We start from the raw sequence: 63,188 nt of genomic DNA, 5'->3' as shown, positions 1-63,188 counted from the left end.
TCAAGTACTGGCTGAAGTAGATAGTTTGCAGTATTTTTATCAAATTCCAAGTAATAGGCTACAATGAATGGTGAATAAATAAATGGTTACTACGAAGTTAGGCAAGGGTTAGCAGTGAGCAATATGAAGTTTATGTATACTGACTTGGCTACAAGATTTGAAGCAGTTATGACCAGTGTTGGGTAAGTTACTTTAAATTAGTAACTTAGTTACATTACTAGTTACTTCTCTAAAAAAGTAACTCAGTTACTTCAAGTTACTCGTTACTTTCAGAGTAACTAGTTACTAGGGAAAGTAACTTTGGTTTTACTCAGAATTCTCTTGTTAATGTGTTGCTTCCGTAACTGGATACCCAGCCAGATTGCCAGTCTTCTAGCTTGCTTACTTGCCACACGTGCACTGTGCCACCTACCAACAGAAAGGAAAAAATAATGTGCACATTTCCACGAGAGAAATCCCACGCCTGGACCGTCGTTGACCGCCGCCATGATTCTAGCCTGCTTTTTACATCCAACACAAAAACTGCAGTCGTGGTGCTTTTGATTGTACTCAGAACTCAGAAATTCTGCCTTCTGAATAGGAAGATGTAGGTAACACCAGACTGCAGATGAGCTGCATACAAAGCTGGACTGGGACAAAACAATCGTCCCGGCATTTTGACTAGAGACCGCCCACCATTATAGGAAAAATCATAAAGCCTTTGAATGAAAACAAACACTGTTGTGACAGTGATGTACACTGTTCTGATGGTATATATGTATCAATCTATCAATCGTTTGTTGTAAGACTCAGATAATTATTTTTTTAAAAGCGAGACATTTTAAATGAGAATAATAAAGAAAAGTATTTCCTTGTCCCCCTTTTCCTGTTAATGCCCTACCTGGCCCCTGGCAACACTTTGCTAGACCCGCCCCTGCACAGTTACCAGCTGTCAGCTACGTAGAAAAGGATCCTGGTGTTATTTGTCTCTCAGAAACAGCTCATAACTTCCCTTCAACTCATTCATGTCACCTAAAAGGTAAACCTGTTTCTCCATCACCTGTTCAGCTCTGATGATTCAGTAAGGACATCTCCTGGTTTCATCTTCATGTTTCCTCTCACCAGATAACCAAACCGATATCATGACCAGCAGCTTTACAGCTGTGGCTTCAGCAAACATCAGCTGATACTAGAAATTAATATTAAATAAATTCTAACAACAGCTGATCAAGCTTAAACGTACTGCTGTTGTTTAACGCGACATCCGCTGGTTTCCTCTTTCTGGCGCAAAGTGGGCGATAAATAAACAAGAGAGAAAAGCCGATCAGCTGATCATTGATCAGTTTCGTGATTGAAGTAGAAACAGGAGAGAATGAAAGAAGAAGAGGCAGCTGTGCAGCTTCAGCTTTGTGTCTTTTTCATTGTAGCTGAAGTCCGGGACAAACTGTGTTCCTTTTCACCTCAGTACGAAACGCGTAATATTTTCTCTGAATACCAGACGATTCTGTTTTTTACGGGACAGTTGGAAACTCTAATAATTAACCGTATGAACAAAATAAAGTTCAACATCAGTAACATAGCACCCACCCAGCTGTATAGAAACTCCGTCATGCTAGCTAGCACGCAGTACGAAAATGTCAGCATACCGAAAATAAACTCCACCTAAACTTGGTTTATATCTGACTGATAGACTGCAGGTCATAACTTCTTACCTGAAGTTCAGTTCACCTGACACGCGGACCGGCGGCCGCTTCGGGTCTCTCCTCTTGCCTCCCTTTTCCTTCATCCACCTGCTGGCCTCCACCACTTGCTAATGTTATTGAATCTGTGGAAGCTCCGCGATATCCACCACACGAAGTAACGAGTAACGAGCCTATCTAAATCCCAGTAACGAGTAACGCGTTCCTGGTTTTGGCATAATAACTAGTTACCGTGCTCGTTACCACAATAATAACGTAGTTACTGTAACGCGTTACTTAATAACGCGTTAGTCCCAACACTGGTTATGACAGCTCATGTATTCATACAGAGGTCACCACAGCGGGTAGCTATGTATGTTTGATTTGACAGCTTTTTTATACCAGTTGATGTTCCTGACACGATCTGGATCAGACCCCAATTTGGTTGATCCACAGTCAAATTCAGAAGGAGCAGGCTGATCACAGCCTGTCCAAAATTCTACAGCAGGTCACAATTCAAATTATTTTGTTATTTTATTTCTATATATGTCATATTCCCAACTGCTCCCAACTGACAAATCCCACTTTAAACTGAGTTAACTATTTACTAAACCCCATCTCATAGATGTCAAGGTAATTCAGTGTGGAGCAAAGTGACTGGCAAACGGTTTATGTACGGTAAGGCAAAGTAGGGGAAAGGTCTGCAGCAGAGGTTCTGTGCCACTGGGTATTGCCATGGATACTCTTCATGAAAGTACTTGAGCTAAAATAATATATTAACCAAATGTAAAATTTAGATCAGATGTTATTATTTGATCCCCACCTCATAAATAAAGGGATTTGGAACTGAAGAAGCACTATATAAGATTAGTAACTCCTAATAGATTGACTGAACTGTGAATAGAGTGAGAGAAGAGTCAAGAGTTTAATGACCAAAAAACTGAAAGGCTCTTCTGACTGTCCCCAGTTTAAGGTTACCATTGTGCATCTCTTATAGTTTAGCCTAGACCTTCTTTCAGTGTTTGTTTCAAGTCATCAGTGTAGATATGCCAGAAAGGGCCAGTGCTACTGGACGTCCATGAACTGAACTGATTGAAGACACTGCCGTCATTCCTTATCACTGTTATGTGAAATAACATTTTGTCTTTTGTTAAAGGGTCCAAGGGCTTAATTATAACACTACTGCACTAAGATACTGCCTTGGTCTTTTTTTTAGATAAAGTCAAAATATTTTAATCATATTATTTCATGTACTTCAGCACTGCTTTACTATTATGATTATATTCATTAAAGCTTTTAGTGCAGAGACATACGTAGTGATTTATTCAAAATTCTGTTTTATTCATGTTTTTCACTGCCCCTTAGCCTCATACCCCCTCCTCACCTCTGTCTCCCATGTCAGATGAGCATGACTGTGTTTCAATAATGACTTCCTATGTCAGAATTATCAGACTCCTGCACCAAACCTATCAAATAAACATTAAACCAGATTCTTATAGTTTTCAGTTTGTTTAAAGATTGTCTGGTAATTTTTAACATATAAGATCTGGTTTTCATATCCTAGACTTGTTTTCCTGATCCTATCCACACCAGCTCTGCAGATAGATATGGAGGATGGGGAAGTGGAATATGAAAGTTATGTTATAAACACTGTCAACTCAGAAACTCCTGATATGAGCCACATCAGTTAACTGTAACATACACCAATTAATAATTTGATCTTTTTTATCCAGACATCGCTTGTTCCAGCTCGATCTATGTCACGACTGTTTCAGGTCATCTAGTTTTCAAGGGCTGTGTCACTAATGAATGAATGAAGGGATCTATGTCTCTGCCTCTGCGTGTCTGTCCTTCACTCTCGAGAACTGTTTATCGAATCAAATTCAAATTTGAGGCCATATATTGCAAGTTATCTGAGTACAGTAAGTGTTGTGTCAAGGCTTAAGTTTTTGGGATAAGAAGGGTTTTGTTGCCCTAAGCTGATTGTGCTGCTTCATTGCCTTGTGTGTGATCTCGTTTTAAGGTAACTGCTATTTGCCTTTCAGGTTTAGTAGAATTTGAAATGTATCTTATTGCAAATATCATAAAAAGTCACCTTTTAAATCATCTTTACAAGGACATGTACATCTTTAAAGTAAACATTTTTTAAAGTGAAAAGGAGAAAAAAAGTGTTTTTTTGTCTGTTGTTTATCCTTTAAATTGTTAAATCATGAACACAGAGGATTATGAGGTACACTTGTTCAGCTGCACATTTAAATGTCTAATTAGCCAATTACATGGCAATAATTCATTGCATTTAGGAATTTAGACTGGTCAAGAAGACCAGTTGAAATTGGATGTAAGGATCAGAATGAAACAAAGGGCTAAACTCCTCTCAAACTGGTTTCCCAGTTTGCCCTTAAGCTCACAGAGTTACAGTTGTAGATCTCTTTTACTTACCGATTTTTCAGTTTTACTTACTGTTCATTGTTCCTCTCGAGTGAAGTGTAGCATAATACTTAGTAGCTACTCAGACGTAGATTTCTACTTTACCCTTATATTCTCATAGGGACAATGTTTTCCAGTTTTAACATTTGACTGCTTAAAAAAATCATTTTATGAATCATTTTACTTTAAAATGACTTAATTGTCATTCTTTTAGCCTGAAATTTGGTCAGTTTTCCTAAAAGGATCTGTAAAAAAAAAAAAACAACAAACAAACAATAAAACCATATTGAACACTGAGGCTGTCTGGGGTCAAATCTGACTCGTATCTACTGAAATTTATATTAGATACACCAAACTGTGATATCAGGGAATCTTGAAACTGTGCATATCATGTCTGTGTGTATTTTCTGTGGAACAGTGGTGACAGAGGTCAAAAGGGAAAAATAGCAAAAAATGACATGGGAGTCATAAGGTGCCTTGAGAAATGCTACCCTGACACAAAGAGGAGACATCTTTAATCGGGTGACACGGTGGTGGAGTGGTTCAAATCCTTGCAGGAGAATTTCTGTGTGGGCCATTCTCCATAGTCACAGTCCTTCAGGTTCCTCCTATAGTTTAGTCTTAGGAGTGCTGTATGAATGTATAGGTTATATGAATTGTAGTAAAAACACTTTTAGTCATCAGAGAAAAAAAATACTGGTGTAAGTACATTACATTTTCACCTACAAGTGTCCTCAGTGTGACAAAAATAGAATCTGTTAATTGTGGGCAAGCCAATGTTAAAGTAACTGAGATTAAAACAGAGATAAAAAGAGGGGATAGCAATACAGTAAAGCCACCACACTTGCCATTTCAGTGACTGTGGGAAGCAAATGTTGAAGTCTCACATGCTCAAGTGTTTTTTTTATTGCTGCTTCGAGTTCAGATCAGTGTGTTCCAAGTGTTCACTAAGGTTGAATTAATATTGAAAATTATAAATGCTAGTCATAAAGATGCTTTTTGATAGCAGTGAGGACAGCGTTTAATATAAATTATTATATATGGCTATAAAAAAATCCAAACAATTCCAGGATGTTCTGTCCATTTTCACTTTTAATAAAACATAATTAAACCATCATGACTGTTATTTTTCATATCTTTGGTAAGTAAAACAAGGGATATGCTTATCTTTTTTTTTTACTTACAAGATATTGCGTGATAACAGATAGAGGTGGGCAGATCCAAATACTGATAGCATCGATACCAAAACTGTTATTGGAATTGGAATAATACTAGTGTACTTTGTTTCTAGTGTAATAAGTAAGTAAGTAAGTAAGTGAAGTTTATCTATTAAGCGCTTTTCATAGACAGGCCGTCACAAAGCGCTGTACACAAAGATTAAAATAAACAGAAAGTTAAGTCACAGAAGAGACAATTTACACAATATAAAAAATTAAAAGTAAATAAAAATGTAAAATTTAAAACATGCTGATCAACAGAAGGCTTGTTTAAAAAGATACGTTTTTAACTACTTTTTAAAGGATTCCACAGAGTAAGCCAGATTTGTTTGTATCCCCTAACTCACTGTTGTCTTAGTGTTGTGGATCAGTGAATCAGTGTCTCGCTCACTCGTGGCATACAGCTTGATTTCATCCATGTAGCAGAGGTATAGAGGGTCATACATAGCACACTTGAGTGAAACTCCAATCTCTGTCAGTGTAAAGAAGTTTAATTACACATATAATCAATAAGATAGCTTCATAAGAGATCAAGAAGAGCAGTTTCAACCATATGTCTCAGTTTTTCTTTGTGATAAAGGAATGCTGTTGTAGTAGAGAGAAATCTTTCTGCTCTTTGGGTTTACATTGTAGGAAATGCATGTGTAAAATTACTGAATGCTAAAATGTGAATGGTCATGGGGGTAGGGGTATTTATTAGTAAGATATGCTCTAAAACTTGTATAAATAGAATTAAAAGTCCAAAATTTATGTTCTCCTAGACATTTTCCAAAGCCATCCTATGGGCCGGATTGGAGTCGGATTCTGGTCCCCTTATGTTTAACACCCCTGCTTTAAGTTCACTATGTAGCCCAAAATATCTGAACCTTTTTCTGTTGTCTTTCAGATCTATTCTATTTAATAGCCTAGAGCAGCGGTCCCCTACCTTTTTTGTGCCACGGACCAGTATTTCACACCCAAGCCTCAACTCTCGCAGCCTGGTACCAAACCACTCACGGACCGGTACCGCTCCGTGGCCCGGAGCTGCATGAGCTGCCTTTATACTTAACCTATAAAGTATTGCTACTGGTATCGGTAACACTGGCCCTGTATTTACTTAGTATCAGATTGATTACAAAAATTTCCAGTATCATACAGCCCCATTAACAGATGGTTTTCAAAAAAACACAAGTGCAAGTCCTAAAAAAGTACATTTTATATGTTCTCTGAAACATTAATTAAGGATTAATCATCCTGTATCGATGTATTGATGGCCATTTATGCATTCTATTGATCTGCAGTTGGAAAATTACTATAGACCTTTATCAGGAATGTCTATTCATTATAATTGTCTTTAATTTTTATCTCTTTCAAAACTTACCATACTCTAAAGCAGTTGTCCCCAACCCCCGGGCCACGGACTGGTACCAGTCTGTGAGTCGTTTGGTACCGGGCTGCGAGAGTTGAGGCTCGGGTGGAAATGTATGGTTTTCAGGGTTTTTATCGTTAACTCGGTTTCCCTGGGTCTTTTCCCGTGTTGTAGTTGTGTGTCTTATTTTAAAAACGCTGCTAATAAAGTTACACAATTACACTGTGAATTTGCGCCTATTATTATATTTACAAAATACCACAGTTTTTGTCTTGGTCGTATCATTTTATTTTGTTGTATTTATCTGCGACAACTTAAAGGCCGGTCCGTGAAAATATTCTCTGACATTAAACCGATCCTTGGCGCAAAAAAAGGTTGGGGACCACTGGTCTAAAGTCATAAAATATGAACAGTATCTAAGGGTTAAGGAGTAATTTAGCATGTCCTACATAATATGTGCTCCTTTAAGTAAAATAGAACAATCTCTAGTTTGTTACTAATTCCTATGCTTGGAAAACAAAAACCGCATTTGTAGACATTTAGAATTTAGTCTTGCCAATTTCCCGAAAATCTGAAATCATAAAAAATGCAGTCATTTAAAAAGCAGCGAGGAATGGCATAAAAAAATTTCTATACCTATGTGTACATCATAAGAGAAGTGAAGCTGGCATTTAAAAAAGTAATTCTAGAAGTTGCATCTAGTCATTTCTTTTTCTTTGCAATAATCACCTTTTTTTAACAAAATAACTAAGAACTGCACCTAATAACTGATTATTAATAACCCTAACCCAGAGTGAAACCAGGATCAAAGAAAGCGAGGCCCGGCTGAAATCCACCGTAAACAGACTGAAGGAGAGCGAACAGTTGCTGAACTACACTATAAAGAGGCTGAAAGACAACGAAGCCATGCTGAGTGACAATGTAGCCAAACTGGAAGAAAGTGAAATCAGACTGAAAGCCAGCGAAGACAAACTGAGTGACGTTGAACCCAAGCTGGAGGAAAATGAAACCTGGCTAAAGAACACTGAGGCACTGTTGGAGAAAACTGAGACCTTGTTGGAAAACAGCAAAACCAAGATGGAAGAGAATGAAGATTTTATGAAATACGCCGTGACCAAGGTGAAAGAGAGTGAAGCCTTCGTGGAACAAACCGTAACCAGGCTGAAACAGAGCGAAGTCTCGCTAACGTCACTTTAACCAGGCTGAAAAACAGTGAATCCAAGCTGAAGAGCAGAGAGGTCTGGCTGAGTAAGACTGAAAGTAAGCTGGTACAAAATGACAAGAAGCTGCAGAGCAGTGAAGACAAACTGACACGCACTGAAACCAGGTTGAAGACCAGTGAATCTAAGCTGGAAGAAAGCGAAACCAGGCTGAAGAAAACCGAATCCAGGCTCACTGACAGTGAAAAGAGGCTGAAGAAAACCGAAACCAGGCTGCAGGCAACTGAAACTGTGCTGAGTGACACTGAGACCAAGCTGAAAGAGAGTGAAACCAGACTGAAGGAGACTGAAGACAAGCTAACAGAAGCTGAATCCAGACTGACTGTAAGTGAAAGCAAGTTACAGAATACAGAAGAAAGACTGAAGGCCACGGAAACCATCCTCAGTAGCACTGAAAAGAGGCTACAAGAAAGTCAGACAAAGCTGAAGACAATTGAAACCTTCTTGAGCGAAACAGAAGTCAAGCATAAAAGCACTGAAACCAGGCTGAAGCAGACAGAAACTTTATTGAGTGCCAGTGAATCCAAGCTGACGAAGACTGAAGCCTGGCTGAAGACCAGTGAAACCAGGGTGCAAAAAGCTGAAATCAAGCTGAAGGACACCGAAGCAAGGCTGAAGTACACCGACAGCTGGCTGAATGCCAGTGAAACTCGGCTGAAACTGAGTGAATCCCAGCTGAAGAACTTTGAAGTAAGACTGAAGGAGAGTGAGAGTATGATGAAGAGCACGGACACCAGGCTGAGGGAGACCGAAAACAAGCTGGTAATGACTAAAACCAGGCTGATAACTGCTGAAACACATGCTGAAAGTCTGCTGAAGACCTTTGAAACAAACCTGAGGCAAAGTGAGACCAGGCTGCAAAGAAGTGAAACTGTGATAAGAGAAGTGGAAACCGGCGTGAAGGAGAGTGGAACTTGGTGAAATATCACCATCAACAGGAAAGGCGTTAAGACCCACAGCTCAGTGCAGTACGGAGGTGAGGATAAACTAAAGAGAGATTCAAATGGTGAATTTAACTAAGCGCTTTATTTGTTGTAATATTGAAGTCAGTTATTAGTTGAAAGAGGTCTTTAGCAAGTAAATTTTTTGATCTTATTTGTATGTGTACAGAAACACTATACAGAAACATCCAAAGACATGCAGCTTGTGGGGATAGGTTAATTGGATAATCCAAATTGCCACTAGGTGTGAATGTGTGAGTGAATGTGAGCGTGAATGGTTGTCTCTCCCTGTGTGTTAGCCCTGCGACAGACTGGCGACCTGTCCAGGGTGTACCCCGCCTCTCGCCCTATGACAGCGCCCCCCGCGACCCTGAAAAGGATAAGCGGAAGCGAATGGATGGATGGATGGACAAATTTGTAATGGCAGTGGATTGTTTTGTGCTTTTGTTGTTCCAGAAAGCTCCAAGGTAATATTCAGTGCAGCACTCGGAGCAGGAGGCCAAGCAGTTGGAGTCTACGACACTGACACAACCTTGATCTACAGAAAAGTGTTCACAGACATCGGTAAAGCCTACAATCCGTCCACAGGTAAGATTCACAATCTCCTCTGTATAAAGTCTCCATGTTACTCATGTAAAGGTAAACAAACTGTGAGCAGGTAACCTTTGACCTCAAAGTTCCCCAAAAATGTACTTTTAAAAGACTTGTTAGTCTTTTTTCACTTTTGTTACTTATAAGCTTGGTGATGAAGGTGTGCTATGCTGTACTAGGCTGCATTAGATTAAAATTGTTTCTTTTGGTTTTCATCTATTTATGTGTTAAAGGGTTTGGACAAAATATCATTAAAATGTGACTTCACTGATAACCGTAAAGTAGAATTTAAGGCAGAAATGTAGTATTAGATTTCACCCAGTTTGCACCCAGTGAGAGTTATTATAGTTTTGTGTTTTCTAATGAGTTTTTATTTCAATTTCTTTTTGACTTCTTAAGAGTTAATTTTATTGCTTCCAATTGTTTTTATTATTTGAAAATATTTAATTCAGTGTTAGATTTAGCCCTTTCAGATTATAATTATACTATTGTATAGAGCACAAATGTCTAAGGCTAGATTTAGGAAAATAAGTATAGATAATACAATAAAACTTCTAAAAAGCAGTCTCAATAAACACGTCCATCAACTTCTCATCAGGCAAGCTGCCATAAAAGTGTTAATAAACTAGTAAATACTAAAGCTAAAAATATTTCCAAATAATATTTTTATATTTTAAATGCAATTTTATTTTTATGTTTTCAAAATTCACAAAATTGTGTCAGTTAGTTTAATTTTTTTTCTCAAAAGTCCAGTTTATTTTCTTAATTTAGTTAAATAAAATGTTTTTTCACATGTAGTTTTAGTTTTCAGGTCAGTTTTAGTTGCAGATTGTGAGTAAATTATAAGACAAAGACTGGAGTGGATGTTTGTTTTTATTTCAGACAGTATTAATTGCAGTAAAATGTTAAATTAAGTAATGAATTAAATTTTAAAAAATGTTTAAAAAGCTTTAAGTTCTTCTCTGGTTGCAGGTAAATGCAGTGATGTTAGTACTCAGGTGTATTTTTTGTTAACATTATACTTTTATCTCCCCAGGTGTCTTTAAAGCACCGGTTTCAGGTATTTATTACTTCACCTTCTTCTATCATGCTGGAGGAGAAGAAGACTCTCTACAAGTATGACGAGGCCATCGTCGGGGCATACGATCACGATTCAGATAATGACACAACTGATAATGGAGGAAATGCAGTGTTCCTGCAGCTGCAGTACGGAGACCATGTGTATGTGACCCTGGGTGCACACTCACATGTTTGGGGATGTGACATGCTGACACCTTTCAGTGGTTCCTTGGTCACTGAGCTGTAAGAAGCAATCAATGTATGTGTAATATGTATGTGACACTAAAAAGGTAAAGCTAATTTAAAGTTAAGTGTATTAGATGGAATCGGCTTCTCTTGAGCTCAGATGTGCCTCAGCAACTCCTTCACGTTTGCATTTTATCTGAGTGTTTTGATTTTTTCTGATTTGATTTAAGTTCACCACTTTGTGTTTTCTGTGCTATATCACTCTAATGTTTTTCTTTGGATATGTAAACACATCGAAACAAGTTATACAACTGAAGATGACTTACCTCGCTTAATCATTTGATACTTTGAAGACTGATGTAAAGAAAATGTGAAATCACTAAATAAAAGTAAGCAATGCATCTGCAACCAGTATGTGTGAAGTCTTTCATCTGGGGGTAGATTTAATGTCTTGCAATGATTCTGATATTTTTCCATAAAATGTGTAACTATTTAACATCATTTGAACATAACATGCTTAACTTGAGTGCTTTACCTGAGTATAGATTCTACATATTTTTACTCTATTGATTTCCATTTTATGCATTATTCATATGACCAAGACAAATGCACTATATTAAACTCTATATTATAGCTCTTACTTTTAATATTACAATTATAACGCCTCTCCACTCACATGATTTTTAAAGTTTTAGATAAACAAAAGGTTTGTAGGGCATTTTATAAGTTGAGAAAACAGTCCTAAAGTCCTAAAACTTATTGTCATTCCTGTTGTTAGAAAGGACATAAATCTTAAAAGCACTTGATTCACTTTTCTTTCAATATTTTGTTTTTTATTAAAAATCATATAAATGATAAAATGCCCCAAAACAGGCGCCCCTTTGTTTTGACAAAAGTTTTTTTGACAATCTTATGTGTATCCCACTGTAACTTTACTGTATAAAGAGCTAACATCTCCAAAATTTCAGGATTAATAGGCCATTATAAGACATGTTTGTGAATTAAAAATCAAGAATGTGGGATACTGTTTGTCTGTGATTTGGACAGCCCAGCGTGTGCTCCTGACGCAGGGGAAACAAATTCTGCCGGGGAGACCTACCTTGGCACCACCGCTGTGCAGGTGAAGCCAAAGGCAAGATATCATCATATTTTCTAGTCTTTGGCTTGGAAGGAAGTTGGTTTGGAAACATATTTGGCGATGCTTCATCTTCTGCTTTGCATTTGTGTTGGACCTCTGTCAAAAACCTGTCCATTATGCTAGCTCTTTCAGTCTACTGACTGAAAGAGCTGCATCACAGTCAATCGAAAGATTTGCAACCAACATCAAACTTTGTATATTGTCACTGCATAGAACAACTCACTGGTGACAACAGTATACTAATATTTTGAATTAAGTATTTAATTTGCAGCAGCATTTATGGTATAATGCAAATTATAAATTGGAATATAATTTTAAAACCGTTTGCTTTTACTTTCATGGTCCTACATAATGCGTAAGTTAAACAACCACAAAAGGGCAAAGTGTTCTTAGTCTCTGAAAACAAAATCGCATCATTTTTAACATGACACTGATGAACCTGCTTTTTGCCACAAGTCTTCTAAAAAATGAGTCAATTTCCCCTGAGCTAAAATAAAAAAATAAAAAAAAGTAAAAGGTTATTGGTTGGTTAATGTTATGCAATCTGCTCTTCCTCCAGAAGAGGGAGCCATTCATCCACTAGCAGTTGAAACTCCAGCTTTGACTGCTGTACCAAAGGAAAACCATGACTTGGCTGAGGTATGTAGCACTCTGTCTTCCTCTCTGTTACTGATCTGTTACCGGCTGCTTCTCTTTCCACTCCCTGGAAGAAACGGAACATTGAAATTGTACAACAACAATAATTTGATTGCCATGACCCATTATTACCAGCCAGAAAAAAATGGATCTAAAAATGGAGGAAATGCAGTATTCCTGCAGATGCAGAGAGGAAATCAAGTGTGTGCTTGGGTGCAAACTCACAAGTTTGGGGAACAAACTATCATACGACTTTCAGTGGGTATTTAGTTACTCCAATGTGAAAAACAGAATAAAGCTGATTATTAGTGGCTTAGGGAAGCTAAGCTCAGGGAAAAGCAAATGGAACCATGCTTCTCTCCCCTCCTTCAGTGAGGAGATAACTCATTGTATCTGCTTTTTAATTTATTTCTTTTACCTTCAGTTTAACTGTTTCTACAACTTAACTTTTCTTCTGCCTTACTCTTCTGTCTGTTGGTTGTTTTTTATAGCTAGATGGACAGTTAGAAAATAAATAAATAAATAAATATGAGGTCAAATTAAAGAAGAGCAAAAAGTAAGACTGAGACTGTGCAAAAGAGTTGTTTAAATTGCATTAATAAAAAAAATATGCAGACTATAAATCTACAAAAAGCAAGAAGGTATAAAACAGAAGTATGTGTGTGAAATCTTACACCTGACCTGCATTTTTTTTATAATAAGTAAAGCACAAGTGTCAAATAGGGTAATAATTGTCTTCTATCATAGCAGGTGTATTATTTCCTCATTGCTCTTCATCTGAGCTCAACTGATAGAGGATGAGAACAGATACAAAACTATAATAAAGACTAGTGGGATGACAATAATTGACAAGGGAACCTTAAACAACATAAAAGTAACCAGATAAATCATTATTAGCAATTATAGGGAGCAAGTGACTTTAAATGTATTTGTAAGATGACGATTACAATTTTTTTTCATCTTAAATTTGGTTGAGGATGGACGTAGTGCTACTGAAACACAGTTATGCTTTCCTGTTATCACACCATCTGCTTGTTTGTGCAGGGTTATAAGGCATATACTCAATTTAAGGAACATTCAATACAGCTCTGTAATTTAGAGTCAAGATGACAAGTGTCATTTTGTAACAAGAGTAACATATTTTGCTTGGTTTCTGTCTTGTCCTAATGCTAATCACTTATATAATGCATTTAAAAATGTTCCTTATCGTTAACCTAACCCAAATAAACATGTCTGAGACTAAATTTGCTTTGCTAATACATGTGTTATTTCCACACTGTTCTTTCTGTCATGGTCCCCGTGCCTCGCTGGTCGACTCTTATTAGGCAACATGTTTGTTTTGTTTTTTTCGCTCTCTCCCTCCTCCCTCTCCCCCTCTCGCTCTCTCTCTTTCGCCGCGGCGATGCTCATTGTGGGCTCCCGGTGCTGGCCCACACACCTGCTCTCCTCACCACACCGGCCGCTGATTCCAGCTGATTATAAAACAACAAAAGAGAAGGTGAAATATGAATAACTATAAACACATTTCCTGTCAGGAAAGTCAATAAAAAAACACATGAGGTAATAAACTGAAACCATAAACTGAAGGATATTGCTGATAGGATACTGAATGTCTCAGTCATTTCTTTGAATGAAACATGAAACAGCCTTTTATTTTCCCAGTATCTTTACAGCATATACTAAAATTCTTTATTATTTTATCTTCTTCTGTCATGCCACCCGTGTTTGCTGAGAGTACTGACAATGACAAAAATTAATACATTTCAGAAATTCTATTTTTGTGTATGTCTCTGAAAATCCGATAACAATTTATCGGTCAAGATTTATACAGGCCTGATGGACATTTTTTTTGTAATTTTGGCTGAAAATGTAAAAAAACCCCAATTAGAATAATATCATCTTTCAACAACCATTCAAATTTCCTCTCTACTCCAAATGGTTAAGCACTAAGGTAATGTGAAGCGTACATGGTAAAATGAAGGCGGAGCTGATTTTTTCTTCCCGTCTTCAGACAGGTGTACCGCATTAATGAGTTGTAGTAATGTGATAAATATGCAGTTATCCTTATTTGCACACAAATATCCCCCAAAGAGCCACTTTAAACTTAGCACTACATCTATAACTGACTCATAATTGACTTTCACAGTAATGCACCATATTTTCTCATTGTAACTGGATACCTGAAGAGTTTGCATTGGCACTTCCAGAGGAACAGTTCAAGGGCTGGAAATCTATGCAGAGCTGCCAGCCATCCATCACTTTCTTTTTAACCATAACAACCGGGGAGGCCCAGGGGCTGGTGGATGGTTCAATGAGTCCAGTCCGTTCCATCTCTTGCAGGGCCTTTTAAGCTGCAGCCTGCCTGGCCAGGGGGAGCAGTCAGTCCATCACAGTTCCCCTCCCACACCTCCCTCACAGCTGAAACTCTTGCACCCTGGTCCAGTGGTTCCTTCGGGGGAGGGAGAGGGCATGAAGCAGCATAGGTTACAGATGAGGTCGGTGTAGGTGGGTCCTTGGGGGTGGCCGGGCCATTAGCCAGATCAGGGGAGGAGTCGGCTGCCAGCCCAGAAACGGTGTAGGGAATAGGGTGATCAGGTTGAGGTGGCTGCCTCAACGAACACTAGTCAGGAAATGAGAGCGCCCGCCCCTTCGTGTCAATAATGCAGTCCAGTGCCCCAAGGATATCCAGCCCCAGTATACAGTCTTCCAGGTTTGCAACCCATACCGAGCAGCAGACTGACTTCTTCCCTACACTGAGGGTGAGCAGCGCTTCCCTTACCATGGAGACCCACTCCCCCATGACAGTCTGAAGCTGCACCATGGTAGGGAGCATGGTTTCCCCCTTTCCCACCACATTGGGTCTTAACACTGTCGCTGAAGACCTGGTATCCACCAGGGTGAGCAGCACAGTCCATTCACAACTACTGGGACATACCAGCAGTTTCAGCCCAAGTCCTGCCCAACAAAATAAACCAATCCACCTGTCCATCCATAGCTCCACAGGAGCGCTGTGTAAACCTGTGGTCCCCAAGCTAGGTTGTTCCTCCACATAAAAGAGGCGGGTATGCAGCCCCAGAGTCCCACATTGTTCCTGTTATGCAGACCCCACGTAATTTACCTGATCCATGCGGTTGTGGGGATTGTATCAGGCTAGGTGGCCCGGCCGTTCGCATCTCCAGCAGACCCTCAGCCCCCTTTTTGGCCTTTGTTCCCCACCAACAACGCCAGCAACACACTCCCACCCCCCAAACACTCTCAGCCTACCACAAGCATGCTCTTCTACAGACTCTCTGTCATAGGTAGCTGATATGATTGACAGGCTTAATGGCCTCTAGACTATTACACCTTCAAGGACACTCAGTAAATCACATTGTTGCCAGTGTGGTGCAACTGCCATAAGTGAGTGGGAATTCTGAAAACAATAACACTGATAACACAACAATCAACTAACTTGTAATCCAGTTCGTTACAATACATTTAGCACAAAGAGTTTACTACTTTAGAGTTTTCTACAGAGATTCTACTTTAGAAATGTGAACAGGTAGAAATGGAGGCTGCAGCCTCCTGTTGAAGTTCAAAGTCTAGGTGCTGGGCTGAGGTCAGCTTCACTCAGCTTTCACATCACTTGGCTAGCTTTGTGTTAGCATGCTGTCAATGCAGGTGCTAGGAAAGAATCAATGTTTTGTTATCAGCATTTTTTCTGTTCTGGGTAGTTTCCACTTTAACATTGTGCTCTCATCCTTTTGTGCAAAAAAAATAAAAGTAATGTCCCCATGCATGCTTTAGCTTGCACCACTATTTTGATTCTCCAGCACACAAACTGAAATCAGCTGATTGTAATGCAAGTGTAAATGGAACAGAAACGTGGAAATGATAGGCAGGCAGACTAACAATTCCAAGTAATTGAACCACTTGGAATCGGTCTCCACCCTACATTGATCAAAAGTGGTTTCTCAACATCATTGGAAGCATCTTAGTTTTTGTGTTATTAATAGGTGTGGGACTTGATTCAAAAAAATTATCTAATTAATTAGAGGCTTTGTAATTAATTAATTAATTAATCATGATTAATTGCATTTAATCGCACAAGAAAATTTGCCCCAAAGTGCAAATGTTTTTTTAAATTTAACCCTATGGGGTCGACGGACGCGCCGGCGCATCAAAATCACATGACCAGTTTAAGACAACACAGCAACAAGATGCAGCGACCCAGAGTCTCCATTTCAACTTGGGTCGAAAGTGCGGACTTCAAACTGTATACCAGTTTTTAAATTGTTTTGATAGGCCACGTAAAACCACAGTTATGATAAAAAATGCACGCAATGTTTCTTTCTGAACAAAACAGTGGTGTTTACAGCGGGAAGAAAAGGTAAAAAGTGCGTTTTCTACGGACAGCACTAGCAAAAACTCTCCGCTTGTGAGTGAAAAAAGCAAAAGCAAAAGAGACCCCTTCCCTATTGGTGTTAAATTGTGCCATGTCAACCAATCAAAAAATGATATGGGAACATGTGGCAGTTGGTTGTTTAGGAAGAGGGGGAAGTTTTAGGATTGATGCCAGCGAGAGAAAGCAGGCGAGCGAAGAGAGAGAGCGAGTTTTCATATGTGAGACATTAGTGACATATAAGAAAAACGCTGCAAAAGCACACAAAACACAACGGAAATAGGAAAAACGACAATGGAAATAGGAAAAACGACAATGGAAATAGGAAAAACGAAAGCACAAACAGGAAAAAACACAACGTAAGAGTTTCTGGGGAGACAATAACCCAACGGACCAGTTGCAGGAACCCAAAACATGGGGTAGGCGTGTTTTATCATGATTCATATAATACTGATGACGGATTTTTAGGCTAATAGTTAAGCTAACACACTTACCTCTCATCTTTCCTCACAAAACTGATAGATCCTCAACCTCTTTAAAGTGTCTCCCAGAGCTCCGGGAGATGACGTTACACAGGTTCGTTAATTTGGTCTCTTACTCTGACTATCATACTTAAATTAATGTATTGAAAAGATCTTCTTAATCTGATCAACCCCACTTTATCCTACTTGGTAAAATTATAAACCAAAACGTTTCTGCACAATTGCTTCTAAGTTTAGTACAAGCTAGTAGTGTGTAACAGTCACAATAGTGTGGTGTGTCTTTAATGTAACATAAGTTGAGGGTTTATGATGTCATTAGTATGCACCACTGCCCTCTCTGTGATTTATGGAAACAATGTGCTTGCATGCTAGTACATGGAGAGAGACGGACTTTATATGTTTTACCTCTCCAGAAACCTTTGCAACATTACGGGTTGTATGAACACTGTCTATCATGTTTGATAAGCAGCAGGCGTTCAACCGGACCTTGTATGGTTGATGAACAGAATGTGCATTAAAGGATACGCTGTGGAATTCCCAGTACCAGTGTGATCGTGTATTCTTCCTACTATCCTACTAAGGTTTCTACTGCCTCCCCTCAACCACTGAACACAACCCAACGTTACAAGTGGTATCATGTGCTGTAGTAGTATACCGTAGGAATGGAGTGATTGACAAAAATGCGGGTTATATCTTAACACCTCTCTTAATATACTTCTTTTGTGTTTTCACCAGTCAACAAGTGATTATCCCCAAGATAACAACAATCCTACTGCAGACCAAACTCCCACCTCACAGCATTTGAAGGACTCCACCAATGAAGAACCTGGAAATGATGTCCAGCCTTTTCTCCATGAGAATGTTCTATTATGTAGCACTGAAACATGTGGTAAACACCTCCAATCTCTTGAGCAAGAATGACAAGCTCTGAGGACTGAAAATGTGTTGCTGAAAGAAAATACAAATAACACTACACTGAATGAAAAGAGCTTCCATAATGATGATAAAAGGGTTGATATTCTTACTGGTTTACCAGCATATACAATTCTCATTACAGTTTTTCATTTTGTGACTGCTTTTCTCAAACTTAAATCTTGTTTAACATGTTTTCAGCAGTACATGTTAATGTTAATGAAGCTTAGAATGAACTTGTCCTTTGACTTTTTGGCTTTTTATTTCAAAATTGACTCAACCACTGTTTAGAACAGGGGTCTCAAACTCAAATGAGCCGCGGGCCACTTCTGGCACCGTCATCTCATTGGAGGGCCACTTTAGTGTCCAAGTAGTACAAAAAAACAAACACGAAAACACCCTCTAATATTTCCTAAAATGTAGTGTTTTGTTTGTTTTATTTAATTCCAAATATTGTGTCACAAGACAAAATTGCAAACATGAACGCAATTTTTTTTTTAACGAACAGCAGACAGTCACTCAGCAGTACAGTACAGTAGTTTCATTGAACTACCAAATAAACAGCTCTTTCTGGCCAGATACTTTCCAGCACTTTTGCTACAATTTTATTTGTATTTAACAAAATAAAAATGCAGGCATAAGCTACACATTAGTTTTCGACTGCAAGTGAAAATAGTTTTCTTTCCAAATAAATCTCTCACTGAACTAACACAGCCCTAACCATGTTTGCACTCTCTTGTTACCTCGGCCAGGTCCGCGGCTCCGAACAGTGGTAAAGAGACCTCTGGCTAATACTTTGGGTTCCGTGTCGGGCTCGTAGCCGGGAACGAGCTTTACTGTCTGGGTCAACTTTGCTAGCGAGAGTCAGAGAGAGGCACTGAAAGGCTGCTCCAGCAGAACTTTATTGTTTTGGAGGAAAACAGGAACACGGTGTACAGTCGAGTCTTAATAGCACTTACAACTGGGCTCGTCGGGCACTCTTTTTGGCTGCAGTGGTTATTTTTATATTTACATGCTTCCAGCTCCCGTTTCTGCTCGGTAGCATCTCGTACTTTTTGACTCTCCTTTTTCTCCCTCCCTCACGCTCAGACACACAGCGGGAGGGGCGGTTCCACACGTTCTCCCTGCAGCAAGGACTACACCGCCCACGAGGCTACAGTCTTAAAGGGCCATGCCTGTAACACTCTGCCGTCGTATTAAATCATTTTTCGTATAATAATTAAAAAAAATATTTCTTCACATCAATATGCGGGCCGTAAGTAGAGGAGACGTGGGCCGCAAATGGCCCGCGGGCGGCGAGTTTGAGATCCCTGGTTTAGAAGCTTTTCAAACACTGTATCAGTTTGATGCATTGTAGACTGGTGCCAGGTCTACTGTTGTGGCCTGACAGAGAATCCCTAAGCTAATCTCTGCCATATCCATTTCGGAACAGCAGCTTTGAGAAGACTGTTAGCATCATAGATTTTTTAGAAATATTTCTAGAGAAACCGAGTAGATTGCTAGCCAGTGCTCAGTGTTACTCCTCGTACAAGTCACATCACACAGTAAAATATTTAATTGCAATTTGACCTAAAGGTTTATTTTTATTTGTTTCATCTCCTCTGGATGGGGAGGTCACACAAGTGATATGTTTATTACGGAACAAAGTAATTTGTTATCTCATTTGCTCCCAGGTGCTGCAGTTTTAGCAGACAGGGGTTTCCTGGTTAAAGAGTCCATTCAGAGATGCCAAGCAGAATTAAAGATTCCAGCATTTACTCTCAGAAAGAAACAGTTGGATCCTGATGATTTGGAGAACACCAGATGTCTTGCTTCTCTCAGGATACATATAAAAGAGTAATAGGAGTTCTCTGTCAAAAGTACACGATCTTGCAAAGCACTGAGCCCATAACTTTCACAGACATAGACAGAGAAAATCATTTGACCTATCTTGACAAGATTGTGGGTGTATGTTGTGCTCTTACAAATGTATCTGAATCTGTGGTGCCCTTCCAGTGATGTAAATTAAAATGATGTGACTGATGTGCTCAACTAACAAATACACATTATTAACTCTCACCTTTTGTTTGCTTATTGTGACTTGACATTTGAAGGGAAAGCTTTTTTACTTATCCTACAGATATCAGAATAAGAGAATGGCAGATGTCACCTGGGCTCACTATTTTTGATCTTCACATCCATCTCAAATGATTTCCACTAACCACGTTTCATATTCCTGATTGACAGATACAGATCAGTATCAAAATCATAAAAAAAGTTTTATTGCTTTTGTCAGTGAACAAAAATCTACAAACTAGCCACTTGCTTCAGTTGTAAGGTGCAATATAAAACACTGAATTATATTAATAACAAAAATAGCATTAATTTAGAATTTTAATTTAGGTTTGATGATCTTCCCCTCTTGTGTGAGGCATTGGGAGAGGTTGTGATACAGTTGGTCTTGCTCAGCAGCAGTCAGAGGTGGGAAAGCTGGAAGTTCAGGATGATCTTTTGCAGATTTCTTTTTTTTATTTTGTTTAGAGTTGTTAAAAATGGTGTCCTTACATTGCTGATACTCCTTTGTCTTTAAAGATTCCTCACTTGGGATGGCCCACTTGCACTTATCTCTTCTTTTTTTCCACTGGTATGCTGCCATGTGCTGAACAACACAGCTGACACATGTGAGCAGCTCTCACCAAGGCCAGCTGTTACAGTGTGCTCCCACGACAAGCCCTCTTTTCTCACTACTACCCATGGCTTTAACTGCGGGTCATTAAGCTTTTGGGAATGTTGAACCTATAAATACAATTACAAATGTTAACAATCTTGGTTAAGTACATCAAAAACACAAAATAGCCACTGACAACCAGAGTCGCCGAGTAGGACGATGGGAAGTTTATAAAGTAGTTATATATGTTCTCCTTAAATTGCTGGCTGTCTGAGTGGAATGTGGATTATTAAATATTAGGTCTCTCTCCTCCAAGTCTCTGTTAGTACATGACTTAGTAATTGATCAGCAAATCGATTTACTTTGCCTTACAGAAACCTGGTTACAGCAGGATGATTATGTTAGTTTAAATGAATCAACACCCCCGAGTCATTCTAACTACCAGAAATAAGATAAGAGATAAGATAAGATAAGATAGATCTTTATTAATCCCTCGGGTGGGTTCCTCTGGGAAATTCGGTTTCCAAATAGCACAGCACCAACAGAAGTTACAGAGCGTGAGCAGAATACCATATATACACATATATAAATACAGAGACATATATAAATAAAGAGTATACAAAGGGTTAGATAGAATAAATAGGACGTATAATAAGAATACGAATAAGAATACAAGGGAATTGCATATTTCAAGTATTGAAGTTTATTGCACCGTTGGTTATTAAAAAAAGTATTGCACAGTGAAAAGGCACTACAGCTTAGTTGTTCCCCCCTCCTTTGTCCTCCTGTTTCCCCTCCCTCTCCCCTCCAGAGAGGAGTTAAACAGTTTGGTGGCGTGTGGGACAAAGGAGTTTTTAAGTCTGTTGGTTCTTGTCTTTGGGAGAAGCAACCTGTCACTGAACAGACTCCTCTGGTTGTTTATGGCCGTGTGCAGAGGATGCCCAGCATTGTCCATAATGTCCAGCAGTTTTTTTAGTGTCCTTCTCTCTGCCACTGTCACCAGAGTGTCCAGCTTCATGCCGACCACAGAGCCAGCCTTCCTGATCAGTTTTTCCACCTGGATGAGTCCTTCTTTGCTGTGCTGCTCCCCCAGCACACCACAGCATAGAAAAGTACTCCAGCAACCACCGACTGGTAAAACATCCTCAGGAGCTTCCTGCAGATGTTAAAAGACCTCAGCCTCCTGAGGAAGTACAGTCGGCTTTGGGCTTTTTTATACAGGTGCTCTGTGTTGCATGACCAGTCCAGTTTGTTGTCCACCCACAGCCCGAGGTACTTGTACTTATTGACCACCTCCACCTCCTCCCCCTCTATCTGAACTGGCAGTGGACTCGAAGCACAGGCCGAGGGGGGGAGTGTGGCAGTAATTTTTCACACCTGCCTATCAATCAACGAAAAACCAAGACAGACTTTTAATTCATTTGAAAGCCTGATGCTTAGCCTCGTCCACCCCAGCTGTAAAACTCAGAAACCAGTCTTACTTGTTATCATCTATCGTCCACCTGGGCCTTACACAGAGTTTCTCTCTGATTTCTCAGACTTTTTATCTGATTTAGTGCTCAGCTCAGATAAAATAATTATTGTGGGTGATTTTAACATTCATGTAGATGCTAAAAATGACAGCCTCAACATGGCATTTAATCTGTTATTAGACTCAATTGGCTTCTCTCAAAATGTAAAAGAACCCACCCACCACTTTAATCACACTCTAGATCTTGTTTTAACATATGACATAGAAACTGAACATTTAACAGTGTTTCCTGAAAACCCTCTGCTGTCTGATCATTTCCTGATAACATTTACATTTATGGTAATTGATTACACAGCAGTGGAGAGTAGACTTTATCACAGTAGATATCTTTTTGAAAGCGCTGTAGAGATTAAGAATATAATCCACCCACTGTTATCATCTTCAATGCCCTGTACCAACATAGAGCAGAGCAGCTATCTGAACGCTACTCCAACAGAGGTCGATTATCTAGTTAATAATTTTACCTCCTCACTACGTACGACTCTGGATACTGTAGCTCCTGTGAAAACTAAGGTCTCAAATCAGAAGTACCTGACTCTGTGGTATAATTCTCAAACACGTAGCCTAAAGCAGATAACTCGTAAGCTGGAGAGGAAATGGCGTGTCACAAATTTAGAGGATCATCATTTAGCCTGGAGAAATAGTTTGCTGCTTTATAAGAAAGCCCTCCATAAAGCCAGAACATCTTACTATTCGTCACTGATTGAAGAAAATAAGAACAACCCCAGGTTTCTCTTCAGCACTGTAGCCAGGCTGACAAAAGTCAGAGCTCTACTGAGCCAACAATCCCTTTAACGTTAACTAGTAATGACTTCATGAACTTCTTCACAAATAAAATTTTAATCATTAGAGAAAAAATTACCAATAATCATCCCACAGATGTAACATTATCTACAGCTACTTTTAGTACCATTGATGTTAAGTTAGACTCTTTTTCTCCAATTGATCTTTCTGAGTTAACTTCAATAATTACTTCCTCCAAACCATTAACGTGTCTTTTAGACCCCATTCCTACAAAACTGCTCAAAGAAGTACTGCCATTAATTAATGCTTCAATCTTAAATATGATCAACCTATCTCTAATAATCGGCTATGTACCACAGGCCTTCAAGGTGGCTGTAGTTAAACCTTTACTCAAAAAGCCATCTCTAGACCCAGCTGTCTTAGCTAATTATAGGCCAATCTCCAACCTTCCTTTCATATCAAACATCCTTGAAAGAGTAGTTGTCAAACAGCTAACAGATCATCTGCAGAGGAACGGCTTATTTGAAGAGTTTCAGTCAGGTTTCAGAGCTCATCACAGCACAGAAACAGCTTTAGTGAAGGTTACAAATGATCTTCTTATGGCCTCTGACAGTGGACTCATCTCTGTGCTTGTCCTGCTCGACCTTAGTGCAGCGTTCGATACTGTTGACCATAATATTCTTTTAGCGTGATTAGAGCACACTGTAGGTATTACAGGTACTGCGCTGCAGTGGTTTGTATCATATCTATCTAATAGACTCCAATTTGTACATGTAAATGGAGAGTCCTCTTCACACACTAATGTCAATTATGGTGTTCCACAGGGTTCGGTGCTAGGACCAATTCTGTTTACATTATACATGCTTCCCTTAGGCAGTATCATTAGAAGACATAGTATACATTTTCACTGCTATGCTGATGACACGCAGCTCTATCTATCCATGAAGCCAGGTAACACACACCAATTAGTTAAACTGCAGGAATGTCTTAAAGACATAAAGACCTGGATGGCCGCTAACTTTCTGCTTCTTAATTCAGATAAAACTGAGGTTATTGTACTCGGCCCTGAAAATCTTAGAAATATGGTATCTAAGCAGATTCTTACTCTGGATGGCATTACCTTGGCCTCCAGTAACACTGCGAGGAACCTTGGAGTCATTTTTGACCAGGACATGTCCTTCAATACACATATTAAAGAAATATGTAAGACTGCTTTCTTCCACTTGCGCAACATCTCTAAAATTAGAAATATCCTGTCTCAGAGTGATGCTGAAAAATTAGTTCATGCATTTATTACTTCCGGGCTGGACTACTGTAATTCATTATTATCAGGCTGTCCTAAAAACTCGCTGAAAAGCCTTCAGCTAATCCAAAATGCTGCAGCAAGGGTACTGACAGGGACTAGAAAGAGAGAGCATATTTCTCCTGTTTTGGCTTCCCTTCATTGGCTTCCTGTTAAATCCAGAATTGAATTCAAAATCCTGCTCCTCACATACAAGATCTTAAATAATCAGGCCCCATCTTTTCTTAAGGACCTTGTAGTACCATATCACCCTATTAGAGCACTTCGCTCTCACATTGCAGGCCTACTTGTTGTTCCTAATGTATTTAAAAGTAGAATGGGAGGCAGAGCCTTCAGTTTTCAGGCCCCTCTTCTGTGGAACCAGCTTCCAGGTTGGATTCGGGAGACAGACACTATCTCTTTTTTCAAGATTAGGCTTAAAACTTTCCTTTTTGCTAAAGCATATAGTTAGGGCTGGACCAGGTGACCCTGAATCCTCCCTTAGTTATGCTGCAATAGACGTAGGTTTTTCCCTTCCAGTCACCTTTCTCACTCAGTATGTGTTAATAGACCTCTCTGCATTGAATCATATCTGTTATTAATCTCTGTCTCTCTTCCACAGCATGTCTTTCATCCTGTTTTCCTTCTCTCACCCCAACCGGTCGCAGCAGATGGCCGCCCCTCCCTGAGCCTGGTTCTGCCGGAGGTTTCTTCCTGTTAAAAGGGAGTTTTTCCTTCCCACTGTCGCCAAACTGCTTGCTCATATAGGGGGTCATATGATTGTTGGGTTTTTCCCTGTATCTACTGTACAATATAAAGCGCCTTGAGGCGACTGCTGTTGTGATTTGGCGCTATATAAATAAAATTGAATTGAATTGAATTGAATTGAAGTGAATTGAATGTCCGGATAGCATAGATCTGGGATGTCTTCTTCCGCTGAAATACTTTTGGAAAGCATTGTACGGGTCGGTAATATTTAACCTATTTAGTTTTTTGATATACAGCTCCATGTCATGCGAATTAAAGTGAGATGAATACTCCGATGGCTTGAAAGTTTCTGCAGTGCTGCTTACAGTGGTGCTGTTCATGTTGCTGCCAAAATGGTCACCTGACAACTGGTAGTCATGTGGGGTCCACAGCTTATTTTGGTTCCTGCAACTGGTCCGTCGGGTTATTGTCTCCCCAGAAACACTTCCATTGTGTTTTTTTCCTATTTGTGTTTTCTTTTTTCCTATATCCGTTGTGTTTTTTCCTATTTCCATTGTGTTTTGTGTGCTTTTGCAGCGTTTTTCTTATTGCTGGTGTTTTCTTAAGTTGCAGTCTGTTTGGCTTCTCAGGGCCACCGTAGATTGCAGTGTAAACGCTGTCCCCACATGGAAAATAGGACTGGTACAACTCCTGCTGTCAGACCTGCAGGGTTTAGGCCTGTGGTCTGTGGTACAGAAACTATTTTTTGGAGTGGCACAAATAATTTGTGTGCCTTCCTATTTGATGCAGAACACCTGATTGTACTGTAAATAGTTTAAAATGGTTATATAAAAAACACCTGAGGCCTTGGCTGCATTTTTAGGTAAACAGTACCATATAACTTTGTTGTTTGCAAAACTTATGCATATTTTTTTTTTAAATGTACAATTTCTATTTGCATTTCAAGTTATGAAAATGATCCGTTAAACATGTTTGTGGTTTTTACAGTAAAAAATATAACTTCTTTTACTCGGATTTTACATTTTTTGTCTGAATATAGATCAATTGTGCTAATATAGTATGTCAAAATGAAGAAATAACTCCAATTTCAGATATTTGAGGTTGTGCTGAAAATAATGATACCAAACAAGGCAAGATAAACAGTTTTTAAAGGTGAAATATAGAGGTAAAATCAAAAGTAGTCAAAAACAGCCAATTATACCCTGGGCCCCAGAGGGTTAAAAGGGTTTTAGTAGGCACCAGAATCAAATAATAGACAAATAACAAAAGCTCTTTTAATTTCTGGAGAAAAAAAAAAGAAGCGTTTTAACTGCATTTCAATTCAAAAATGAGAACCAAAAATAATATCCCTGGCCCAAATTGGACAGACTTAAAAATAAAGAGCTACTTATAATGGTATTGCCTTCAAATAATAATAACATAAATTTCAACATAAAGTGCAGTTTTTCTTCGTAAAAAATAAGGCACAAACACAAAAGGTTATTTCACCAGCTTCACCTTTAAACTCTGAGTAACCTTAGCCAACATTATTTTGTATGTTAGGCTAAAACAGTGTGATCGTCGAACATATTAGTCCAAAAAATAACAAACCCACTGGACTCACAATACCTCCATGCTTATTTACTGTCCGTCTCTTTCAGGGAGACAAGGGTAGGTGCACAGTATTGCTAAACCAGAAAGACTATCATAAGAAGATTTTGTCACTACTCAGTGATGAAAATACGTATGAGCCCCTGAAACGAGACCCAGGAAGTGGCTACAGGAAGAGGGTCATAGACTGTCTGAAGCAGTTAGAACAAGACAAGGCTATCGACCGGACCTCATACCACAGGCTGTACCCAGGGGAGTCTACACCAAGTCTGTATGGTTTACTGAAAATACATAAACAGGGTGCACCTTTAAGACCAGTTGTCTGCATGATCAACTCGGTCACCTATAACATCTCCAAGTTTCTGGCTTCGATCCTCAACCCGCTGGTGGGCAGCTGTGAACACCACATCCAGAACACCCTGGATTTTGTTGAGAAGGTGAGAGATGTCATTGGTTCAGATATGTGGATGACACCTGGGTGAAAATCAAATCTCAGGACGTACTACATTTCACGGATCACATTAACTCGGTGGACCGACAAATCAAATTCACCAGGGAGGATATGAAAAGTGGCAGGTTAGCCTTCTTAGACTGTGAGATTTCCATCAGTAATGGGGGACATCTAAAAGCTGACGTGTACCATAAACCTACGCATACGGATCAGTATCTAAGGTTTGACTCTCATCATCCACTGGAGCACAAACTGGGTGTCATCAGGACGCTACAACACAGAGTGAACACCATCCCCATCTGACACAGCGGCCAGGGAGGCAGAAGAACAGCACATCAAGAAGGCCCTGAGTAAATGTGGTTATCCCAGCTGGACTTTTGTCAAAGCTGGGAAGGCACCTAAAGAAAGCTCCAGCCGATCCAGGAGAGAAGGACAACCGCTGCCCAGGCGAAAACCTGTAGTGATCCCATATGTGTCAGGAGTATCGGAACAGCTGAGACGCATTTTTCTAAACACCGGGTCTCTGTGGCTTTTAAACCCCAAAATACGCTGCGCCAAAAACTGGTCCACCCCAAGGATCGGGTCCCCTGATACAAACAGAGTAACATAGTGTACGCTGTTAAGTGCCAGGAGGATTGCCAGGATTTATACATCGGGGAAACCAAACAACCTCTAGCGAAGCGGATGGCACAACACAGAAGAGCAACCTCGTCAGGCCAGGACTCTGCAGTTTATTTACACCTACAGGCCAGTGGACACTCTTTCAACGATGAGGATGTACACATCCTGGACAGGGAAGAACGCTGGTTTGAGCGCGGAGTCAAGGAGGCCATTTACGTGAAAAGTGAAAGACCATCTCTGAATCGAGGAGGGGGCCTAAGGGTACATCTTTCACCATCTTACAATGCTGTGATTGCAGCCATTCCCCAACTCTCTGTGAATGGTACTCATGGCCATTGATCAGTGGGCTTTGATCAGTGGGTTTTGGTCAGTGATTGTTGATCAATGGTCATGGGAATTTGCATAATTATGATTAAGGAACTGACCTCACAGCCCATTGTTCCTTCAGTGGGCTGGTTTCAGTCATTATGCAAATGTACTGTTTATAGGGTTTGGGGAAACCTGCAGTCAGCTGAGACTGAAGAAGTCACTTGGATGAGTGACGAAACGTTTCTCCCACAAAACGCTACGTCCAGATGAACAGATTCAACTTTTGGAGATTTAGTGTTTGAGCTTAGACAATGGACACTACACTGAAATTGTTTTCCTAGTAAATGTATTACTATTTCCTCATTACTGTTTTGTTGAGTCCAACTGGTACAGACTGATAACAAAGTCACAAAAGTTTATTAGTATGTTAATAATTAACATGTGAATGTTAAACAGCATAAACGACCCTAGAACAATCACATTAACCAGAGCTCTGCAGGGTGTGTGACACTGAATCAACTTGGGAGATGGATTTTGACATTTTATGCTATATTGTGCTGTTCTGTGGCTTGGGTTTGGCCCGCAGTGATAATAATGCTACAGAAACAAAGTCATGCAATCCTGACATGTGCAAATTCTTGGTAGACTTCGGGGCCATAACAGAAAAAGTGAACTCTATGGAAACCAGGCTGGAGCACAGTGAAACTACGCTGAAGGATAGTGAAACCAGGTTGAAGGACACTGAAATGAGCCTAAAGGAGACTATAACCCAGCTGAAAGACACTGAATCTAGGCTTAAGGACAGTGAGACAAAGCTGAACCACACTGCAAACAGGCTGAAGGAGAGTGAAAACCAGATTTTGGAACTGCAACACAAAGGTACATCAAGGGCAATTTTATTGATTAATCAATTAAACACTTTTTCCATATTTTTGTGTTTGTTCAATTAATTTGACTGAAACTTAGTAATCTTTAAAGAATAATGTCAAAAGACAGAAGCTACATGAAAATGTGTTTACTGACAGAGGTACAATTTTGAATTGCAACTTCAACAGTGGACAGATAGAAGGACTGGACTAAAAATGAATGAAAAAGCAGCCAGTGTCCAAAGAAAAACCTTGAAAGATCTTCATAAAGCCTGAAAAACTATTTCTCGCTTAAAATGTGATAGTCTAGATCTTTGGAAGTAAAATACAAATAAATTAGGTTTTTTTTGAGGCTTTGGCATGGTTTTGTTCATTTACAGCATTGCAAATGTAGAGTAAGGCACAGAATAAGTGCTTTTGGGGCACTGGTTTAGCTCACTGGGATGAGCAGACAACCATATGCTACAAGCCCGGAGAGCAGTAGGCCTGAGTGTGAGTCTGACCCGCAGCCCTTTGCTGCATTTCTTCACCTCTCTCTCTCCCTGCTTTACTGTCCCTCTACACTGTCTCCGGCCAAAGGCCAAATAAAAGAATAAGTGCTTTTGCACAAACTTCATTCTGAAGGCCCTCACTGGAAGTCCATTGATGCTAGTTTAAATCACTTTCAAGAATGTCAGACTTTCTCCAGCACAGTTAAGTTCTCATTATCATATGTCAGAAAATGTTTTTAAGTTTTAAAACAAGTTTTCAATTTTAAGACTGAGTGACATGAGTGCACTGACCTGTGTCTTGAATCAGTGAATAGGCTAGCTAGGTTAAATGAAAATGAAAGTGTCTTGAAGGATATTGCTAACATAATATTATAACTTTTTAATAACAATGACCAGCAGCCTTGTGTTACCTACACTGCTTGGTGTTTTGTTTCTTGATCACTGTAGATGTTTTTTTGAAAGTGCTGTAACTGAGTTTAAGAATATACATCACCCACTGTTATCTTCTTCAATGCCCCGTCCCAACCAATGACTGTAAAAAACATGGACGACACGACAGCTCCCCAAAAATGAAGCTTTGGCTTTTGTACTGGCTGCAGCATAGGTCATAAACCCCGGCTCCTCCATGTTAGCGGATCGGACTGGGGTCAGACTAAAATAAATTAATTCACCATTTGGTTGAGGTTACCATCACGACAGGCACCAACCACCTTGCAGCCAGAGCTGACTGCAGCAGCTTCAGCTATGGAGGTGCTGAACATGGTCCATCTGGCCTCAATTTCCCCAATCTCCCTCAGAATGCTTTTGAAGCTCTGATCACATCTGATGATACAATCACAAACTCGATTATCAACCTGCGGCCTAGAGTGTCTTGGTGCCACATGCACTTATGGACACCCTTATGTTTGAGCATGGTGTTTGTTATGGATAAACTGAGGTTTGCACAGAAGTCCAGTAACAGAACACCACCCGGGTTCAGATCTGGAAGGCTTGCTTCACAATCATGTTCCTCCAGGTCTCATTGTCATTGCCCACATATGGACTAAGGCCCAGCCACCAAATGCTCACCCCTGGGCACCCTCCCCAGGCCTGGCTCCAGGGCAGGGCCTTGGTAGGCCTATCCCAGGCAGGGTGAACTGTTTCCTCAATGTGGTTCCTAACCCAGAACCAATTTGCCATTAGGTGACCCTACCCAAAAGCCCCCCAACAACATAGCCCCCGGGATCCCTGGGACGTGCAAACCATCCACCACGATAAGGTAGCAATTCACAGAGGGGTGACCTCTAACTTTATGCTACTAAATTCAGACAAAACCGAGGTCATCGTACTTAGCTCTAAAATGCTTAGAATTCTTGGCTTCCAGTAACACTGTGAGGAATCTTGGAATCATTTACTTCAATGCGCATATTAAACAAATATGTAGTACTGCTTTCTTCCATTCGTGCAATATCTCAAAAAGTAAAAAATATCCTATCTCAGAGTGGGACTAAAAAGAGTTCATGCATATATTACTTCTAGGCTGGACTACTGTAATTTGTTATTTTCAGGATTTCCTAAAAACTCATTCAGTTAATCCAAAATGCTGCAGCAAGAGTACTGACAGGGACTAGAAACAGAGAGCATATTTCTCCTATATTGACTTGCCTTCATTGGCTCCCTGTTAAATCCAGAGTTGAATTCAAAATCATGCTCTTCACGTACAAGTTCTTGAATAATCAGGCCCCATCTTTTCTTAATGACCTCAAAGTACCATATCACCCCATTAGAGTACTGCAGGCATACTTATTGTTCCTAGAGTATTTAAAAGTAGACTGGGAGGGAGAGCATAAAGTTTTCAGGTCCCTGTTTTATGGAACCAGCTTTCAATTTGGATTCTGTCTCCAGAATCTTAAATCTTAAAACTTTCCTTTTTGATAAAACATATAGTTAGGGCTAACTCAGGTGATCCTGAATCCTCCCTTAGTTATGCTGCAATGGGTGTAGGCTGCTGGGGGATTCCCATCATGTATTAAATACTTCCTCTTCAGTCACCTTTCTCATTCACTATGTGTTCATAGACCTCTCTGCATTTAATCATTACTTGTTATTAATGTTAGAGTGATTCTGATAAAAGTTGTCATTGTTGTGCTTAAAATTTGTAAACCTTGCCTTATACTGCAGGCACATTCCATGTAAAGATTCTGGTTTCCTTCTTTGGTAAGGAGTGTTCACTTCCTGCCATTTATGGGCTCACCTGTGCTTGTATATGGTGGACCATTAAAGGGGTTGAGCCATATACGGGGGTGAGGGGAGATGACCCTTTTGTGACCAGCAGGAAGTCACATATACACACGCACACACACACACATGCACTCACATGCTTGCACATGCACGCACACACACAAAGTGCCTTTAGCTTTTATGACACACCATAGGGGTTTTACAATGGGGGGTTGTGTAACTATTGTCACTGAATAAAGGCTGTTTTTTTGAAGTTGGCTGGGATCAGGTGAGGAGCTTTCAGCTCCAAGATCCTGATCCGACCGGCTTCCCTTACACGTTTAAAACCAGTCAATCTCTGATTTCTTGCTTCTTTCATGGGGATAAGTCTCCAAACCAGTGGGGCCTGCGAGTGCAGACAAGCACTTGCTCATAGGGGGTCATAGGGGGTGTATGTATTATTGTAGGGTGTACCTTACAATATAAAGTTCCTGGAGGCGACTGTTGTTGTGATTTGGTGCTGTATAAATAAAATTGAATTAAATCGAACTGAATAACATGTTCATCCTTTGCCACAAGGCAAAAACTCAAAGATCAAATTGAAACACCAATATATACTGTATCTCATTTTAGACAAGTCATAATTTACAAAACTGCAGAAGCAATAAGATGAAATGCATGTTTGTTTGAAGAGACAATCGTGGATTTACTTCAAACAAATCTATTATGTTATGCTTATGATTTGTTTTCCACAGAAAGAACCAAGATAATATTCAGTGCAACATTAGGAAGCAGTGGACATATTGGACCTTTCAACACAGACATAATCTTAGTCTACAAGGGCGTAATTACAAATATTGGCAATGCCTACAGTCCAGTAACAGGTAAGATTGACAGTCTTCTCTATATTCAGTAATGCAGCATTTTCTTTTTTTACACAAAGCAAAATAACACATGTAAGCAGTTTAACTATTTCCTAATAGTTTCTGGCAATTTATGTGATGTTGAATAAATTATTAAAACTTTTTTTTTAAAGCAGTTTATAAACCAGCCAGTTGTGATATATTTATTTGTTTGCACAACAACAAAATAAAATAAAATAGTTACAAAGAGCACTAGTGATCTCCTGTTTGAGTTTTCAAATATAATTTTTAATGTGACCCCCACTCTTCTATTCTTCAGGTGTCTTTACAGCACCCATTGCAGGTGTTTATTACTTTATCATCTTCTGTCATGCTAGAGGAGATCGTTCTCAACGGCTGTATCTGTACAAGAACAATGAGGTGATGGTCATGACAAATGATCATGCGATTGATATTGACACTAGCAGGGAAACTGATAACGGAGGAAACGCGGTGTTCCTGCAGCTGCAGCAAGGAGACAAAGTTTATGTGGTCCTGGAAGAAGAAACACATGTTTGGGGAGGCGAAAGTCAAACAACCTTTAGTGGTTTTTTGGTCACACAAATGTGAGAAATGGCAAATATGCTTTTGCTTAAGATGGCCTCGGTGCAGTTCTCACATCAGGGACATCATTCTCACCACTCAAGATACAATTCTCAAAGTAGTTAAGGCATTTTTCATAGACTCACCTGTGTAAAACACACTGAAACAATCCAAACTTTTTTCACATGTCAAAAAAATGTGAATCAAATCAATCACTTCAGCTCTGTGATCAGTGAATTAATTAAGAGCATCCAATACTGTAAATGCTATTTGTGAAGAAGAAATGAAGAAGTACACTCTTGTAAGAAGTAAGTATGTAAGTATTCACTGCCTGAATCACAGTGTGGGTGAAACGTAACGTAGAAAAATACAAACTAAAAACACAGAGCATCAGCTGTATATTATCATGACAGTATTTTAAAATGCAATTTCCTAATAACATGACAAATCTTTATAACTCAAAAACAGTGGTGCATAGTCCCAGACAGAGATTGTGCACCACTTCTTCTGTGTGTCTGATAGGTGACCATGTGACCAGCTCATGGAATCTTTATCAGTTGTTATCAGTCCTAAACACATCATTAGTAGGTGGCCTCCTCTGAACATCAGTTGGAGTGAAAGGAAGTAAATAACCCCAGGTTAAACTACTAACAGAACCTGAACCTTTTTGTGTTGTTTTTCAGGTCTGTTCTATTTAATAGCCTAGAGCAGCGGTGCCCTACCTTATTTGTGCCACGGACCAGTATTTCACACCCAAGCCTCAACTCTTGCGGCCCGGTACCAAACGACTCACGGACCGGTACCACTCCATGGCCTGGCGGTTGGGGACCGCTGGCCTAGAGCACATTTAAAAACCAGAAGTTGACCCAAGGTGCTTTAGAGACAGGCACATTTACTTTCCAGGCCTCTAAAAACACCCCAAATTCGAAATTCATGACAAGCTGAAAGGTGTGTTTTGTTGTATAAACTAAATGTTATGGAAAGTAAAAGTCAGAGTGACTTAGTGGTCATTAAAATGTATACACACACTGCTGTCCTCTACATAAGCTGCCTTTATAGTTAACCTATATATAAGTATTGCTACTATCGGTAACAGTGGCCCTGTATTTACTTGATATCAGATTGATACCAAAATTTGCAGTATCATACAGCACCATTAACAGATGGTTTTCAAAAAAACAAGTGCAAATCCTATAAAAGTACATTTTATATGTTCTCTGAAACATTAATTAAGGATTAATCATCCATTTTTCAATGTATTGATGGCCATTTATCCATTCTATTTTTCTGCAGTTGGAAAATTGCTATAGACATTTATCGGGAATGACTATTCATTGTAATTGTCTTTAATTTTTGATCTTTTTCAAAACTTACCATACTCTAAAGGAGTTGTCCCCAACCCCCGGGCCACGGACCAGTACCAATCTGTGAGTCGTTTGGTTCTGGGCTGCGAGAGTTGAGGCTCGGGAGGAAATTTATGGTTTTCAGGGTTTTTATCGTTAACTCGGTTTCCCTGGGTCTTTTCCCGTGTTGTAGTTGTGTGTCTTATTTTGAAATGCTGCTAATAAAGTTACACAATTACACTTTGAATTTGCGTTTATTATTATATTTACAAAATATTACCATAGTTTTTGTCTTGGTCTTATATTTTGTTTGTTGTACTATCTGCGACAACTTAAAGGCCGGTCCGTGAAAATATTCTCTGACATTAAACTGATCCTTGGCGCAAAAAAGGTTGGGGACCACCGGTCTAAAGTCATAAAATATGAACAGTATGTAAGGGTTAAGGAGTAATTTAGCATGACCTACATGTTATGTGCTCCTTTAAGTAAAATAGAACAAATAATAAAAAATATAAAATAAATGTGACACAAAAAAATGTATGTGACACTAAAAAGGTAAAGCTAATTTAAAGTTAAGTGTATTAGATGGAATCAGCTTCTCTTGAGCTCAGATGTGCCTCAGCAACTCCTTCACGTTTGCATTTTATCTGAGTGTTTTGATTTTTTCTGATTTGATTTAAGTTCACCACTTTGTGTTTTCTGTGCTATATCACTCTAATGTTTTTCTTTGGATATGTAAACACATCGAAACAAGTTATACAACTGAAGATGACTTACCTCGCTTAATCATTTGATACTTTGAAGACTGATGTAAAGAAAATGTGAAATCACTAAATAAAAGTAAGCAATGCATCTGCAACCAGTATGTGTGAAGTCTTTCATCTGGGGGTACATTTAATGTCTTGCAATGATTCTGATATTTTTCCATAAAATATGTAACTATATAACATCATTTGAACATAACATGCTTAACTTGAGTGCTTTACCTGAGTATAGATTCTACATATTTATATTGAGTATTTCCATTTTCTGCATTATTCATATGACCAAGACAAATGCACTATATTATACTCTATATTATACTCTAGTACACTTTTTATGCAGCTCTTACTTTTAATATTACAATTATAACACCTCTCCACTGACATGATTTTTAAAGTTTTAGATAAACAAAAGGTTTGTAGGGCATTTTATAAGTTGAGAAAACAGTCCTAAAGTCCTAAAACTTATTGTCATTCCTGTTGTTAGAAAGGACATAAAACTTAAAAGCACTTGATTCACTTTTCTTTCAATATTTTGTTTTTTATTAAAAATCATTTGAATGACAAAATGCCCCAAAACAGGCGCCCCTTTGTTTTGACAAGAAAATCTTCGAAAATCTTATGTGTATCCCACTGTAACTTTACTGTATAAAGAGCTAACATCTCCAAAATTTCAGGATTAATAGGTCATTATAAGACATGTTTTTGAACTAAAAATCAAGAATGTGGGATGCTGTTTGTCCGTGATTTGGACAACCCAGCGTATACTCCTGACGCAGGGGAAACAAATTCTGCCGGGGAGACCTACCTTGGCACCACGGCTGTGCAGATGAAGCGAAAGCCGAGATGTCATCATATTTTCTAGTCTTTGGCTTGGAAGGAAGTTGGTTTGGAAACATATTTGGCGATGCTTCATCTTCTGCTTTGCGTTTGTGTGGGACCCCCATCAAAAACCTGTCCTGGCATGTTTACACACCTTTCCTTGTGTTCAAAGGAGTTTGCAAAGAAAAGCGTCTGGACTTCTTTAAGTTGCTTGAAGACGTTTCACCTCTCATCCGAGAAGCTTCTTCAGTTCTAAGGTCAAATGGCCGAGAGTCCCAGATTTAAACCCAGTGGGAGTATCCCCCCAAGGAGGGACAAAGGACCCTTTGTCCCTCCTTGGGGGGACAAAGACTGGAAAGTCAATGTGAAAGTCAAGGATGGAAAGTCAATAAAGAAACACATGAGGTAATAAACTGAAACCATATGAATGAATGATGAATATGAATGATATTGCTGATAGACTATTTGATGTTTCAGTCATTACTTTCAATGAAACATGATGAACAGCGTTTTATTTTCTAAGTATCTTTACAGCATGTACTAAAATTCTTTATTATTTTGTCTTCTTCTGTCATGCCGCCAGTGTTTGCTTAGAGTACAGTACATTGACAATTACAAATATTAACACACTGAGTATGAAACAGCATGCATGTATGCAAAATATGTGAAACTGAAGCATTTCAGAAATAAGATTTTTGTATGTCTCTGAAAAAAACAATAACAATTTATCGGTCAACATTTATACTCCCCTGATGGACATTTGTTTTGTAATTTTAGCTGAAAATATAACAAAATTAGAATAATATCATCTTTCAGCAACCATTCAAATTTCTCCTCTAATCCAAATGGTTAAGCACTAAGGCAGTGTGAAGAGCACGTGGTAAAATCAGACAGAGCTGGTTGTTTCTGCTCGTCTTCAGACAGGAGTACCATGTTAGTAGTACTGTGCTAACTATATGCATTTATACTTATTTGTACACAAATAATGCCCAAAGAGCAACATGTAGTAAAATGCTTGGGTCCAAGCTGCGGACAGGCTGCAGACGTAGCCGTGCCATTTCAGGGGGGACTACCAGGACCCTTACTGGATTCTGGGTGGGAATCCAACTCGTGACTCCCACTCCAAAGGTGTGTAGTCTCAGGCTCAAACACATATATACATATAGATATAGATATAGATATATCCATTATATACTAGAGTTTAAGCTTAGACAATGGCAACTACACTGAAATTGTTTTCCTAGTAAATGTGTTATTATTTCCTCAATACTCTTCTGTTGAGTTTAACTAATACAGACTGATAACAGCTGGAGAAAAGATTTAAAAAAAAGTTTATTAGTCTGTTAATAGTTAACATGTGAATGCTTTACAGCATAAAAGCAGGTAGATCAATCACATTAAGCAGATCTCTGCAGGGTGTGTGACACTGAATCAACTTGAAAGATGGATTTGGACATTATATGCTATATTGTGCTGTTCTGTGGCTTGAGTTTAGCCCACAGTCATAATAATGCTACTGAAACAAAGTCATGCAATCCTGACATGTGCAAATTCCTGGCAGACTTTGGGGACATAATGGAAAAAGTGAACTGTATGGAAGCTAAGCTGAAGGAAAGTGAAACCAGGCTGAAGGACACTGAAATGAGCCTAAAGGAGACCGTAACCCAGCTGAAACAGGACAGTGAGACAAAGCTGAACCACACTGCAAACAGGCTGAAGGAGAGTGAAAACCAGATTTTGGAACTGCAACACAAAGGTACATCAAGGGCAATTGTATTGATTAATCTAAACACCTTTTTTTCAAAATTATCTTTGGTTGAAACCTCAGTTTGATAAGATAAGATAAGATAAAACAAAACTTTATTAATCCCTCGGGTGGTTTCCTCTGGGAAATTCGGTTTCCAAAAGCACAGCACCGACAGAAGTTACAGAACTTGAGCAGAATATTATATATATACACATATATAAATACAGAGACATATATAAATAAAATATACGAAAGGGATAAATAGAATAAATAGGAATAAGGAAATAGAATGCAAGGCAAGTAGAATAAATAGGAATAACAATACAAGGGAAATTGCACATTTCAAATATTGAAGTCTATTGCACCGTTGACTATTAACAAAAAGTATTGCATAAAAGGTATTGCACAGTGAAGTGAAGAGGCACTACAGTTTAGTTGTTCCCCCCTCCTTTGTCCTCCTGTTTCCCCCTCCCTCTCCCCTCCAGAGAGGAGTTAAACAGTCTGATGGCGTGTGGGACAAAGGAGTTTTTAAGTCTGTTGGTTCTTGTCTTTGGGAGAAGCAACCTGTCACTGAACAGACTCCTCTGGTTGTTTATGGCCGTGTGCAGAGGATGCCCAGGATTGTCCATAATGTCCAGCAATGACTGAAACTTACGTAATCATCAAGGAATAATGTGAAAAAGACAGAAGCTGCATGTAAATGTGTTTACTGCCAGAGAGTAATAAAGGTACAATTTCGAACTGCAACTTCAGCAGTGGACAGGGGAAAGGACTGGACTGACAATGACTCAAAAAGTCCAAAAAAAAATCCCTGAAAGATCTTTACAAAACCTGGAAAACTACTGTCCAAGTAATACAATTTGAAATTCTAGCTGTTTAGAAGTAAAATGCAAAGAAATGAGCTTTGTCTCAAGGCTTTGGCATAGTTTTGTTCATTTACAGCAATGCAAATGTAGAGTTGGAAACAGAATAACTGCATTCTCAAGATACTCTCCTGAGGTCCAAAGCTGCAAGTTTAAATCACTTTAAAGAATCTCAAACTTTCTCCAGCACAGTTAAGTTCTGATGATCAGAAAATGATTTTTTTTCTTTGTCTGTTTCAGATTTATCATTATGCTTACTTACCCAGTACTATACAAAGGTACTTCAAAATGCACCAATGAAATTAAGTTGGATTTTATGCATATACAAAGGATGCTGTCTTTGCAGCTGTCAGTACATTTTTTGTACTTCTACCTTGCCAATAAACAATAAAATGTAATTTTAAAAATCTGATCTGATTTTTAAGATCAAGTGAGATGAATTTCACTGCTCTGTGTCTTGACCAGTCATGCCTTTCTGATGTGTCACGTCATAAGAGAGTTGGTTGTCATGAGAAACTGAACTGAGCAACTGAAATCTTTTGAAAATGGTTTCAAGAAAAGTTGTTTTTTGAGAAAGACCAGATATAATCAGTGTAATAATAGGACTGGGAGATCGAACAGGTGGACACTTCAGGTTCTGTAAAACAGACACACAGTTACTATATAGAAGAATTCAATTCAATTCAATTCAATTTTATTTATATAGCGCCAAATCACAACAAAAGTCGCCTCAAGGCGCTTTATATTGTACAGTAGATAGCACAATAATAAATACAGAGAAAAACCCAACAATCATATGACCCCCTATGAGCAAGCACTTTGGCGACAGTGGGAAGGAAAAACTCCCTTTTAACAGGAAGAAACCTCCGGCAGAACCAGGCTCAGGGAGGGGCGGCCATCTGCTGCGACCGGTTGGGGTGAAAGAAGGAAAACAGGATGAAAGACATGCTGTGGAAGAGAGACAGAGGTTAATAACAGATATGATTCGATGCAGAGAGGTCTATTAGCACATAGTGAGTGAGAAAGGTGACTGGAAGGAAAAACTCAATGCATCATGGGAATCCCCGGCAGCCACGTCTATAGCAGCATAACTAAGGGAGGATTCAGGGTCACCTGGTCCAGCCCTAACTATATGCTTTAGCAAAAAGGAAAGTTTTAAGCCTAATCTTGAAAGTAGAGATAGTGTCTGTCTCCGAATCCAAACTGGAAGTTGGTTCCACAGAAGAGGGGCCTGAAAACTGAAGGCTCTGCCTCACATTCTACTTTTAAATACTCTAGGAACAACAAGTAGGCCTGCAGTGCAAGAGCGAAGTGCTCTAATAGGGTGATATGGTACTACAAGGTCATTAAGATAAGATGGGGCCTGATTATTTAAGACCTTGTATGTGAGGAGCAGGATTTTGAATTCAATTCTGGATTTAACAGGAAGCCAATGAAGGGAAGCCAAAACAGGAGAAATATGCTCTCTCTTTCTAGTCCCTGTCAGTACCCTTGCTGCAGCATTTTGGATTAGCTGAAGGCTTTTCAGCGAGTTTTAGGACATCCTGATAATAAAGAATTACAGTAGTCCAGCCTGGAAGTAATAAATGCATGAACTAGTTTTTCAGCATCACTCTGAGACAGGATATTTCTAATTTTAGAGATGTTGTTAAAATGGAAGAAAGCAGTCTTACATATTTGTTTAATATGTGCGTTGAAGGACATGTCCTGGTCAAAAATGACTCAAGGTTCCTCACAGCATTACTGGAGGCCAAGGTAATGCCATCCAGAGTAAGAATCTGCTTAGATACCATATTTCTAAGATTTTCAGGGCCGAGTACAATAACCTCAGTTTTATCTGAATTAAGAAGCAGAAAGTTAGCGGCCATCCAGGTCTTTATGTCTTTAAGACATTCCTGCAGTTTAACTAATTGGTGTGTGTTACCTGGCTTCATGGATAGATAGAGCTGCGTGTCATCTGCATAGCAGTGAAAATTTATGCTATGTCTTCTAATGATGCTGCCTAAGGAAGCATGTATAATGTAAATAGAATTGGTCCTAGCACTGAACCCTGTGGAACTCCATAATTGACCTTAGTGTGTGAAGAGGACTCTCCATTTACTTGTACAAATTGGAGTCTATTAGATAGATATGATACAAACCACTGCAGTGCAGTACCTGTAATACCTACAGCATGTTCTAATCGCTCTAATAGGATATTATGGTCAACAGTATCAAACGCAGCACTGAGGTCTAGCAGGACAAGCACAGAGATGAGTCCACTGTCAGAGGCCATAAGAAGATCATTTGTAACCTTCACTAAAGCTGTTTCTGTGCTGTGATGAGCTCTGAAACCTGACTGAAACTCTTCAAATAAGCCATTCCTCTGCAGATGATCTGTTAGCTGTTTGACAACTACTCTTTCAAGGATTTTTGATATGAAAGGAAGGTTGGAGATTGGCCTATAATTAGCTAAGACAGCTGGGTCTAGAGATGGCTTTTTAAGTAAAGGTTTAACTACAGCCACCTTGAAGGCCTGTGGTACATAGCCGATTATTAGAGATAGGTTGATCATATTTAAGATTGAAGCATTAATTAATGGCAGGACTTCTTTGAGCAGTTTTGTAGGAATGGGGTCTAAAAGACACGTTGATGGTTTGGAGGAATTAATTATTGAAGTTAACTCAGAAAGATCAATTGGAGAAAAAGAGTCTAACTTAACATTGATGGTACTAAGAGTAGCTGTAGATAATGTTACATCTGTGGGATGATTATTGGTAATTTTTCTCTAATGATAAAAATTTTATTTGTGAAGAAGTTCATGAAGTCATTACTAGTTAACGTTAAAGGGATTGTTGGCTCAGTAGAGCTCTGACTTTTTGTCAGCCTGGCTACAGTGCTGAAGAGAAACCTGGGGTTATTCTTATTTTCTTCAATCAGTGACGAATAGTAAGATGTTCTGGCTTTATGGAGGGCTTTCTTATAAAGCAGCAAACTATTTCTCCAGGCTAAATGATGATCCTCTAAATTTGTGACACGCCATTTCCTCTCCAGCTTACGAGTTATCTGCTTTAGGCTACGTGTTTGAGAATTATACCACGGAGTCAGGTACTTCTGATTTGAGGCCTTAGTTTTCACAGGAGCTACAGTATCCAGAGTCGCACGTAGTGAGGAGGTAAAATTATTAACAAGATAATCGACCTCTGTTGGAGTAGCGTTCAGATAGCTGCTCTGCTCTATGTTGGTACAGGGCATTGAAGATGATAACAGTGGGTGGATTATATTCTTAAACTTAGTTACAGCACTTTCGGAAAGACATCTACTTTGATAAAGTCTACTCTCCGCTGCTGTGTAATCAATTATTGTAAATGTAAATGTTATCAGGAAATGATCAGACAGCAGAGGGTTTTCAGGAAACACTGTTAAATGTTCAGTTTCTATGCCATACGTTAAAACAAGATCTAGAGTGTGATTAAAGTGGTGGGTGGGTTCTTTTACATTTTGAGAGAAGCCAATTGAGTCTAATAACAGATTAAATGCGATGTTGAGGCTGTCATTTTAGCATCTACATGGATGTTAAAATCACCCACAATAATTATTTTATCTGAGCTGAGCACTAAATCAGATAAAAAGTCTGAGAAATCAGAGAGAAACTCTGTGTAAGGCCCAGGTGGACGATAGATGATAACAAGTAAGACTGGTTTCTGAGTTTTACAGCTGGGGTGGACGAGGCTAAGCATCAGGCTTTCAAATGAATTAAAAGTCTGTCTTGGTCTTTCGTTAATTAATAGGCTGGTGTGAAAAATTGCTGCCACACCGCCCCTCGGCCTGTGCTTCGAGGTTTCTGGTAGTTAGAATGACTCGGGGTGTTGATTCATTTAAACTAACATACTCATCCTGCTGCAACCAGGTTTCTGTAAGGCAGAGTAAATCGATTTGTTGATCAATTATTAAGTCATGTACTAACAGAGACTTGGAGGAGAGAGACCTAATATTTAATAATCCACATTTCACTGTTTTACTCTTTGGTTCAGATGTGGATACTGTATTGTTCTTTCTTTGTGATTTTTATGTTTAAGTTGTTTATTGCTGGTTTTGGTTTGTTTTTGTCTTTTTGGGAGCTGACACAGTCTCAATGGAGATGGGTTTTTGGGGGTAGCAGGAGGAGAGAAGCTGCAGAGAGGCGTGTAAGACTGCAACTCTGCTTCCTGGTCCCAACTCTGGATAGTCATATTTTGGGGGTTTAATAAATTTGTCCATATTTCTAGAAATGAGAGCTGCTCCATCCAAAGTGGGATGGATGCCGTCTCCTAACAAGACCAGGTTTCCTCCAGAAGGTTTGCCAATTATCTATGAAGCCCACATCGTTTCTGGGACACCACTCAGACAGCCAGCAATTTAAGGAGAACATGCGGCTAAACATGTCACTCCTGGTCTGATTGGGAGAGGGACCAGAGAAAACTACAGAGTCCAACATTGTTTTGGCAAAGTTACACACCGATTCAATATTGATTTTAGTGACCTCCGATTGGCGTAACCGGGTGTCATTACTGCCGACGTGAATTATGATCTTACTGTATTTACGTTTACCCTTAGCCAGCAGTTTTAAATTTCCTTCAATGTCGCCTGCTCTGGCCCCTGGAAGGCAATTGACTATGGTTGCCGGTGTCTCTAGCTTCACATGTCTGAGAACAGAATCACCAATTACCAGAGTTTGTTGACCCCGGCGGGTGTGTCGCCGAGTGGGGAAAAACGGTTAGACACATGAACAGGTTGGTGGTGTACCTGGGGCTTCAGTTTAAGACTATGCTTCCTCCTCACCGTCACCCAGCCGCCTCTTTCCCCAGCTGCTTGGGGTCTGCCGGGAACAGCTAGCGGGGCCACGCTATCTTCGGCTGCACCAGCTACAGGGGCCTGGCTAGCTACGGGTGAATGAAGGGTGCGAAGCCGAGTCTCCAATTCAGTAATCCTGGCCTCCAGAGCTGCAAATATACTACATTTGTTACAGGTATCATTACTGCTAAACATCTGACACAATGAGCAGGAAAGTGCAGGAGGGACAGGTGAAGTAGCCATGGTGCTAACGAGTCGGCTACGAGCTAAGCTAAGCTAGCGAAACAGTAAAGAGACAGTGAGTGAATACTTTGGCTATAAATTAGGTAGTGAGTACACAGAAAGGGTGATTCAGATGAAGCACGTTAAGATTATACTATGAAAAAGGGATGTATCAAAAGATTTAAATTAAATTGCTAAGCAGAAAAGCTACTCAGAAACACCACTGTGTTTGAGCAGGAACAGGAAGTGATACTCTACCACAAAGCGAGCGAACACCAAGTGACAGCGCCAGAATGAGATATTAGTCCCTACCAAGAATTCACAGGTATGACTGATTAGAAGGTATCAGTGAATGGACTAGTTAGGTTTAATGAAATTACAAGTGTGTTGAAGGATATTATTGATATGATATTGTAACTATTGCAACTTTTAATAACAATGACCAACAGCCTTGTGTTACTTACAGTGCTTGTTTTTGTTGTGTGGTTTTTTTTGTGTGTTTTTCTTATGTTTGGCTCAGGGTGATGGTATGGCAGAAAATAGTTGTGCAAACATTCTAAAAGAGTTTGATGCCATAAGGCAAAAACTCAGAGATCAAATACTGAAATACCAAGATACTCTGTCTTTTTTTGACAAGTCATAATTCACAAAACTGCAGGAGACATAAGACGAAATACATGTTTTTGTGAGGAGACAATCATGGATTTACTTTACACAAATGTATTATATTCTTTTCATGATTTGTTTTCCACAGAAGCAACCAAGATAATATTCAGTGCAACGTTAAGAGGCAGTGGACATACTGGACCTTTCAACACAGACACAATCCTAGTCTACAAACGAGTAATTACCAATATTGGCAATGCCTACAGTCCAGTAACAGGTAAGCGTTATGGAGCATTTTTTTTTTTTTTTTTTTTACACAAAGCAAAATAACTCATGCAATCAGTTTATTACATTTTACAAAGCAGTTTACAAACCAGACAGTTGTGACATATTTATTTGGTTGAAGGACAATAAAAAGAAAATAAAATACTGCACAAATGATCCCCAGTTTGAGTTTTCAGATTATTTTTAATGTGACCACTGCTCTTCTACTCTTCAGGTGTCTTTACAGCACCCATTGCAGGTGTTTATTACTTTACCCTCTTCTATCATGCTGGAGGAAGTCATACACAATACCTGTTTCTCCATAAAAACAGTGAAGTGATGGTGATGACAAATGATCACGTGACACACAGCGAAGTAGCTGATAATGGAGGCAACGCGGTGTAGTGGATTTTTGTATGACATGTATACTTATATATCTAATGGGGTGGATTTGTACCTATATATCTATCTGAATATATATGTTCTAACTTTCATGTGGAGTTTTAGGCACGCGGTAACACACACACAAACACACACACACACAATAAACGTTACATGGTAGCAGAGATACTGAAAACAACATAATGAGATCACTGTCATGTACACACACACACTATAAACCTACACTGGAGTGTTTATTTTTATGTAATGCATTTGACTCATATATTTGATGTAGTTAGGCCAAGTATTATTCACATTAATATCATAAGATTATCATAAAAACTATGCTATTTGCTGTACTAATGTGTGACCTTTGACCATGTTGTGACCTATTGTCAGAGGGTAAAGCAAAGGGTTAACCTAGGGGTGTCACTTTGGACCGGGCGCTCAGCCAGCGCCAGGTGTGAACTCTGGCCGGTATTTGACCCTGCACCTGCTGTTCCTGGGTGTGTGGGAAAGTTACCCAGCAGCAGGGGGCGGGGATACTGGTCCCTATATTAGGGGACCAGAGGACAGCCCCAGGGCTCCTTTCCTCCTGCTGCTGCTACCTGTCCGTCTCTGTGTTGCTCTGCTGTCTGTGCTTAAGGCTGTACACCCCGGGGTTTTGCTTTGCTTGCTTTCTGCTTTGTAATTTTCTTGCTAAATGTCTGTATGTATTTTTCCTGCTGTTCATATGATTCAGTGTATTAAACTCTGTTCCAAGAATTCTACTCTTTTACAGAGCATCTTTTTGAGTGTCTTGGTTTTAATTGGATTTGGATCTCCACATCGTTGGTGGAAGAAGGTTATCAGAATGGCTTCAAAATTTGCGACCACAGCGGTGTTCCTGGAGCTGCAGCAAGGGGACAAAGTGTATGTGCGCATGGGTAAACTCTCACATGTTTGGGCATCCGAAAGCCAAACAACCTTCAGTGGTTTTTTGGTCACTCAAATGTGAGAAACAGCAAACATACATACAAGATAACAATAACAGGGTGAAGTTAAGGCATTTTTCATATACTCACCTATGTAAAAGGCACTAAAACAATGAAAACCTTTTCCACATGTCAAAACATGCAAAGTTATTCAATCACTTCAGCTCTGTGATTAGCAACCAATACTGTAAATGTTATTTGTATAAATGAAGATTGTGAGAAGACTCAGTAAGTATGATATTCACTGCCTTGGTCACAGTGTGGGTGAAAAAAGACAGAACAGCAGCTGTGCTTGATGTTGGTATCAAAGCACGTGTGCTGTGTAGAGATATGAGATGGTATCTTTAGGGAATAAGTCACAGTCCCTCTGTGTGTTTAGTCTGTTTCTATGTTTGGTTAGCAGGTCCAAATGTGATACTGACCTCTTCTGGTTGTTTCTGTGTACTATGTAGAAATGTCAAAAGAGTTGTAATTGATTTCAATTCAATGACCAACATAGATTCTAATGAGCCTCGGAGCTGGCTGCAGTATAGCATCACAACAGCACAGAACACAACATCCAGAACTTTGATTATTGGATATTGGCTATTTTTTCACTCATTTTTAGTCCAATCTTTGTACCTGACCATTTTCAGAAGAATGTGTTTTTGTTTGTTTGTTTGTTTGTTTGTTTGTTTGTTTGTTTGTTTGTTTGTTTAAGCCACTTTGTCAAGGTCAACAGGACCCAAACGCAGGACTCGTACATGGAATGAGAACTTAAAGCGGCAGCTTTTATTGCTGGGAAGACTTTGCATAGAAAATAAACTCTTAAAAACAAACCAAAACCTTGAACATGGAAACAGACTAAACTGGAAACTAGAAAATAAAACAACACAAACTGGGAAAGCAAACCAGGAACTGAGAACTAGAACTAAGCCAGGACCACAAAGGGAGAAAACAGAGCACGGTGAGGGTACAACGCAACAATGGACAAAGAAAAACACAGGGCTTAAATACACAAGCAGGACAACGAGAGGATGGGGAAAAGGTAGGAACACAGCTGGGACAAGTCAGACCTAACAAAGCAAGGGGAAGCAACTAGACACACTGCACACAGGACAACGGCAAGGGAGACTTAGGCTGTATCCCAATTCAGGGTCTGCAGCCTTGGAGGATGCTGCCTTCGTGGTCTACGTGGGCCGCATCCTCGAAGACCGAGAAGGCCGGAACTGCGAGGCTTGTGAAATAAGACGGTCTAGCCTCGGTCGCGCTGCTCAGATTGCTCATTGTTTGACAGAAATGAAGGAGAAAACTTTTTTTTTTTCATCTGTTTGTTTTTATATGAGCTTTGTTTGATTTGATAAGTATCTTAGGCTGAGACCACAGGACTGTAAAAACATTTTGGGCTTCATTTCTGTACTGAACAGTAATTTTAAGATTATGTAGTAAATAACAATTAGCTAATGTTGTTCATGAGACTAAAGTCATCTCACTTTGGTAATGTAAATATAATATGGCCAATATTAAAGGGACATTATTACTGAAATGCTCTCACACACACACTACTCCAATTTTGTCGCTCACACACACTACTGAAACACTATCACACACACACACTACTGCAATTTTGTCTCTCACACACACTACTGAAACACTATCAAACACACAACACTGCAATTTTGTCTCTCACACACACTACTGAAATGCTCTCTCACACACACACTACTCCAATTTTGTCTCTCACACACAATACTGAAATGCTGTCATATACACTAATGAAACACTCTGACATACACTAATGAAACACTCTGACATACACTAATGAAACACTCGGACATACACTACTGAAGTGCTCTCACACACACTAATGAAACACTCTCACACACACTAATGAAACACTCTGACATACACTACTGAAGTGCTCTCACACACACTAATGAAACACTCTCACACACACTACTGAAATTTTGTCTCTCCCACACACTACTGAAATGCCCTCACACACACTACTGAAATGCTCTCACACACACACTACTGAAATGCTCTCACACACACAGTACTGAAATTTTGTCTCTCCCACACACTACTGAAATGCCCTCACACACACTACTGAAATGCCCTCACACACACTACTGAAATGCTCTCACACACACACTACTGAAACACTGTTACACACACTACTGAAATGCTCTCACACACACTACTGAAATGCTCTCACACACACACTACTGAAATGCTCTCACACACACACTACTGAAATGCTCTCACACACACTACTGAAATGCTCTCACACACATTACTGAAATGCTCTCACACACACACTACTGAAATGCTCTCGCACACACTACTGAAATGCTCTCACACACGCACTACTGAAATGCTCTCACACACACACTACTCCAATTTTGTCGCTCACACACACTACTGAAACACTATCACACACACACTACTGCAATTTTGTCTCTCGCACACACTACTGAAATGCTCTCTCACACACACACACTACTCCAATTTTGTCTCTCACACACACTACTGAAATGCTGTCATATACACTAATGAAACACTCTGACATACACTACTGAAATTTTGTCTCTCCCACACACTACTGAAATGCCCTCACACACACTACTGAAATGCCCTCACACACACTACTGAAATGCTCTCACACACACACTACTGAAATGCCCTCACACACACTACTGAAATGCCCTCACACACACTACTGAAATGCCCTCACACACACTACTGAAACACTGTCACACACACTAGTGAAATGCTCTCACACTACTGAAATGCTCTCACACACACACTACTGACATGCACTCACACACACTACTGAAATGCTCTCACACACACTACTGAAATGCTCTCACATATACTACTGAAATGCTCTCACACACACTACTGAAATGCTCTCACACACACTACTGAAACGCTCTCACATATACTACTGAAATGCTCTCACACACACACTACTGAAATGCTCTCACATATACTACTGAAACGCTCTCATATATATTACTGAAATGCTCTCACATATACTACTGAAACGCTCTCACATATACTACTGAAATGCTCTCACACACACTACTGAAATGCTCTCACACACACTACTGAAACGCTCTCACATATACTACTGAAATGCTCTCATATATACTACTGAAACGCTCTCACATATACTACTGAAATGCTCTCACACACACTACTGAAATGCTCTCACACACACTACTGAAACGCTCTCACATATACTACTGAAACGCTCTCACACATACTACTGAAACGCTCTCACACACACTACTGAAACGCTCTCACGTATACTACTGAAATGCTCTCACACACACTATTGAAACGCTCTCACATATACTACTGAAATGCTCTCACACACACTACTGAAACGCTCTCACATATACTACTGAAATGCTCTCACACACACTACTGAAATGCTCTCACACACACTACTGAAATGCTCTCACATATACTACTGAAATGCTCTCACATATACTACTGAAATGCTCTCACACACACTACTGAAACACTCTCACATATACTACTGAAATGCTCTCACACACACTACTGAAATGCTCTCAGATATACTACTGAAACGCTCTCACATATACTACTGAAACGCTCTCACACACACTACTGAAATGCTCTCACATATACTACTGAAATGCTCTCACACACACTACTGAAATGCTCTCACACACACTACTGAAATGCTCTCACACACACTACTGAAACGCTCTCACACACACACACTACTGAAACTGTCTCACACACACACACTACTGAAATTTTGTCTCTCACATACACTACTGAAACACTCTCACACACTCTACTGAAATGCTCTCACATACACTACTGAAACACTCTCACATACTCTACTGAAATGCTCTCACACACACTACTGAAATGCTCTCACACACACTACTGAAATGCTCTCACATATACTACTGAAATGCTCTCACATATACTACTGAAATGCTCTCACACACACTACTGAAATGCTCTCACATATACTACTGAATCGCTCTCACATATACTACTGAAATGCTCTCACATATACTACTGAAACGCTCTCACATATACTACTGAAACGCTCTCACATATACTACTGAAATGCTCTCACATATACTACTGAAATGCTCTCACACACACTACTGAAATGCTCTCACACACACTACTGAAACGCTCTCACATATACTACTGAAATGCTCTCACATATACTACTGAAACGCTCTCACATATACTACTGAAATGCTCTCACACACACTACTGAAATGCTCTCACACACACTACTGAAACGCTCTCACATATACTACTGAAACGCTCTCACACACACTACTGAAACGCTCACGTATACTACTGAAATGCTCTCACACACACTACTGAAACGCTCTCACATACACTACTGAAATGCTCTCACATGTACTACTGAAATGCTCTCACATATACTACTGAAACGCTCTCACATATACTACTGAAACGCTCTCACATATACTACTGAAACGCTCTCACATATACTACTGAAATGCTCTCACACACACTACTGAAATGCTCTCACATAAACTACTGAAACGCTCTCACATATACTACTGAAATGCTCTCACACACACTACTGAAATGCTCTCACACACACTACTGAAACGCTCTCACATATACTACTGAAACGCTCTCACACATACTACTGAAACGCTCTCACACACACTACTGAAACGCTCTCACGTATACTACTGAAATGCTCTCACACACACTACTGAAACGCTCTCACATATACTACTGAAATGCTCTCACACACACTACTGAAACGCTCTCACATATATTACTGAAATGCTCTCACACACACTACTGAAATGCTCTCACACACACTACTGAAACGCTCTCACATATACTACTGAAATGCTCTCACACACACTACTGAAACACTCTCACATATACTACTGAAATGCTCTCACATATACTACTGAAATGCTCTCACACACACTACTGAAACACTCTCACATATACTACTGAAATGCTCTCACACACACTACTGAAACGCTCTCACATATACTACTGAAACGCTCTCACATATACTACTGAAACGCTCTCACACACACTACTGAAACGCTCTCACATATACTACTGAAATGCTCTCACACACACTACTGAAATGCTCTCACACACACTACTGAAATGCTCTCACACACACTACTGAAACGCTCTCACACACACACACTACTGAAACGGTCTCACACACACACACTACTGAAATTTTGTCTCTCACATAAACTACTGAAACGCTCTCACACACACTACTGAAACGTTCTCACATATACTACTGAAATGCTCTCAGACACACTACTGAAACGCTCTCACACACATTACTGAAATGCTCTCACATATACTACTGAAATGCTCTCACACACACTACTGAAACGCTCTCACATATACTACTGAAATGCTCTCACACACACTACTGAAATGCTCTCACACACACTACTGAAACGCTCTCACATATACTACTGAAATGCTCTCACATATACTACTGAAATGCTCTCACACACACTACTGAAACACTCTCACATATACTACTGAAATGCTCTCACACACACTACTGAAACGCTCTCACATATACTACTGAAATGCTCTCACATATACTACTGAAAAGCTCTCACACACACTACTGAAACGCTCTCACATATACTACTGAAATGCTCTCACACACACTACTGAAATGCTCTCACACACACTACTGAAATGTTCTCACACACACTACTGAAACGCTCTCACACACACACACTACTGAAACGGTCTCACACACACACACTACTGAAATTTTGTCTCTCACATACACTACTGAAACACTCTCACATACTCTACTGAAATGTTCTCACATACACTACTGAAACACTCTCACATACTCTACTGAAATGCTCTCACACACACACTACTGTAATTTTGTCTCTCTCACACACTACTGAAACGCTCACACACACACCACTGAAACGCTCTCACACATACACTACTGTAATTTTGTCTCTCTCACACACTACTGAAACGCTCACACATACACTACTAAAATTTTATCTCTCACGCACACTACAGAAACGCTCTCATATACACTCCTGAAATGCTCTCACATATACTACTGAAATGCTCTCACACACTCTACTGCAACGCTCTCACACACACTACTGAAATTTTATCTCTCACACACACTACTGAAACTACTGTTGGAGGTTAGAGTGAGACAGTTCAACTGCCAGAGTGGGAGAAGGGGAAAAATTCAACTTAACATCTTCTTTTTAACCTGCTGCTGTGTCCACACTGTTTGGTCTACAGTCACCATTTTAGCATCAAAACGTAGCCATTGTTGCCCTCTTTCATCCAGTGTTATTGTTATTGTAATGTTGATGTTGTAATGTTGATTATGTTATGATGTTGTAGATGTTATGGTTCTTTCATTAATGTCATCAATGCACAGCGTCCTCCATTAAACTCTTCCATAGACTCCAATTTTAAAATGGATCCCAAAATTCTTCTGAAAATCAGAAGTATAGGCTGTTGTTACACTGTCACTACTAGGGCTGCCACGATTAGTCGACTAGTCATGATTATGTCGACTATCAAAATCGTTGACGACAAATTTAATAGTCGACGCGTCGTTTGAAGTTTTGTAAGATCCCAAAAGACGCAGGAATAAGTAGTAGGATTTAAGAGTGTAATAACAGACTGAAACAGAAGAGGGCAGCACTGCATGTACAAGGATGCCAGCTGCCGTTAAACCCCGAAGAAGAAGAAGCGGTGTCCAGTATCGTAGCTGTGTCCAAATTCAGGAACTGCATCCTCCTGTTCCCTCATTTGTAGGCCAAATACGTTACAGCGACACAACGAAGACTGTCCAAATTCGAAGACTCCAACAAGTCACTTAGATAACTTAAAAATGTTATTATTTGGCTTTTTTCAGTATATTATTTGTTCCTGAGTAAATTGGTTTGGCTGAGATTAAAGTTATAATTTTTACACAGGTGAATAAACGTCAAGCAGACAACTGATTAGTGTAAGTGTGAGATGCTCGAGAATATACTCTGGTGTCCTGTTATATTTTTGATAGCAAGGAGCAGACGGCTGCGTTTATTAAACTCCACCGAAAAAATCTGCAAATTTCATTAAAATTTAATAAACTATCATCTTGTCTTTATTTTTAGTTAGCACATAACTTAAACACTTAAAGCTCTAAGCTAATGATAGTTAGATACGAGGAGATGCATGCTGGTGCAATAAGCTGTACATTTTACGTCCAATGGATGCATGATCTGATTAGTCGACTAATCACAAAAATAATCGGTGACTAGTCGACTAACAAAATAATCGTTTGTGGCAGCCCTAGTCACTACGTCCATATAATAAACTCCACAGGCATGAAAACTGAGAATTCTGTAGACTGGACATTGTTGGTGCTCACGGTGAAAGAATTTTGTCAATACAAGTTGTAGTTTTTTCTTTTCTTGGGAAGCATTTGTTTCGGGGTCACTTTTCTGTTTATTTAAAACATTAGAAGAGAGGCGCATGTCTGTGTGTGTGTCTGTGTGTGTGTGTTTGCAGTCGCTAGGGTAACCAGGCTCACACCTGTCTACTTAACGAGCTCTGTCTGTCACTCTAAAATTCATCTTAAAAACTTCTATTTCAACTGCTGCTGTGTCCACAGTGTTTGCTCTGCAGCCATCATTTTACCCTCAAAACGTAGCCATTGTTTTCCATTTCAAACACGTTCAGCTATTTTTAAACTTCTTCTTCTGTGTGAATGTCAGCTTTCAAAAGTTCTGCACTTTTGTTTTCAGGTGAAAAATTCTGTATTTTCCAGCTCATTTAATATTTTTAACTTAACATTCAGCAATTATTTCATTTCAGCTCAAAACATTCAGTTATCAGCATCCACACTGCAGTTTCTTCAGAAAATGCATTTTCTAGTTTATTTTTGCTGTTTTCTGTTATTCTATTGTTTTTAACTTATTTTCTGTACAGCACTTTGGTCCTGTGCTGGGTATTTTTAAGTGCTTTATAAATAAAATAGGATTGGATTGGATTATAACAACCCTAAACAACAAACAGAACATTTTTCTCAAAATAGAAGAAAAATGGTCTCTGTTCAAGCTGTTTCGCCACCAGTATAACCCACTGGAATCATGTCTAGTAGATAGTTTACATTTTAGCTGTTTGTTTTGGCTGCTAAAATACCGTGCTTGCTCTTTATTAAGGAAAACAGTTTGTTGATATAACTAAAAGTTCAATGTCACTGAACATGATAAAAGACTCTGACACAGATAGAAACTAAAGTTTACCCAGTTGCTGTAGCACATCATTTAGTTTTGCATAGAAATATTATTCACTCTTGACAACATGGAAATCCAAATCACATTATTGTCCACAGAAATCCATATGCTTTCATTTTTTGCTTTTTGTAATTATATGGTGTCATGTTGAAATTTTACAAAAACCTGCTCTGTTGCACATTTGTAGTTTCATACAGTGACAGGGATAATAATAATTAACAGCTAATCATTAATAGCATAAATGCAGCCATGTGAATTATTGATAATCAGAGATGAAGGGAGTGAGTAACACAGAATCAAGTGTATAAAGAAGAATTTTGCTTTTTTATTTTGTTTGTTTATTTCTCATTTCTGTGACCCGAGTTCAGCCTTTAATTTTAAACAAAATGCATCTGAAACACACAGATCAGTAGAAACAGACTGTTGTGTCTCAGAGCAACAATGTTTTAACTATGAACTCAGTGCAAGACAATAAAGTGCACACACACATACACACTACATATGATTTGTCTTCAGTGGACAGAGTGTCTGATGATTTTTGGCCAATATGTGGAAGAAGAAGCCCAGGCTGTGTGTCATCTGATACATTGTCAAAAACAAAGTATTTTCTAGGAGCTGATTCTGTCGCTCTTCATGAAATCGTCAACCTCACTAAACATAGAGTCTGCAAGTCCCACTACTACATGTTTAAACTAATAGCTGTACTTTCTACTTCTTACATGTTCAAAACAGACTTTCAGTTTAACACATTTGAAGGCAGTTATTTCACGTCACTGAAAAACTTCATACATCAAACTGATTTGAGCCTGAACAGTAACACATGAGAGTCAATCCTATGACGTTGCAGTCCCGGTGCTTCTGCATCTAGCTAGAAATACTGAAGCAGTGCAAGAATAAAGGGAGTAACTTTTTGTTAAGTGGCAGGTCATTTCAAATGCAACGTTTCAAAGAACTCCAAAAACAACAGCAAAACACAAACTGTTTGTGTGCAGCATGTTGCTAGTTAAAGTTTCAGCTGCTTTGCTTCACAGGAAGATTAAAAAAAAGAACTTCACTCAGAGATGGAGAAAGATTTAAAAAAAAGACGGGACAGGAAAGGAAGAAGAGGGGTTATATTTAAAAATAAGAACTGCTCAGTGGCATTTGATTAACTGGAAATTAGCTCCTTACAAGTTTTTAAATCAGACATTGGGTCTGTACATGTGACATATTTTTTTCATATTATGAAACATTCTGCAAAACAAACTAAGGCACGTAACTGTGTCATCTAAAGGTTGCATGAGACTACTGCTGTACTGTGTTGGATTTAAAGTAAAGAACAGTGTAGGTCACAGAGTAGCAGAGATATATTTGAAATTAAGCTGATGATACATAGAATCATTCACTAAAAGATTGAACTTTAAAATAACCCCCAATTCTGATTAAATAACATGAAAAACTATATCTAATGCACCATTTATATTTTTTATGTTGTTTATTTTAGCTATAATATTTGGTGTGTTGATACAACATAGAGTTCATGGCCCCATGACACCAACTGTTACTGTGACAATTTTTCTTAACACAAAATTTATTTTTTTCATTTAGTATTGACTCTTGCCAACGACAGAAAATCTATAATGATGCCATATATTAGTATTAGTGCAAATCCACAGAAATTAATATTAGAGAAAGAAAGCCTATGTAGTATAAAAGTAACGGTAATGGTCATGCTACAATTATAATAGTTAATGCTGTTATTAGTACATTTGTTACTCCAGCGGTCCCCAACCCCCGGGCTGTGAGTCATTTGGTACAGGTGTGAAATATATGGTTTTCAGGGTTTTTATTTTTAATTCGGTTTCCCTGGGTCTTTTCCTCTGTGTTATCAATAAATGTTTTGGTTTTTTGGGGGGTCCCGGACCGCAAAGAAAAAATAAATAACTTTACATTTTTTCCGTTTTATTTATTATCCGACTCTGAACAGTGTTTCGGGTGTCATTGTCCCCCATTACTCCCAGGTGGGACTGTCTAGTTGCAGAGAAACAAGCACAGGGCTGTCACTGATTTAGCGTTATGGTGAATTTTGTATTTTCATGTACTTTATATTTGTTTTGTAGTTGTGTGTCTTATTTTGAAATAAATATTTATGCATTACTATAGCGACCAGAGAGCATTAAGGGGCACAGAGGAGGCTGTTACTCTCAGTGTTGTTGGTGCATTTCAGGACACTGCTAATAAATTTACACAATTACACAGTGAATTCATGTTTATCAATACCACAGTTTTTGTCTTGGTTGTATCATTTTATTTTGTTGTACTCTTTATCCCTGAAACCTTAAAGGCCGGTCCGTGAAAATATTGTCTGACATTAAACCGGTCCGTGACGCAAAAAAAGGTTGAGGACTGCTGTGTTACTCTTTCTTCATTGATTTCTTTCATTGATCTTAGTTGACATAGTTAGATAACAAATACGTAGAAAAATGTGTAAAAAGAATGTTAGATGTTAAAAATTAATAGCTGATGAGTAGATGAAATAAAAGCAACCAAAGCAGATCACTTGTCAGAATTCTGTCCAGTGGTGATATTTGGAAGATGAATCTCAGCAGTTTAGTTTTGATTTTGTTGTTTTGTGGCCTGATTTTGGCCCAGGATACTGTCGAAACTGATGCCATGACAGAAAAATTAAATTCTTTGGAAACCAAGATGATGAACATTGAAAGCAAGCTGGAAAACTACGAAAGTCGCATCCTGCAGCTGGAACAAAAAGGTAAAGAATAAAGCTGAAGCAGAAGTTTATTTTTATGATCTTCAACATCTGGAGAAATAAAATGATTTGAAGAATCATACTTTAACACATATCTGAAATAAACATGTGTTTTTCCCCCTTTTTTTCCTTAGAGAGAAACGCAGTCATATTCAGTGCTGGAATTGGAGTGAATTCACCATTTGGGCCGTTTGACACAGACGTAACTATGATCTATGATAAAACGCTTGTAAATATTGGAAATGCCTACAGCCCAGTTACAGGTACGATTCTTTTTCAGGTTTTTGTGTTAGTGATGTAAAGCCCCCAAAAAATGTGTCATGTGATGATGCATGTTTACATTCAGTAATAACATTTGCAGATTGGTAATACTGATATTTTTTCGATAATTTTGAAAAAATGAAACAGATTTAAAGATATTACAAGTGTTCAACTGAGTTGTTTCTTGCATTTATACATGTAAAATTTGCTTCTTCAGAAAATGACAAAAAATTAAAGGAGTTTACCTATTTTTTTTCTCCAGGTGTCTTCACAGCACCTGTGTCGGGTGTGTACTTCTTTACTATTTTCTCTCATTCTGGAGGTAGCCATACAACATGGCTGTATTTCTACAAGAACAATGAGGAGATCTTGCACATCCATGATCACAAATCAACTGACTCAGCTGATAATGGAGGGAATGCGGCGTTCCTGCAGCTGCAGCAGGGTGATCAAGTGTATGTGCGTTTAAAGGCGGGTACACATGTCCATAAATCCAGCGTAGCAACAACTTTCAGTGGATTTTTGGTCAAACAAAACAATTAAAAAGAGATGTACATTTCTTTGAAATTGTGTTTGGCTTGTGTGTGCTCCAATAAAACACATTTAAATCATACCTACAGCTGAATATGGGGTTTACTTCACTTTTGTGTTGTTAAATGATTTAATGCTGATCAAAATAGTAAAAAAAAACTCTTTAAATGTGGTGTGGAAACGCTAGTAAACTTGTTTTTGATGTATTTGTAACTAGTAGATGAACAACATTATGTTTGGAAACAGTTCACGGGAAAGATTCTTAAAGGCCAACTGAGACATTTTTTCTACCTCTGTTTGAAACCAGGATTGAACTTAAACATGATTTTATTCATCTCCGTCTCAGAGAAAACCAGTAACAGCTCAAAGTTACAAGATGCAATCATGCTTGGATTACACCTACTTCAGACTTATTTACAAAGGTGGCTGTTGACATATTACAGTTGCGAGAAAATGGCAATTCCAAGATAATTGTAAAAAAAAGAGGAGTAATAAAGATAATGTTGTAACAAAGTGACAACCAGACTGGTTTAGTATAGCTGCTGCTTTCTGTAGTGCATCTTTCAGCAATATGGAGCATTACATTCATGCCAGTAGCATGATTTATGCTGCTCTACAAAGAAAAGCTACAAAGTGCGCATCTAGAGGCAGGCTGTGTGGATATGATGCAAATGTCAGGAAATACATAGCAATCTGTTATTAGCCTCATTCACCGTTTAAGTTTAGCCTCCATATTTAAATGGTTTGATTGCAAGAAAAGATCATAGTTTGTGTTAAAGCTTATCTTCCAGGTTTATCCCATATTACTTTCTAATACCGAAACACTGAAGCAGTTCCTCTACTTTTATGTTGTTTAAGAACCACCTGATTATTAACACATTAGTCTGTGACATAGTTTTATATAGGAAGTTATTTTCTAAATGAAAAGCCTGTACTCAATCTTAATAAGCTACAAGTTTTTTTTTTTGCCTTTTACAACACCTTGTTCTATCATAGGTTTCCTTACATAGCCAGTTCTTTCAAGCATTTTACTTGCTGAAGTGATGGCCTTTCATTGTGAAAGAAGAAAATAATGTTATTTACTTTTACATTCAATTTGAATTTTATTTACAACATTTAAACTTGTATATTTTTTCTGTGATTAAAAAAAGAGTAAAAACAATATGTAGTCAGTTTTTTTTTTCTTTTCACTCTCCTATGGGGGTCCCTTAGGAATTCCTAATGGTAAGTGCTATTTCTTGCTATAGTTTCTGGTAAATGGTTTCCTGACAGAGCATCACGTTTATGGTTGTGAACAGCAAATCAGTTAGATGTGAAACAGTTGATAAATCAGGAGCTGTAAGAGAGAATAGCTATGTACATTGGTTTTGGAGAGCAAGTGAGCAAGATAAAACAAATAAAGATTAGTATTTATGAAAAAAGCACACAATAAAACATCTTTTTTGCTTTCATAAATGCTAAGTTATGTATTTAACCCTTCATCCACTTGTGATCTGTGGCTGCACGGTATGTTATGGGTCCATTTTGACCAGGAGCAAGAATTGTTTTAAAAAGTTCATTTAAGAACAAATAAACAGTCTAGCTGACATTAATAAACACGTGATTAATTCTTGTTTCCGAACACTGGGAGGTTTTATCTTTTTTTTTTTTCTCAGAAAAACATCTGTTATCACATTATCATGTCATGTTTACCTAAGACATCAAAACATAACAGATTCTAATTTGTTTTGTTTTTTAAGCCAGTAGGACCTGTTGGGTTCTTGGGCATTCAAGCGTGGAAGTGTCATGGCCCAGCAGCACGAGGAAAATGGGATGGACACAAGTGAAGGATCCAAACCGGAAGTGAGACAGTGAGTGAACAAAAGTTTATTTTTTCCCCACGATGTAAACACAAAAGCCAAATTTAAACGATGCCACTACACTAGTTGGCGCGCTGTCAAAACTAAGGCAACTAACTGAAAACTAGACAGCTCTAGAATACAGCGGTACAGCTGTGGCTGTGGGGAGGTGGAAGCTGGGCCGGGAAAATACTATGAAGAGACCGGGGCACTGAAATGAGAGGAGAACACAGTCAGAGGGGTCCAGCAGTCAATCAGCGATCTTCCATAGTTAACTGAGTTGCCTTACTTGGTTTCAGGTGGAGGGGACAGGTGGGGCGCAAGGCCCAGGGGAGCTCGAGGCCGAGGCGCGGGGAGGCAGGCAGGTGAGTGGCAAGCTAATTGGCAATGTTGTACTGGCAGCAGGTGACCCAGGTCCAGAAAAGTGGGGATGACTGAGGCGAGAACTCCACTCCAGGAGCCAACTCTGAAGACAGGAAAAAAGCAGATAAGTTTTCACACAGGATCTAGACTGAGCAATAATACACCACTGACTAACATGGGATAGCAGATACTCAGGCGATGACTAATTGAGCGCGCAGGTCTTATATGCTGCTGGAATAATTGCCCACAGGTGGTCAGCCAGGGAGGAGCAACCAATCTCCACCCAAAGGAGAAGGGCTGCTGTTGGAGAACTGCAGGGGCCCACCCAGACCATGACAGGAAGTTCTTAAACCTACAACTGATGTCAAAATAAGATCAATGGTGGATGTATGTCATGCAATCTGCCCTTTTTCGGATAGAGGGAGGCATTCATCCACTAGTATTTAAAGCTCCAACCACTGAGATCCACTCAGAAACAACAACTTGCTATAAAAACTACAAACGTGTGACTATATATAAAAATTCCCCGCTCACCCTGTGGGTGGTCAATCCTTCAAGCTCGGGTCCTCTACCAGAGGCCTGGGAGCTTGAGGGTCCTGCGCAGTATCTTAGCTGTTCCCAGGACTGCGCTCTTCTGGACAGAGATCTCCGATGTTGTCCCCGGGATCTGCTGGAGCCACTCACCTAGCTTGGGAATCACTGCTCCGATTACCACTGGGACCACCGTTAGCTTCACTCTCCACATGTCCTCGAACTCTTCTCTGAGCCCTTGGTATTTTTCCTTCTTCTTGTGTTCCTTCTTCCTTTTTTTTTTTTTTTTTTTTCACCTGTCCCGTTTGGTTCTTTTGCCATCAGAATTATTGTCTAAAGGCAAAGAAAGATGCCCATCGGATTTACTTTACCAAATGGACCATCCCAGCCTTGCCGTATTGGTCTATTTGATTCACCTTTGCTTTTATTGTTTATTTTATTTTATTTTCACTTGCTAAACACGGGACAGACTTGACTGGGGAAAAGAAAAGGGAGAAAGAAAGAGGGAAAGAAAATCAGCGGGGAAGAGGAACAGTGATAAGGGGCAAAAAACAAAAACCAACAAAACAAACAGACAAAAAATACATATATCAATCACCTGGATCACCTGTTGAGAAAGAAAAAAGAGAAAACAAGCAAAAAAAAGAGAGCAATATAATAAACAACATCGTCACGATGATCTATGTGAATATAACAGTAAATACTAAATATTGAATATTATTGTGCAGCATGTCAGATCGATAGCGCACAGTGTGCTTTGAGGTAGCAGCCAAAAAGGGTGTAGTTTGTGTGTGTGAGCACCCATGTGTACACCTGTGAGCATGAGCGCGCTTGTATTTAAAAGGTTCCTTCATGTAATGATCTGCTAGAGGGTGTGGGGGGCCATAGCCCCGTCCTCCAGGGCATGAAGCAGGTATGGAGGAGATCCAGGCTCCAGACATCCAGAGGCCCTCAGAGCACAAGAGACCAAGGAAGACCAACGGAGGGGCAGCCGCGCCACTATCCCGGAAAGAGCTGAGGAGAGCCCCAGATGAGGGGTCACTCAGCAGCCGCAGAGCAGAAGCCGGGGGGGGGTTGCAGTGACGTGCCCGTAAACTCCGCCAGCAGCCAGCTGTGCCAGAGTGACCGAGCCCCAGGCCGAGAGGCCGAGGGCACCCCACCCCCGAAGGGGCCCGAGCAAGCCCCAGGCTCAGCCCCACATTCCAGACCCCAATCGGACAGCCAACTCCTCCTCCCAGCCCCCCCGCCCCAACAGGCAACAGAGAACGGGGGTGTATGAAGACTCCAAACCTCCCTCCACCCGCTCATATGTAGTGTTGATGCATGTGTGTTCAAGGTGCATTTAAAACCCAGGAGGGCATGGAGCTCCGTCTTCCTGATGTTGCTGTCAATCACGACTGTTACATCGATCACTACGGCCGTCTTCGTCTGTTTGTCTACCACCACTATGTGGTTAGCCACCACCATTTTGTCCGTCTGTATTTGGAAGTCCCACAGGATCTTAGCTCGGTCATTCTCCACCACCCTTGGGGGCATCTCCCATTTTGACCTCGGGACTTCCAGGTTATACTCGGCACAGATGTTCCTGTACACTATGCCGGCCACTTAGTTATGGCGTTCCATGTATGCCTTGCCTGCTCCGTTATCTGCCGGTGGTACATACCGTGCAGGGGCCTGTCCTTCCATGATGGTTCCTCGCCTTCCTCCTCTTTCTTGGGTTTCTGCTGCCTGAGGTATTCACTGAGCACGTGGTCAGTTGGGGCCATCTTCATGATGTATTCGTGGATGTTCGTTGTCTCATCCTGGACTGTGGTGCTGACACTCACCAGTCCCCGGCCTCCTTTCTTCCGCTTAGCGTACAGCCTCAGGGTGCTGGACTTGGAGTGAAACCCTCCATGCATGGTCAGGAGCTTTCTTGTCTTGATGTCAGTGGCTTCTATCTCCTCCTTTGGCCAGCTTATTATCCTAGCAAGGTACCTGATCACGGGCAGGGTGGAGGTGTTGATAGCCCAGATCTTGTTCTTGCCATTCAGCTGACTCCTCAGGACTTGCCTGACCCTCTGCAGGTACTTGGTGGTTGCAGCTTTCCTAGCAGCCTCTTCATGGTTCCCATTTGCCTGTGGGATCCCCAGGTACTTGTAGCTGTCCTCTATGTCTGCAATGTTGCCTTCTGGTAGTTCAATCCCCTCAGTTCTGACTACCTTCCCTCTCTTTGTTATCATCCGACTACTTTTCTCCAGTCCGAACAACATTCCGATGTCATTGCTGTATATCCTGGTAGTGTGGGTCAGTGAACTGATGTCTTGTTCACTCTTGGCATACAGCTTGATGCCATTCATGTACAGGAGGTGGCTGACAACTGCTCCATTCTGTAGTCGGTATCCGTAGCCAGTCTTGTCAATGATCTCACTGAGGGGGTTCAGGCCTATGCAGAACAGCAGTGGGGACAGAGCATGTCCTTGGTAGATCCTGCACTTGATGGTGACTTGTGCTATGTGCTTGAAGTTGGCCTCTAGTGTTGCCGCTATGATGCCTGACAGAAGCTTCCACGTGGTGCTGAGACAGATTATTGGTCGGTAGTTGGAGGGGACCGGTCCCTTCTGGGGGTCCTTGAGGATCAGGACTGTCCGGCCTTCGGTTAGCCATTTTGGGTCCCTCCCATCAACTAGCCCCTGGTTCATTTGTGCTGCCAGATGCTCGTGGAGTGCAGTCAGCTTCTTCAGCCAGTAGGCGTGGTACTGTGCAACTC

The 63,188-nt window shown here is 39.7% G+C and overlaps 3 protein-coding genes across 3 annotated transcripts; all 3 read left to right on the top strand.

Moving 5' to 3' along the window:
* Positions 1-28,580: 28,580 nt before the first annotated feature.
* Positions 28,581-34,568, top strand: LOC116315747 (complement C1q subcomponent subunit B-like). Its single transcript, XM_039609709.1, has 3 exons — positions 28,581-28,958; positions 32,391-32,519; positions 32,818-34,568. The coding sequence occupies exons 1-3, from the start codon at positions 28,607-28,609 to the stop codon at positions 33,105-33,107; spliced, it is 771 nt and encodes a 256-aa protein (XP_039465643.1). The 5' UTR covers positions 28,581-28,606; the 3' UTR covers positions 33,108-34,568.
* Positions 34,569-37,449: 2,881 nt separating this feature from the next.
* Positions 37,450-45,898, top strand: LOC116315748 (complement C1q-like protein 2). Its single transcript, XM_039600189.1, has 5 exons — positions 37,450-37,631; positions 37,719-37,762; positions 44,405-44,533; positions 44,756-44,919; positions 45,746-45,898. The coding sequence occupies exons 1-5, from the start codon at positions 37,450-37,452 to the stop codon at positions 45,896-45,898; spliced, it is 672 nt and encodes a 223-aa protein (XP_039456123.1).
* A 10,918-nt stretch (positions 45,899-56,816) lies between these two features.
* Positions 56,817-59,914, top strand: LOC120433629 (collagen alpha-2(VIII) chain-like). Its single transcript, XM_039600182.1, has 4 exons — positions 56,817-56,918; positions 57,050-57,178; positions 57,439-57,631; positions 59,845-59,914. Exons 1-4 carry the CDS (start codon positions 56,822-56,824, stop codon positions 59,912-59,914), a joined length of 489 nt encoding a protein of 162 aa, XP_039456116.1. The 5' UTR covers positions 56,817-56,821.
* The last annotated feature ends 3,274 nt before the right edge of the window (positions 59,915-63,188 follow it).

The sequence above is a fragment of the Oreochromis aureus genome, linkage group 3 (genome assembly GCF_013358895.1).
Source record: "Oreochromis aureus strain Israel breed Guangdong linkage group 3, ZZ_aureus, whole genome shotgun sequence".
NCBI classification, from domain to species: Eukaryota; Metazoa; Chordata; class Actinopteri; order Cichliformes; family Cichlidae; genus Oreochromis; species Oreochromis aureus.
The sequence above is the reverse complement of the archived record's forward strand: the minus strand, read 5'-3'. Positions and strand labels throughout refer to the sequence as shown.

Coding starts and splice junctions, on each gene's coding strand:
- LOC116315747 (XM_039609709.1), top strand. CDS start 28,607: ATGGATTTTGACATTTTATGCTATATTGTGCTGTTCTGTGGCTTGGGT. Junction 28,959..32,390: donor TTTGGAACTGCAACACAAAG/GTACATCAAGGG, acceptor TGTTTTCCACAG/AAAGAACCAAGATAATATTC. Junction 32,520..32,817: donor TGCCTACAGTCCAGTAACAG/GTAAGATTGACA, acceptor TCTATTCTTCAG/GTGTCTTTACAGCACCCATT.
- LOC116315748 (XM_039600189.1), top strand. CDS start 37,450: ATGGATTTGGACATTATATGCTATATTGTGCTGTTCTGTGGCTTGAGT. Junction 37,763..44,404: donor TTTGGAACTGCAACACAAAG/GTACATCAAGGG, acceptor TGTTTTCCACAG/AAGCAACCAAGATAATATTC. Junction 44,920..45,745: donor CTGATAATGGAGGCAACGCG/GTGTAGTGGATT, acceptor TGGTGGAAGAAG/GTTATCAGAATGGCTTCAAA.
- LOC120433629 (XM_039600182.1), top strand. CDS start 56,822: ATGACAGAAAAATTAAATTCTTTGGAAACCAAGATGATGAACATTGAA. Junction 56,919..57,049: donor CCTGCAGCTGGAACAAAAAG/GTAAAGAATAAA, acceptor TTTTTTCCTTAG/AGAGAAACGCAGTCATATTC. Junction 57,632..59,844: donor CTGCAGCAGGGTGATCAAGT/GTATGTGCGTTT, acceptor ACTTGGTTTCAG/GTGGAGGGGACAGGTGGGGC.